The sequence below is a fragment of the Electrona antarctica genome, assembly GCF_951216825.1.
Source record: "Electrona antarctica genome assembly, chromosome: 8".
NCBI classification, from domain to species: Eukaryota; Metazoa; Chordata; class Actinopteri; order Myctophiformes; family Myctophidae; genus Electrona; species Electrona antarctica.
The window spans coordinates 19,553,133-19,625,221 of record NC_136789.1 but is presented as its reverse complement, the minus strand read 5'-3'; the positions used below and the strand labels follow the sequence as shown (position 1 = coordinate 19,625,221).

Genomic DNA, 72,089 nt, shown 5'->3' with positions numbered 1-72,089 from the left:
CTTCATTAGCCATGAATGTAAACAGCACTTAATTGGTACAGTAAGACCTTAAGGCTAAAACACAAACACAAAAAAGGTCCTGACACTTGTTTCTATAAATGTACACAATATTATGTCATCAACAAGTACAAGAACACTACAGTACGGGAAAAGGAGACACTCTATGAATTCCTTAGCTTCTCCAGCAGGGGGTTCTCTGCACGCACGCGCACACACACACGCACACACACACACGCTCACGCACACTTCTCTGAAATGCATAAGAGAATTACGTGGATAATCTACCCAACACCTGTTGTGTGTGTGTGTGTGTGTGTGTGTGTATGTGTGTGTGTGTGTGTGTGTGCATGAACTCACACGTACGCCTGAGCATTTGCCTATACATATGGGAGTAGATGCATGTATGTGTGTGTGTGTGTGTGTGTGTGTTACATGTCTGCTTGTGTGTAAGTGCAGAGGCCTGGTATTTCTAGCCCTCTAATCTGTCCCTCCTCCCTCCCCTCCCTTCTGCTAGCTGCTCCTTCAAGTTTTTTTCCCCCGTTACATTCAGAACCGCCTTGTTGTGGATTTTTGGGGATCCCGCCCAAGAACCAGGTGAGTTCTAATGCTTTATAGGTTTTGAACCCTGTACTTGTTGATCTAGTGGTTATGTGGCTGTACTGTGCATTGTTATTTTTTGAAGGTGTTTATTTTTATTTTTAATAAGGAACAAAATATTATTATGTATTATGAGTTTCAGCTCTATACTTTGATAGTAATGATTGCTTTTTGATTGATTGAATACGTTATTGAACATAAATGCAAACAGCCATGTTTGCAATTTGCATCATCATACACTTGGTCTAAAAGAATAACACAAAGAAGTCTTCTGTAGAATGAGAGCCTCAGTAACAAAGGTATCCATCTCTTCAGCTCTTTTATAAACAGATATTTTCAGGCGGGTCACCATGCAATTCCATCCAATCAGGAAAGATAACCTATTCATCATCTTAAATTCTACATTGCTCCAATAAGTGTTACTACACTGTAGTAATTATTGTAGCCTATACAAGTGTTACTAAACTGTAGTAATTATTGTAGCCTATACATGGTATCTGGAAAAATGGACAACATTACACTGATAGTATAACACTGAGGATGATGATGATTTCCAACTGATGGCTTACTGTACGTTATACAGTACATTATGCACACCTGACCAGCCCAGGCTCAGAGGGCCAGGTCAGATGTGCATAATGTACTGTATAACGTACAGTACATTATGATCAGCCCAGGCTCAGAGGGCCAGGTCAGATGTGCATAATGTACTGTATAACGTACAGTACATTATGATCAGCCCAGGCTCAGAGGGCCAGGTCAGATGGTAGCTCATTATTTAGACTTCTCTCTGTCTTTTATATTGTAACCCTATTGTAACTAGTGGTACTACTCATTCTGTACTACTTCTTCTCTACCGGTCTGTTACCTCAGGCTCAGGCTCAGGTTTATTTGTCATATGTAAATACAGAGTATAAATACAATGAGATTATTTATTTGTCATGTTTATTTCGAATATGCCAATAAAACAGAAACAATTCCTTGTATTTCGCATCACAAGGAAAAGCAAATTAAAATAAATAGTTAAAATATAGCAAGAAGAAATAAAAGGAAAAAGAAAAAAAAGAAAGAAATCTAAGCATATCCGAAAAGGAGTGAGAAGAAGTAAAAACGTATACACTCCCACCCCTCTATAACTGAAATTACTCGCTGGATTCTGTGCTATCCCATATACTTACACTCATACATCCATATTATACATATCAAAAGTTGTCTATTTTAATTATATAGACATTTAGCTTTGAGCACTCTCAGTCTTATATACACCAGTGTACAGTTAGTACACAGGACAAAGACAGAGTAAAGTGACAAAGTGCAATACAGCTGTTCAGCAGCCTGACTGCCTGGGGGAAGAAACTGTTACTGAGACGGGTGGTAGGAGATTTGATGCTCTGGTAGCGTTTTTTGGAAGGGAGTAGGTCAGGAACAGGGTATTTGCGGGATGGCTGGTGCCTTTAATGATGTTGTGGGCTTTTTTCGTACAGCGAGTGGTGTAGATGTTATGGAGACTATAGGTAATGCTGTGCCGATGAGTTTAGCTGCTGTTTTAACGGTCCTCTGCAGCCCGTGGCAATCCTGAGCAGTCATGTTACCGTACCACACTGTGATACAGCCAGTTAAGACGCTTTCAATTATACAGCGATAAAAGTTCACAAGTCCCTTGGTACCAAAAATGTTAAGGCGCCTCAGAAAGTACAGTCTGTATGTTTGTTTAAAGAGGTAAACAGTTCTATCTGTATGTTGTTGGTATCAGGCAGAAACCTGGCATCTCCATATCAAGCCCTGCCCTGGTCCAGATCGAGGCCAGAGCACAAAACTAGTTTCTGGCCTTAACATCCAAACAGAAAAGTCCTATCTGATTGGATCAAACGACGTTAAACTCACTATGCCACTCGATTTGCCACTCTGCTCTTACCGGTACCCTCTATTCTCCAGGGTGGGAAGCCTCTCAGGACCCCTGCACCTTCTCTATACCTTTTGGGCAGAAAATAATATAAAATATTTTATTTTGGCAGGGCGTTAGAGAGAACTTACTAACACCCTGGACCAGGGCTACTCCATATCTAAACTTTTTATGTTTTTTCTTTTTTTTTGTAAATTAATGCACAACTTTATCATACACCAGTGTTGCATAAAATGTGTGAAAATTGCCGATCTACAAGTCCACAACGCGTCACATCACAGCGCGTTCGCAGTATTGTGAGCTGGTAGATCTGATATTTTTGCCATATATCTTTCTTTATGTATAAGTGAAAGATATCGGTTTTATAAAAATTAAAAGTATTATTAACAAGAGCTTGTGACTAAATAATAACTACATTAGATCCAATTGTTTCTTTTTCATTTCCTGAAATGTAACGGATATGCCCATATATGGAGATCCCTGATGTCATCAGTATGTGCCCATATATGGGCATGCCCCCGTTCGTGCCCATATATGAAGCTCAGCTGACTGTTTTGTTCGCCTGATGCCATGACGATACATTGAAGTTAGACAACACACTCCATATTTGGGCGCAGCTTCCATTGGGAACACCTTACAGTATATGGTTATGTCCGAGTCATGGGGGTGGCGACGCAGACCGACTGGTCCTCCATTATGCCCATTTTGATGTAATAAGGATGAGGTATACACCTGACATTGTGTGTTATGTCTAACAGGAAGCTTGGGAGTCCTAGAATGATCCCCTGGTCCACACGTTTCCCATCAGCTCCCTGAACGTCAGCCAACACTCAATATGGGCGAAGTAAAAAAGGTATACTACCGTCCGTACCTCACCTATATACAGTATCTGGTGAAACAAGGTGGATCATGTTAGGAAATGCCTCTTATTCACCTTCTGTTCTGACTTTGTGTACGGTGGTTGCCTCTGAATTCATACTAGTTCATACTGTGTTTTTTTATTTTTTATTTTTTTAATGTACAGTATTCACATTTGTTGTAGGGGACAAAATACATGTTCAAATCATGCATACAGGCCACAATGTTCCACTCGACTTGTATTCTACTCTTTCACTATACAAACCTTTTTTTACCAGTCAAAGAGATGATATGATTACAAAAATCAGACCCGTCTGAACTGAGTGGTGCTGTACTGTACTCGTACTGGTACTGTACTGTATACTGGTACTGTACTGTATACTGGTACTGTACTGTATGCGTACTGTACTGATACTGGTACTCAGTGTTGGAACTAACGCCATTACATTAAGTTACTTTACATAAAGAAACTACTTTTTGCTGTAACTTGTAACGTAACTCTTTACAAGTTTAAAAACCTTCAACAGTCTGGCTAATGCATAGAAGAATTAAAACAAAAATATCCTCCTACGTGTTGCGGCAGATTCTATAATTACTGACCAAACCTGCTGTGAGTTTTGGGGATTTTAGTAGAATTACTGTTGTACTAAAAGCAGTGGCCACAGCAGCATGTTGTTGATTCACGATTTATTTTCAGGGTTTATTCTCAGTGGTCCAGAGACTAGGTGGGAAGGGTGCAGAGCTACGGATAGTCCTGCTGGGATTGGACAACGCTGGAAAGACCACCCTGCTGAAGCAACTGGCCTCAGAGGATGTCAGTACCATCACACCCACACAGGTAACCTTAATAACTGTATGCAGGTGCTACACAGCTAACCTCAACATCACACATATCGCTGCTGTAATATGCCATAATATGGTGTTTCCATGCCATATATATATTGTCATACTTACCATGAGTAAGAATCAGCCACACTACATCTACACAGGTGTTACTGTCAACACTACAAAGGTGTCCCACCTGACCTCATTCACAGGCTTTAAGTCACGAGGGTCAAAAGCCATACCACAGTGACACAATAATGAACTGTTATTGTATCCCCATGTCACCACGTCTAGTACGATTCAAGGATTTAAACCTCTTGAGCCTTAGCATCCCTATAATTGGGTCAGGGTGAACACAAAATAGCAGATCTTAAAGCTCATAACATGGGGCAACGCAACACTTGGTAAGCTATTTTCAATGAAACATTTGGTGTAGAAGAAAACAAGAGACGAGCTGTAGATTATGGAGAGATGTAAAGTATGGAGAGTTTAATTATAGCACATTGGTTGGGTATTCAAAAATAGTAGATATACAAGCTCACAGCTCGTCACTTTGTGCCACACTGCGAACTTATGTAGATCTGAACATTTGTGCAAATATTTGACTACCAGTATACATATTTTAAAGCGAACATTTTAACTCAAATCTTTGCTTCTGGGGGTCCCTGGAACAAAACATCTTCAGATGGGGGTCGGCAGCGAAAACAGTTAGGATTTAGAAGACATTTGTAGAATCTGCCTCAGGTCTTAATGGATTAAGTAGTTAAGAATGCAGGCTTAAGGCCTTTTTAGACCGGGAGCGATTGACAGACCTAGTCATTCATTTTCAATGAGAGGCGTGAGTATATTTTGGATGCGCAGAGAAGTTGAGGGGCGATTACGCAGGGACATTTTCACAGGTACGGTCCTGTGAAATTGTCGTGCGCGTGCTTGTTTCGTGGACATGCCCGCGGGCGACTACACCTGGATTGTGGTGAGCTTTTTTTTCACGCTACGTCTCCCACGCCTCTCATTAGCAGACCTGGAGGCAGGAGCAAACCTGTCGTTGATCCAGGCGACAACATCAGCTTCACTCGCTCTCCGTCTGAAAGGACCTTTACTCTTCTACACATTAACCTACCCTGCCAAGATAGATATTAGATCACAGATCCACATTTGATAGGATTTCTGATGTTACATAATGATTTAGTCCAGAATTATAGCTGTTCCATGTTGGCCTTCCATCTTGGATCCACATTGTGGACTTTTAGGGGCTCCTATAGACCCACTTCAGTAAGACATCAACAGGTGGGTAAAGGCAGAAACTGCTACAGGCTTAGAATAGGAACTGGGCTATTACCATAATCCTCAGGATCAGAGATTAACCCTATGGGGAGGGGAGTTTAACTGGAGTGGAGAGGGGGGGGATTAAGGGGAACGGAAGAGGAAAAGAAACGTACATCATTTAATAACACAGAGATAAGAAATGAAAACAAGAAACTATAAGCACCATAAAATATAAAAGCAGGTAACGGAAACAAAAAAAGCACACGTCGTACCCATAATCCCAGTAAACAAAGCCCTCTATAGGGGAGTGTTACAAAATGTTAACCAGCTCATACATATATGTATGTACTGCCCAAATAAATAGTTTATGTTCTTTCTTTTTCCTTTATTTATTCAGAGAAGCCCATTGAGAACAAGCTCTCTTTTTCAAGGATGCCATAATCATCACAGCATATAAAACACAATTATATAATGATGAAAAAAATATCCATTTGAGCCACAGTACGATGTCACAAATGCAAATAGATGTGGTATTACATGAAACTGGTCCAGTCACTATGTAGTATGGGGCGACTGTGGCTCAAGAGGTAGAGCAGGTCGTCCAATGATCCATGGGTCGGCGGTTCGAATCCCGGCTCCTCCTGTCTACATGTCGAAGTGTCCTTGGGCAAGACACTGAACCCCAAATTGCTCCCGATGTGCTGGTTGGTACCTTGCATGGCTTCCGCCGCAATCGGTGTATGAATGTGTGTGTGAATGGGTGAATGTAATGCACAATCTATGTAAAGCGCCTTGGATAAAGGCGCTATATTAAAAAAATGCACCATTATGGCCTCAAAAAGCACCCTAAATGTGTCTATTGAGATCAATCGAACCAGTTTCAGAAGGTCCTGAAGTATGTTCCATTTGTGTGGAGCATAATTAACAAGGGCAGTCTTTCCTTATTTTGTTACTTGTTCATATTTTGTTACTTGTTCATACGTGGATTGGAATATCTAATGTGTCACTGAACGCGTTGAATGTCCAGTGACTTGTGCATCTAAATAGCAGATCTACAAGCTCGTAGCGCACCACCGAGTGGCGCGCTACGAGCTTGTAGGTCTGCTATTTTTGAAAAATCGTGAAAATATTTATTTCAGAAAACTGGAGGATTTAGAAGGATTTTTTTAAATTTTGAGGTCAGGCCTAAATGGGTCAAATGATAAGGGACAATATCGGTGGCACCCAACTGTACAAAGGAAGCTTACCACAAGTGCCTTATAAATAAATAAAATACAATGTTGCTCTCTACGAACTGCGAGAGATGGCCAACCCACGTTTTCATATAGAATACAATGATGGGCGAGATAGCCAGTGAATCATGCATGTACAGCATATTACCATGCTCAAAGACAGACATTACATTGAACAATAGTCTTTCTACTGGCAAGAGAAATAAATACTTGTTTCTGTAGAGCAAACTAATCTGTTTTGCTTCTAATGTTTTGGTTCGGTGCTCCACATGGACCTTAAAGGGCCACTTCACCCCTTTTGCAACCAGAGCTTATTTTAATGATGTTTAGGATACAATACTTTCCTGGGGTTTTTATCTTGTAATGTGTTTTTTTTAAATATATATTTCATTTAAACAGTCAAAACCTGTCATGAAAATGTGGTCTCACTTCCTTCCTGGACTAGTACAAAGTCACAACTCAAGCTTAAAGGACCACTTCACCACTTTTTCAACCTATCTTCCTCACTAATAGAAACCGTCTTCCAGTGACATCATCATTAGGCAGATTTTTTTTTAAACAAGATTTTTTTACAAAAATGTTTAGATTTTCATTATTGTGAGAACGATGGCTTCCATTTTCACATTGCAACTTTTCAGGACTAGAAAGCCTGCAGTTCCTATTAGCTTGTATTCCCCATCGATGATGTCACTGGAAGACGGTTTCTGAACTGCCCACAGCCCTCCTAAGAGACACAGACCGAGTAGAAAAAATTTGCGCCATTTTTTCATGATTATTAGTGAGGACCTATTATATGAAGATAGGTTGAAAAGTGGTGAAGTGGTCCTTTAAGGTTAATTAGAGCCAATTGAAACTTATTGAAGGCAGCCTGAAAAGTTGCAGTGGTCAATTCAAGAGTTGGGCCAATAATACTATACTATAACTGTATACAAATGGACATCACAGTGCAGTTAAAATAACAAAATGTCAACCAATTTAGCTGATAAGCCGAACTGTGGCACTTTCTATTTTGGGCATCCACATATCTGCTTTCACATACACTAACTGATATGTACCGTATCTTCATTGGTCTTTCCCTCTGTTCTCGCTCTATCCTCTCCCTTCTCACGGAATACTACAAAACAATTAACCTCGAAACGATGGAGCTTACCTGTGATGTGACAAATAAAACTGATTCTGATTCATTCTAAAGGCAGTTTATCAAATTCCCTAAAGGGAGCCTATAAACAACCACCCAGAATGTGTTATTATATGGCTGACTTTGTGCGTGCTGTTCCTGTTAGGGTTTCAACATAAAGAGCATCACATGTCATGGCATGAAGCTGAACGTCTGGGACATCGGAGGGCAGAGGAATATCAGAGCCTTCTGGAACAAATACTTGGATAAAACAGATCTGCTGGTGGGTGGTGTTTTACGTCACATATTGGTCTTGCTGTAGTGTCAACATTATTTGTTTTCTACAGGATTACGAAAATTTGTCACATCTTTCAATCAGACAAAAGTCTGCAAAACATGTGAATTTGCTCTTAAAATAAATGCAAGTATCATCTGCTTCAGCTTGTGCATTTAGCTATTGTGCCCTGTGTGCCTTTTTCAGATTTATGTAATTGACAGTGCTGATAAGAAGAGGTTTGAAGAAACTGGAGTTGTAAGTCTGTCTGTCTGTCTGTCTGTCTGTCTGTCTGTCTGTCTGTCTGTCTGTCTGTCTGTCTGTCTGTCTGTCTGTCTGTCTGTCTGTCTGTCTGTCAGTCTGTCAGTCTGTCTGTCTGTGTATCGATATGTCTATGTCTTTCTGTATTTCTGTGGGTTTGTTTGTCTGTCGGTCTGGCTGGATGTTTAGTCACCTAGTTGTCCGAGTTGACAACCCGCCACTTTTATGTCATCTGAGATCTCAGGCTGTATCTCTCTCTCTCTCTCTCTCTCTCTCTCTCTCTCTCTCTCTCTCTCTCTCTTCAGGCACCTTTCAGACTCACTCACTCACTCACTCACTCACTCACTCACTCACTCACTCACTCACTCACTCACTCACATCCATTCTATGCTTTCTCCTTGCCAGGAGCTTGCAGAGCTGATTGAGGATGAACACCTGAAGGGGGTCCCGGTTCTGATCTACGCCAACAAGCAGGACCTGGCCACGGCGTCCCCAGCCAGTGACATCGCTGAGGGACTCAACCTCCACACCTACCGGGACCGCATATGGCAGATCCAGGCCTGCTCTGCTGTCACTGCGGAGGGAGTCCAGGTATGGCGGAGGAGGTAGAGCTAGGTTTTTTCAAGCTTAAGTCCCAGCATTCCCACTTCAAAACATCGAAGTACACAACGACAGAGGTGCTCTTATGGGCGATGGAGCAGAGATCACCAGGCCAGTATGATGCCAGTTACAGTAATTAGAAGGTAGGTGGCCTCCTCTACTAGGCTGCCTGTGAGTATAAATAGTGAAGGGATTGTAGCGAAGGAAGTCAATAAATAGCGCTGCGTTCAGACCTTAATCAGGTGTTATGTCAAATCCAGACCTCTTGACCCTGCTGCCACTGACAGCGTTCTTCCACCACTATTGCAGCCTGAAAGTACCTGAGCTTTTCTTGGCATAGAGGACGCCAGCTCCTTATTGCCCTATTGGTTCACCAACCTATAGGGCCTATGTGCCCGCCTACACTCCTCCCCGCCCGCCTCCTCCTCCCCTCCCCGGTACAACACACAACACAGCGGAGAACACTGACTTCACCAAATTTGGAGCGATGTCCCTCTGCACTGTTATTGGTTAGGGAAATGCAAGATTCACTCCCATCCTATGCCACATTTCCTGGATCGTTTTTGTTTTTGCGGCTTCCGCCTTTATTTTATATTTTTTATAGAGGGACAGACAGTAGGCTGACAGGAAATGGGGAGAGAGATGGGGGAGTGACATGCAATAAAGGCCGTCGGGATCGGGATTCGAACCCGCGGCACACTACCAGACTGGATTACCAGCCAAGGTGCCTGGACCGCTGAGCCACGGCCCAGGCCAATTTCCTGAGTCGTTTGCCCAGGCTTTTTTTTTTATCCCTACCACTATTGTTACCAAAGGTGGGTTAATTATTATAGGGCAGTTACTGTCACCACATGCAATTAATTTAAAATGGATGACAGTTTCTTTAGAACAGGACTAGGCCAACAGGACTATAAAGTGAGTTGAACCACCATACCAGACCTACTGTACTGTAAACATTGAAGAGCCCTCTAGTGGTTAGTAGCTGACTAGCTGACTAGCCTCAGAGACCGCATAGCATTTTGTTTTCAAAAGCTGAGTCGGCCCTGTACTTGCTCCCCCTCAACCAGTAATGGAAGAAGTACTCACATTTTTGAGGGGCCCTAGCCCCTCCTATGTCCAGCTCCTATGTCTTAACACAAACATTGAATGCCATTGACAATGAATGGCCAGCTTTGAGTGTTTGTGTACACAAACATTGAAGACAAAGGTGAAAATATACCTAACAATTGTAGTACAGTACTTGAGTAAATGTACTTACCGGTAGTTACTTCCCAACTGGAAAACCAGAGGCAAATATAGATGATCTACAGGCTCAGAGTCACAGCACATTAAATCAGCTGTTTTCAGTGAATCTTCACCCCAGAATAGGGATGCTAGGGTTCAAGCGGTTAAAGCATGTGCTCTGTGCTCCTTTTCCTTTCAGGACGGCATGAACTGGATCTGTAACAACGTCTTGAAGGACAAAGAAGACAAGTGAAACCGAAGACCATCTGCCTCCATCAGATTGAGCTCCACTCTGCTGTGTCTGTCTGATTGTTTTATCCTAATTTATATGAGGATAGTCACCAGTGGGGAGGTTCAAGTCATGTCCTATTTATTTACACACAAAACAAGTGCTTTGACAGAGCAGCAAAGGCAACATACAGTTACACTAATTAAAAACTAAAGGACTGGTTGCACATTATGAGAAATGTGAATGTTTCTGAAACAAAAACCATGGACGACGCATTAGCAAGACTGGTGATATGCATAGAAACTAATAACGATTGATTGATTGATTGATTGATTGATTGGTCTGTCTTGTTATCACAGCTTCTTTTTTCAGTTATGTATCTCGATCACATTTTGTCCTTACTGGTTTTATAAGTTCGTGATTTGGAATATATTGTTCGTTCATAAGGAATATTTGTGATGAGGAGAGTCTGTACAAATCCACAGCATTGTTGTGTAGGTGTCTATTTTGATCTGTTTGTAGAAGCCAGAAAGCCAGGCTCCTTAATTTTAATACTCTTCTTGGTACCCAGGGCAGACTTTGGTTATGTGGCAATGTGTTTTCTGTGTTGTGTATATTTGTATAGGTCTTATAGTTATGGATATAAACTGAATTACATATCTGAATCAATGTTACTTTGATCTTTGCCTCTGTTTTATGTGTGGTCTATTGTCATACTTTGACTGAGGTGATGGAATTATACAGTATTTTGTCACTGGCTAAGCTTCTCTGAAGTAAGCAGCTCTTCTTTTTGTTTTCATCATTTTCTCTTCTATAGAGAATAAACAAACTGCAGCCATGTCTCCCAGTCTAGATATTCTCTGCTCATTCTATTTTTTTAAATGTATTTTAGGTCATAAAATGAGGTGGGGACCCATGTTTGATTGAATGATTGATTGAATACTTTTTGCAGAAAAAAGCACAGTACTCAATTCAATACACGCGGTCTACAAGAGGATTTAAATTAAACTCAAGAAAGCCTATTGGCTTGTTTACGTTGCGCACCAATTTGTATGGGTCGGGAGCAAATATTGAAAAAGAACTTTATTTGTAAAGGATTAACGTTTCAACCCTTGCGGGTCTTGGAGTAAACAACAAAGTAGGCGTGTTATACAACAGCATAGGGGCGAGTTAACAATGAACAAGCTTTGTTTTGCAATGAGGAAGATTAGACTGACAGTAGGTGGGTTTCCATCAAAACATTTCGAAAATAGGAAGCGAATAAGTAAGTAATTCGAAAAAAGAAAAGCGTATTTTTCTTGTTTCCATCCACTGACAAAATGCGCTTCTTTGGAGATATTAAATAAGCAGTAGGCCTAGATGGCGCTATTTTGCCAGTCAAGTGAGACACGCAGAGAGGCGCATATTATGACATTTATTTTACCGTTTTCAAAGTACAGGGACGATCGGGACCCCTGCCCTGCGACTTGACAGTACATTTCCATTTTGACCAGTCTCCTCTCGTCCGTTTCGTTCCGAGCTGTTTAGGAGAAATATCACCGATCTAACTGCATGATCAACGGCGAAAGCCCTCACCGGGGAGAGCAAAAGAGCCTCAGCCTGCAGGCTTCGAGACTCGAGTGTGTAAATTTAATAATTTATGTATCCACATCCAACCCACCCTCCCGTTCGATCACTCCACAAGTCCACTATACTCACCATCGCGTGTGTTTTTTTCTTTTCCAACTGTTAAAAGCGATATAATGAGAGTTCAATGCTTTCTAATTAGAAATATTTTCCGCAAGTGTTTCCATAACCCATTTGCGCATTTCACTTTTTCGATATAGCCCCACAATCCGCCACCTTCTAGAGAAAAAGTGTTTTTGCGAAAAATGCAGACTTATGCGCATTTTGAGGTGTTTCCATCCAGGAGATTTTGCGTAAGAACCTTAATGCGCAAAAAAAAGGCTTTATGGAAACGCACCTACTGTCACCCACCACATCTACAGCACAAGGCTGCATAGAGGAATGTCAAGCTGAGGACTAGTAGAATGAATCTTTTTACTGGCACTATTGTTAAAGATGGAGTGCTGTGATTTGTGTATGTGTTTATGAGGTGACAGTACTTCATTAGACCCCTTGGTGTGGTTGTTATGTATGATGTCTTCCTTTTGTATTTAGGGTTTCTTCCTGGATGCTGAAACCTTGACAGTCTATTGTGCCAATGAAAAAAACAGTGATAGTGACATCACAATATCATGCCCTCCCCTAACTCCTCAAAATCAATGGCATAAAGAGAAAACAATGCATACACAAACACAACACAAAGTTAAAAGAAAGAAAGAATTAACCCAGGAAAGGCTTGACATCAAATTCCTCCTTTAGGCTGCAAGGAGCCATAGTATTAAGTAAGTGTGTAGATGTAAATAGCTTCTCGTTGAAGTAAAAGAGGATTGTGGTCGCCACCACAGGGGTCTGCCCACTATCATAAAGAAGAAATACTGTGTCCCATTTTCTTAAAATGGGCAGCCACAGGGTTGTGCTCGAAGTCAAATGGCTCACTACTGGGAGGAACTATAGACTATTATACTTCCTGCTGGTCATGTGACTAGGGCAGGTGCTGCAGTCACCTGGATTGAAGTGGATTCCCCCTAGACTTGACATTTACTCGTTATATTCATAAAGCCAGTGTACACAACATTATCTTTCACCTACCGATCTTGTTCAGTCAGTTATTTCCAGCTACTCCCATCCCATGAGGCAAACCTCCACTATATGCTAGACCATTCCTCTAATCAGAGAATGATTCTCCCTGCGGATAGAAGTGCTGTTATTCACTGTAATTGTGACAAATTCAACCATTGACATCACTTTAAGCCGCAGAGGACATCTACAGTATGTATGGAAGTTACAGAACTCATGGCATTGGTGAGTTTATTCATTGTTTTTTGGGATGCACTGATGTATCGGCCATATCAGACGATATTTGCCGTTATCGGTCAATATCGGTATATTAACCCATTTTGGGCGGGAACCCCTTTTGGTGTTTAAAGGGATAGTTCAGATTTTTTTAACGTAAGCTGTATGAAATACTTGCCATTGCAACTTTTAAGTCATATCAGGAGTTGGGGAATCAATTTAACCTGATGGGTAGGGGTGAATTTTGGAAATATCTTCAACTGAGAAGTAGTGTTGGAAGTGTGTTCAGCCTTAACAGGGGTATAGAGGAATCTAATATGTTGAAAACTATTTTTGACTGGCCACCAACAATGCATAGGGCCTCAATAATCTACAAAAATATAATGGAATTACAAAGTGCAAAGACTGAAAATCTTAGATTAATATGGCAAAGGGATTTAGGATGTGAAATAAGTGAAGAGAAATGGTCAAATATAATTTCCAAAGTTGGGTGGGCCACTAGGGATATTAAAAGCAAATGTATACATTACAAAATTATACATAGATTCTACTATACCCCTGTGAAACTGTTTAGGATGGGCTTGGTGGAAGACATGTAAAGGGGAAAATGGTACATTTTTACATGCTTTTTGGGAATGTCCTGTGGTTATACCATTCTGGAAAGAGGTACTGGGGAAACTTGGAGACTGGATGGGGCTAATACTACCAGAATGCCCGAGGTTATGTCTCTTGGGTGATCGCACAGTGCTGCCACAGGGGGTCACCAAGGCACAACATGCATTAGTGACTGCAGGTCTTATTACTGCAGCCAGGTTGATTTTGAGAAAATGGAAGAGCTCTGTTACGCCAGAGATCACAGACTGGACTCAACTTATGACGGAAACTGCATCCTTCGAATACTCAATTGCCAGGAGGAACAATGTCAAAGGGAAGTTCCATGAAATATGGGACTACTTTTATTTGTATATTAAAGGATTGTTGCATTAACAATTTGTAATTGGTAATACATTACGGATATAATCACTATTGTCAACAACAGAATGTGGAGGGGTGTTGTCCATTGGGGTTTTTCTTTTTTGACTGCTAGTTTTGTTTTTTGTTTTTTGTGTGTTTTTCTTGTCTCTTTCTTTTGTGTAAGTCATGTGTAGTTTGCATGCTTTATTGTAAAATCATTAAAAAACTTTGATGACAAAAAAAAAAGAAATACTTGCCATTAATATAGTGGTTGCAACTGTATTAATTGATTGCCCGAGTCCCATGGTGGGAGTTCTGCTCTGGTTTTGGTCAATATTAAGTAGTTCCGGTCATTTAAAAAAAAAAAGTAAATGAATTCACAAAACTAACCGTCATTTGTATTGTTGACCTATTTCAAAAATATTAGCGCAACTTTCGTTCAACTTTGACCCCTCTATCACATGGAACTATTTTTTGGGCGTAGTGATATGGACACAAAAAACATAGTTCTGTGTGATAGAGGGGTCAAAAATGCCCTGTATTTCAGACAGTTTAAGTTCCAAAAATCTGAACTATCCCTTTAAGCATTATTTTATACTTTAGCTATTGAAAAATAGCATATCTACAAGCTCATAGCGCTATTTTTTTTTAATCGTGAAAATGTTGCGCAAATCATTGAATATATATTCTTTCAGAGCGTTTTTAACTAGTGTCTTTGCTTCTGGGGGTCCCTGGAACAACATATTTTCAGATGGGGGTCGGCGGCCAATTACATACATTTCTGGGGGTCCTTGACCTGAAAATGTTTGAGAACGACTGACATAGAAACGTAGGTTTTTCAGAAAACTGATTTAGAAGCCTTTTTTTTTTTAGAATCGGCCTCAGGTCTAAATGGGTTAACAAATAAATTGACATAGGACTGAGGTCGATTCTAAAACGCTGTCTAAATCCTGACTTAGGTTTTCTGAAGAAATAAATAATAATAATGAAATAAAATAAAAATACAAAAACGTTATGTTGCTATACTGTACACATATCAAGGCCCCTAAAAGGAGTTCCCGTCCTGAATCATTGGGTTAACCAATGGCAGTAGCCAATATTTATCTGTTGTTAAACTAACTAAATAAACATATATCCGTATCAGTATCGGCTATTGGCTAAATTGTTATTTTAAACATTGGTATCGATATTGGCCAAAAAATTCCATATCGGTGCATCCCTATAGTAATATATGTGTCATTCGCGTTGTGAGATTGTACATCTGCTATTTTCCCGCCTACACCCCGTCACCTCTACACTGTCTCTTTAAGATGGCCTAAAAGCATTGATTGACTGCCCTCCCAGTCACAGGTGGTTCAATCACCATGAAACCCTATATAAGCCAAATTACACCAGTTCCTCTGATGAAGGCCAACTAGGCTGAAACAGTAGCAGTTTTTGGCCAAAATTAGTGGTGAGATTGAAGTTGGTGAGTGCTACCACGCATCCTTGGATGTTGAGTCTAGTTGACATCAGACATGTGTTGTCCACATCTCTTTAGGAGCTTGGCTGCCTCCATATAATGAGAGAAACCAAATTGACAAAATGAAGCTGGAGATGCCAGCTGAATCCAACAACAACCTCAATATGGACACCCAACAACAAGGCAACAACAACAACATGGACCAGCCAATAGACCCTGACACCAACCAGAAGACGGATATCTCCAAAGATAAGGTACATTAGCCGCAAGGCAAGCAACCTAGATGCTGCTGTAAATGCTATGGAGAACAGCTCATTTATTTGACTCAACATTTCACTTCTGTCCTTTCACACATTATTGGGGCACTTCTGGAGAACCACTTATGTAATCAAATTCACACTTGTAATTGCACTCCCATGGGTCCTCAGCAGTAATCCCAACAAGTGTGTTTATCATTTGAAATATGCTTCTCTGCAAGATACGTAAAGAATAATCCATACATGCTTATATTCCGTGTGTGTGCGTGTGTGTGTGTGTGTGTGTGTGTGTGTGTACATACACAGGGGCAGACAATCACAACAACCCTGGTAATTGCAACCTTGTTCGGCTCCCTGGGTTCATCATTTACCCATGGTTATAGTATTACTATGGTCAACTCTCCTGCTACGGTGAGTCAATCAGTTCAAGTTCAATCAAGTTGTCATCTTGGAGTATCGACTGTTTGTTTGTCTGAATTGTGTCACGGCTCTCGATCTCCATACCCTGGGAATTCAATGTTTAGTTCTTTAATATCAATGCTCGACACTCGTTGTCTTCTAGGCTTCCAGACAGTCTTACTGTTTAGAATGAATTTAGCTTGTCAGAACTCGGGTACAGTTGGCCTAGTCCGTACCTTTGCTCTACATCGAGGCACTGATAGCTGTATGGTACATAATGTACCTCATGGGCTCTAATGCTTTAGTCCCTAGTTCGATCACCCGGCCATAGTGACCATTTGTTTGCAGGGGTCATCACCATGCAAGCCTGTGATGGACATTTCCATATATTGAATGTTTTGCCACGGACATCGGACATGCAAAACAATGATCAATAATATTACCAGAATCACATTAACCTGACTCCGCCAGATTGAAGAAGCTTGCTTCACACTTGTTTCACACTTCTGTGTTGCAAACTTGTCAGGTTAGAATCACATAGGCCTAGCTCTAAATGTAATGGACTCCTGGTGTTCCATAGCCGCAATTTGCAACTCTAGATTTGTTTACAATGGGATGAATCTAGAGTTGCAATACCCTCCATTGACTCCCCACTCATCCAATTTGGTTTGTGATCTGCTTGTCTTAAACAACGTTAAACTCACCAACATTGCAGCTGTAGTCCAAGCTTGAATTATCCTCTTTCAATCTGCCGAGCTTGTTTTTCATAAAAATCCCCCGTAGACATGTTATGAGCTACTTTCTGTCAAGAAATTCTGTGCCGGTGATTCTTTTTCTAAGTGCTGGAGTTTGGAAGCACTCGTCATAAATCACTGAACGGCCCAGTGTACCACCTGTTTCGAATTTGCACATAATGCAGGAGGCAGCAGCGCGACCCGTTAACACAAACGAGTGCTTCCAAACTGCAACACTTAGAAAAAGAATCACCTACAGAGGATGTCTTGACAGAAAGTAGCTCATAACATGTCTACGGGGGATTTTTATGAAAAACAAGCTCGGCAGATTGAAAGAGGATAATTCAAGCTTGGACTACAGCTGCAATGTTTGTGAGCATAACGTTGTTTAAGACAAGCAGATCACAACCCAAATTGGATGAGTGGGGAGTCAATGGAGGGTATTGCAACTCTAGGTTCATCCCATTTAAAAAAAATCTAGAGTTTCAAATTGCGGCTAGGTGTTCCATAGTACTCTATTCCACTGTGCCGCACATTTTAAAACTAGCCACTTATCAAATAAATAAATAAATGAAATATTTTATTAAAATGTTAAATTATTTTATTTATTCATTTATTTCTGTTTTTTTTTGGGGGGGGGGGGGGGGGGTCCGATCGACAAGCTCAGCTCACAACACATCACAGCATGTCGTGAGCTTGTAGAGCAACAATCTTTTATTTTTATCCTTTAACAACGCCCAAAATTGGGATTGTGAGATGGAGGGTCACTACTTAAATCTGAAAAAGAATGAAAACGCCAAAAACGTGGCGATACATCATATAAGAAAATAGTTGAATGAATCCTACGTATAGTAAGCTAAGAACGTAACAGTGGAATATCTATATAATGAAACAATGATATATACTATATAGTGCTATGTCTACATAAAATGCTATCTAAATTACATAAATTGAGCCTTTGCATACGCCTGTAAGGTCGTCGGGGCTAGGGCAAATGTTACAGCAAGTGCTACGGGCCAAGATGGAGTCTGAAGAGGTGGATTTTCAGACTACGGTGGAAGATTGGGAGTGAGTCTGCAGTTCTGATTGTAATGGGAAGTGCATTCCATAGTTTTGGAGTCAGAATGGAGAAGAGTTTGGGACGTGTGGAGCGTTGTCCCGGCGTTTATAGTGAAGGTACTTCCAGCCTCCCTGCGTTGGCTGATCTGAGTGCGCGGGAGGGTTTGTAGACTTGCAAGATGGGGGGTGCCATACCTTTGGTTGCTTTGAATGCCAGCATCAGATTTTTGTATTCATTGCGGGTGTAGCAGTCAAAAGTCTAATATTTCCCCCGGTCCATAGGGATATGCCTTTGGTCTAGTGGTTAAGATGTTGGACTTTCACGCGGGAGACCCAAGTTTGAATCCCGGGCGTTACATGGGCAGCGACCGGGAGCCAATGGAGTGAGCGGAGAAGCGGGGAGACAAATTTCACAGGGATGTCGTGGTTAGTTATGGTGGTTAGATACTTATGGTAGTCCTGACTGAGACAGGCATTAAATGTGGCATGGTCCATTTATCCCATGTTTTGGATTTCAATAATGGGTCTTATCAGCACAGATGGTGCTTCCATCTTACATTGCAATAAGAAAAGAGCTATATATAGAGATCATGGGACCCTGACGAAGGCTGAGTGTCAAAACGCGCTGGTCCTTCTTTTTGTAATGTTCTTTGCCATGCCTTAACTCTTAAATAAAAAAGGCTTTTTTTCACCTCACTGGTGAGGTGAAAAAAGGAGGATCCAAGTGCCTTGGATCCTCTTCTTAATGTTTACAAAAGAGCTATACTTGAGGCTATTTAAACTAGTTTTTTGTTTGTCAAGTTTGTTCTATTAAGGACGGTGAACATGGTATGTTGATATTATACAGTATGCACTGTATGCAGATGGAACAGTCATAAATGTTCAAAACATGTACATAGGCCCTTATGTACTCCACCCCACCTTAGCCCATAGCACTTGCCGTAGCACTTGCTGACAGACTGCTTTATAGACTTGACGACCTTGCAGGCGCCAGACGTACCCAAAGGCTAAAGCATGGCCAAAGCATTTCCGGGGGTCCCCAGCCAAAAAACGATGAGAACCCCTGTCCTAGATGACTATTTCTATGTATTTTATGCAGTGAGAGCACCTTACAGTGAGCAAGAACAACACAAGGTAATGCTAAATGTCTAAATTGTACTTGAGTGATTAATGTGTTGGTTAGTTGAGAGGCTAGAATAATCCTACCATTTGTGCACTTGTGTAATGTTGCGTCTCCGCTCTATGTATTTCTATTGTGCTTTTGTCACTGTTTTTTGGTGTGGTTGCAGCAGGGGTGAAATCCCAGGCCAAATTTCCATTGTGGAAATTAACGTTTACCTTGACCTTGAATGAAGGCAGTGGTGGGATTGAAAGGAATGCAGTGTAACAATAGTTTAATACAAAGGTGCCTAACTTTGATCAGTTGTGATTTAGTAGGTCTTATAGGATGTGGACCAATGGTTTCAATGGATTATTTTATGATTGTGGAGTGTTGTTATGGTTATTGGACACTTTTAAACACTTTCTCTCAACTAACGTAAATCAGCTTTACTTGTCCTAGTTATGTCCTCTGCCTTGGTGCTCCTGCTACTCAACAAATGACATGCCATTTCTTTTCCTGCAACATTTTTTCAGTGTGGTCACTCGCATACTGTTGACTTTAATTGTTAAATTGTCTGACACACGGCATACACTACATTAATCCATTGTCTTAAAAGAAATGTCATTTTCAGAGAATATTGTTGTCTTGGTTTCCTCACATGATGCAGTCATGTTTGTACGGGTACCACATACAATACCAAATCTCCTGCAACATTAATGAGCATGTCATCCCGACACTTTATGAGCCACCGAAAGTATTCAAACATATGTTTTAAGATTACAATTTTAGACTAAGAAAATGTTTTTACATTATAATGAAAAATCATTATCTTATAATCATCTTTCGTAAAAAAAAAAAAGAGTGCCATGGGCCTGGGCCGTGGCTCAGCGGTCCAGGCACCTTGGCTGGTAATCCAGTCTGGCAGTGTGCCGCAGGTTCGACCCCCGATCCCGACTGCCTTTACTGCATGTCTTCCCCCCATCTCTCTCCCCATTTCCTGTCAGCCTACTGTCTGTCCCTCCATACAAAATATAAAATTAAGGCGAAAGCCACAAAAAAAGAGTGCCAGGCATGGACATGGAAAAGCTTCTGCCATGGATATGTTGATTACCCCTGGTTGCATGTCAATCAATTTCTCTACCTCCTTTGTTTCATGTCTTGATTCTCAAGTCTAGTCTACACCAAAATAAGTAATAATGTCAATTATTTGCAATAATGTCAATTGCTCAAAATGTGTATGTTTTTCATGATTTTCATCAATTTTATGGGAGTAGCCAATAAAAAGTGATTTGTACAAAAATTGAATTGGCAGAAAATCTATGTAGATGCATAGGGCATTGCTTATATGAATAGATTAATCAGGTCCAAGTTCCAACAGAATCGATATGGGGAGGGGGTAATTTTGTTTCGTGACACATGGCTCAACATTTACTGGCCAATTAAAACATAATGCCACAATCTGGCCACTTCGTAAATGTATAGCTATTTCTGTCATGGTGGTTGAGATTTCCAACCTACCGTATCTGCCAAGCTTAGGAACTGTAGCCGTTATGTTTTCTGAGGCACGGATATGTTTAGCTGAGAAGAAACAGGCGTAACAAATACAATGAGTAGCATTCCAGCAACATCGCTGTTTGGACCTCTAATAAAGAAGGTAATAAAGTGTTTTCTTTCCTCCTCAGTATGTGCAGGAGTTCTACAATCAAACATGGTTGGCCCGGTATGGCGAGCCCTTGGATTGTAACAGTATCACCTTACTGTGGTCCATTACGGTCTCCATTGCAAGCATTGGTTCCATTTTTGGAACTCTACCGGTCGCGCCTCTGGTCAAAGTCTTGGGAAGGTAAAGTAAAATACTCTTAACTGCATGCTATCCTACCTCTACCTCACTCTGAACAAGTCACTTACTGTATTTATGCATTTATGTCAGTGCACCAGGAAATGTCGCATCCCATCCCCATGTTATGCCACCATGTTTTTTTTAGCAGTGGCTCAGAGCCTCTGCCTGATGGCCTCAAAAGTCTAATATCTCTCCCGGTCCATAGGGATATCCCTTTGGTCTAGTGGTTAAGATGTTGGACTTTCACGCGGGAGACCTGAGTTCGAATCCTGGGCGTTAAACGGGCAGCGACCGGGAATGGAGGGAGCGGAGAAGCGGGGAGACAAATCTCACAGGGATGTCGTGGTTAAGCCCAACACACACCGTCTGTGAACGCCGCGCGTCAAAACAGCCGCCTCCGTTATTTTCAATGAACCTATCCCACACCGGCGGCGTCAGACTCGCGCTGGCACGCGTTCACGCCTCGCCTGACGCTCCGATACGCCGCTGTTCTATTTTCCAGGCGTTGCCGCGCGGCCTTCATCCGGGAATCCGTGGGCGAGGCTGGCCAGCCGCGTTAGCGCGCCGCGTCCTGTGGGTGTTGCTGTGCGGCTATGACGCGCGGCAATACTGTGCCGCGTCGCTGCGCACCCGCTTCACAGACGGTGTGTGTTGGGCTTTAGCTATACTTGTTATGGTAGTCCTGACTGAGACAGGCATTAAATGTGGCATGGTCCATTTATCCCATGTTTTGGATTTCCATAATGGGTCTTATCAGCACAGATGGTGCTTCCATCTTACGTAACAAAAGGGCTATACTTGAGGCTATTTAAACTAGTTTTTTGTTTGTCAAGTTTGACAGTGTTATAGTTCCATTAAGGTGAACATGGTAATATAGTAGTATATGTTAAGATACGATATGCACTGTACATATAGGCCTACCTGTATGCCCATATATTACTTTAATGATATAGGCCCATATTTAACAAAGGAAACCTCAGGAAACATCACAAAGGGAGTGTTGAGGACACCATTTTAGGTTGGGCGGGTAAGAAACAGCTAGGAGATAAAGCCTGCCCTATGGGCCTCATGGCTCGGCAAGGCTTGCTTACTTAGGTGTGGTGCAACAGGCGTACAGTGGATAATATGTAAATGTAAAACATACATAAAAGACAACTATACCAGTAAGACGCCTAAGGACGAGACGCAGATGGGAGATCATGGGAAGCATCCGCCTCACCTCGGGATGCGTCACGGACGTCTCGCGGACGCACCCGCCACGTTGACGGAAGACTGCTGGGCGAGCGCTGGCGCTTTGGCATGGGGGGGTCAGATAAACATGGAATGAATTCTGTACTGGCCATATAAGGAGCATTTCTTGAGCGTACAGGGTTTGATGAGGTCAGATCAACATATGAACAGGTCAGCTCCATAAAAAAAGCTTTAGAGACTTCAGGTGTTATATATTATATATAATATTTCCGTGTATCCCCTTTGTATCCCCTTTCTGAGTCCACCATGATGACCTCCGGATTGTGTCTGGTAACAGGTGTCAAGTCTTGTCAATGAGTCTCTGTAGTCATTCTGTGGGCTGAATTTGGCCCCTTCTGCCACCAGTTTGACACCCCTGGTCTATTCTAGACCACCCAACGTGCGAGGATGTCTTGCCTATGTATATTCTCTTTCCCAATGTAAATTGCAAGCTTCTTTGGCAAATGGGCAAATAGAAACGGACAGTATCAGCATCCATGGACTTTAAGTTATGTCAAATCAATTTAATTTAGAAAAAGAAAGAAAAAGAGAAGAACCCTCATCTGCTCCAAAAGTTATACTTTACGTTTTGAGCCAAGGCTCTTCATCTGGTCAGACTTTGACCAGATGAAGAGCCTTGGCTCGAAATCCCTGATTGGCCGAGGGGACTGATGGAAATAAAATTCCGGCGACCCCAAGGATCGTATTAATGGATACAAATAAATTATATCTATTCTGTAATGCTAATTAGAAAGGACTGTAAATATATACCTTCAATAACCCAGCAGGGAGACCAAATACCGTGCTGTATTTACCTTAAAAATGAGTGAGTAGCCCTTTAAATCTTGAATGACAGTCACTCTACCATAAAAAATAGAAGGATACCTTAAAAACGAATTGGAGACAGACGAAATAAAGTTCTGAGAGGAAGTTTAAGGTTTTAACTGTAATTTTTAGTAGGTAATAAAGTCAATTTACATAGAGAATGTGCTACATGGTTCAGATAATAATAATAATAGTACAATACATCACTATAATTTAGAGTATTCAATTGTTCCAATATGGATCCGAACTGCCCCTCTTCACAGCATCTTCCTGGCTTATACTGCATCTGACGTCAGTTGTTGATAAACGTTCATTGGCTGAATAGATAGTTCATTTCCGCAATATCCACGGTGGTGCTGGTTGTCGAGCACTCATTGGACCAGCACATGGATGATGAGACGGGTATCGTGACATCTTCCTTGGTTCCGTCATTGATGGCCATAGACCGGGAAAGCACAGAGGCTGGCGTTGCTATGGCAACCTGAAGATAACATTCTTTCCCTGATAGCTGTGAACTCTTTAACAGAGAAATGGCCGGCTATCTACTTTCTCACTGGGCACCAAGGCCAAATACATGTAGTGTCAAATCAAAATAGACCTCTCAGTATGCGACTTAACTTGACTGGGGACAGACAGTATGGAGACTTCCATAAGATATTGAATGGGACAGATGAAAACATATTTTGGCCATAAACATGGATGACATGACATTTATGATGATAAGAAGAACAACCCGGAGTAAACGGGCAGTAGGCTAAGAGTAAAATGATGATATGGGAGATGACAAAATATGACCTATATGGAACACGGTCTGGGCCCAGTTCTATCTGTGTTGACCTACAGAATATGATGGAGTGGCCAACTTGACATGACGTGTAAACAACATGTCAGAATTTATCTATCAACTCCGCCCTTAGTTTACAAATAATGTCAAGGTGGCAACCAAATAAACCTAATTAAAAATGGGAAAAGGTAAATTATAATTTATGGAATTTAGGATGTCCGAATGTGGAAAAAAAATAAAACAATTAAAACCTATTTTTTTTTTAATAAAAAAATAATAATAGAAGCATAAGCTAAGCAACTAGCAACAAAATAATTATATAAATGTACCCAATAATTGAACAAGGTGTTGTAATGTAGAAAACCTCAAATGACTTTCCCTATACCACAACAATAGAACTGATTTATTGATTGAATGGTGGATCTGAAAAATGAGAATGATTAAGAAAATAGGAAAGATAGAAGGGGGGAGAAAGATGTGCATGAGATTACAGCTAAAAATGGGATTGGGTGATGAACAAATCTAAATATCTACATTGATGTAAGGGGCATTGAACCTAAGGTAAACAGAAAAATACCATGTCATGTTCCACCCAAAAATGGGTCTTTATGAAATTAATGACCGAAACAACCTAAAATTTGGAGCCAAAGGTCAAATGGACCACAGTACCTTCAACATGGGGGGCTTTGTCAGCCAGGTGCACTAATCACATTCCTTCAGATCACATCAGTGGGTCACATTACAGGGCTCTCAAACAGCAAACAACAGTAAACTTAAGAGAGGCTATCATTATGACAGGTAGAAGTTAGTGAAAAGTCAAAAAATTTAGTCTAGGGTCCTGTGGAAACCTTACTAACATTATCACCCACAAAGGTGGGTTCTCATAGCCAACAGGCCTGGATACAAGTCCATAGGATCTATGTGCATGTATCCTCAAAATAATTTAGACAAAACTCACATGAGATGGTATTTTTCATTCCCTTTAATTCAATACTTCCTGAGTCCTCGTCGGTCCTAATGGGGAGGCATATACACCAGTTCCTGGAGAATGGATGAACAGAGAAAGAAAGGGAAAAAAATGAAAACATGTTTTGGAGATATGAACTGGGACATATGTGGAAGAATTATTGAATTCAGAATGGTAACTTAACTATGGGATAATGGCAATGGAATGCCACAGCAGAGGTTTGGTTCTGACTTCTTTGACTACCTGCGATATGAATATCAGAGGAGAGAAAGGAGAGAAAAATACTTTGGCCAAGGCCCAATATTAATATCAAATCAATAACATAAATAAAATAAGTTACATTAAGTGATGGCGACAGTGGATGTCCATGGTAAAAAAAAATGGGAAAACACCCTAAAACTGAGTGTCAAAAACGGTATAAAATTAACCTTGAGTGTCATGAATGGACTAAATTTAACCTTAAGTTGGGAAGGCTGCGTTCCCGATTGGAATGCACCCAAAACTGGGAGGGATGGTGATTAGATAGCTGTTTATATAACAAAGAAGCAAGTGTTCTCAAAACATAAAAACAAATGAAGAAAATAAGAAATGGAAGGACAATGGGTGAAGGGGGGAGGGGGTGGGGGAAAAAAAAAAAAAAAACAACTGTACGAGTATGAGTGTGGTTGGTGCAAAAATAAAAATAATGATTGAATCAGGGTAATAAAAAATAAAAATAAAATAACCATTAGAGGCATGGTGAAATAAAATTAACCTTAAAGGCATGGTGAGGTAGAAAACATAACCAATAATCAAAATGAATAATGAACTGAGGCTGGGTTTCCAGTACTCACTATCACTGGGAAATACAGTACTCAAGGCTGAGGTTCAGAGAGAACAAGAGTGCACTATGACCAGCATATCACTCACCTCGATCCTCTGAAACCCCGCCCTTCACGTCTACGCCAGTGACAGTGGTTCAGTAAATCCTGTGGGTAAGCCATAAAGAAAACAAAATATCAGAATTATACAGGGAAAAATATCAGGTGAGAATGAATAATAACAATGTAACTGGGTGTTTAAAAAAAAGAAAAATACAATACTTGAGGGTTTACTGTGTAGTTTGGCAGGCAGAATTCCATATAGGAAAACTATAACACATTGGTGAGACAGGTTAAATAGGGGCAAAAACATGACTAATAAATGATACATTTAAACAAATTTGCACCGGTTATAAATTGACTTTCACAAAAGTCATAAAAAGGTGTTCCTCGCAGAGGAAGAAAATCAGACAACCCTACACAAAAACACGTGACAGGTTAAGCCTCTCGATAAACTAGCAGATAGCACTTCATGGCTCCTAGCACTTAACACTTTGATTGCTACAAGATCTCGACAGGCCTATTTGGATGTTGCTACCGTTTAACATTGCACAAAGGCCTTGTTCGGGGGCCCACAGCAAAATGTTCTCTTATAGCGAGAATCACACGCATACATCAAAAGAAAGCTGAACTTGTCCACTTCAATTTAAAAAATACATTTTGATTTTACCATGTTCCATTCTGGAGATATTGACCTTTTTGCAACACCTGCATTTGCCTGGAAGTGGTTATCTTGAACAGCGAGCAGAGTTATGGATGGTTTAAAGTCAGAGACATTGACAGGCAGATATAAAATTGAACCCAATAAACATCCTATACACCGAATGAAAGCCCTGAATGTGTACTTTTACGAGGAAAAGAGTAAACATTGATCCCATGTACAGTTAGACAGTAATTGGTTATTGAATGCAGCTTGTGCCCACCAGATAACTTCAGAGAAGACATGGACGTGAACTCCTCAATATTCACAAAATAAGGCCTATAGCGACATATAAATACTATATACCGTATGAAACAGAAGACTCTCTGCTTTCATAAGAAAAAAACTTCTACTGTAGTAATAATAAAAATCACACCCATGTGAAGTGAGTGGTGCAACTCTGTCCCATATTCTGTTCTCTGCTTATTCAATACAGCTCGCTATATACGGACTGAGGCAGAAAGTCATGTAAACCTTTTATTTACAGTTTGGTCTGTAAACTTCTACTGTAATAATAAAAATCACACCCCTGTGAAGTGAGCGGTGCAACTGTTCTCTACAGTTGCACCGCGCAACTGTAGAGAACAGTTGCACCGCTCACTTCACAGGGGTGTGATTTTTATTATTACAGTAGAAGTTTACAGACCAAACTGTAAATAAAAGGTTTACATGACTTTCTGCCTCAGTCCGTATATAGCGAGCTGTAGTGAATAAGTACAGAACAGTTGCAACGCTCACTTCACAGGGGTGTGATTTTTATTATTACAGTAGAAGTTTACAGACCAAACTGTAAATAAAAGGTTTACATGACTTTCTGCCTCAGTCCGTATATAGCGAGCTGTATTGAATAAGCAGAGAACAGAATATGGGACAGAGTTGCACCACTCACTTCACATGGGTGTGATTTTTATATTACTACAGTAGAAGTTTTTTTCTTATGAAAGCAGAGTCTTCTGTTTCATACGGTATATAGTATTTATATGTCGCTATAGGCCTTATTTTGTGAATATTGAGTTCGGGTCCATGTCTTCTCTGCAGTTATATCTGGTGGGCGCAATGTGCATCCACCCAGTAACCAATTTATGACAGACTGTACATGGGATCAATGTTTACTCTTTTCCTCGTAAAAGTACACATTCAGGGCTTTCATTCGGTGTATAGGATGTATAGCATATTTATTGTGTTTATTGTTATATCTGCCTGTCAATGTCTGACTATAAACCTTCATAACTCTGCATCCTTTAGATGATGATGATGATGATTCACTGCTTTCATTGTTTTGATCGCAGTAACATTGGGGGGGGGGGGGGTCATGGGCACATTGGGCAGCAAAAGTCTTGATCGTACGGCTATAAAAAGTCCCATTCCACCGTTCGGTTCAGAACTATAGTATAACGGTGAGACGCGTTGTCATCATGAGCTGATTTTGTTTTTCAAGCTAGTATAGGGAACATGCCTGGGCATGCACGGTTTAGGACGCGGAAAAGTTCGTTATACATTACACCCGGGTCGATTACGTCCCCGACGCGTTCATTGCGGTCTTATCACTACAATTATAATGAATAAAAAAGCGTTAGAATCACACGTCTGAGCGATCTCCGATTATGACGGCTCTGCATGGCGATACGTGATCCACCAACGGTAGACTGTCTGTTGTCATGGCGGCCCCTCTCGATACTGTAGTTCGTTTGTTAGTTCGTAGTATTGTAGGCTCGGGGATCGTTTGGTCGCTACAGTATGAAGAAGTAAACATGCATCTGTCCATGTGTGTTGCAGCAATGCCGATCTGGTGCAGAATCTGCAGATCATGTGTTAGGCAGCGTAACAGCGTTCCGTTCATGTTTTTTTCCGAGACATGAGCCCCCATCTCGCAAGGCCCTCCTCCTGCAGGAGAAACAGGAGGGGAGGGGGGAATCGAGTATAAAAGCCAATAGGTGGAGGAAAGCCTGGTGAGGCGAGGTTAGGTGAAATTTGATTATTTTCACACACAGACTAGATCGGCATGGGCGCATCCATTTACACTGGTTTATACACGTAAAGCGGCCCGCCCTCCTGTTTTCAGGAGGGGAGGGTTTTTGTTTTTTTGTTTTTTTTTTCTGATCACGTGAGCGGGACTAAGCAGCAATGATAGGGCGATGGTTCTTCATTGTCCGGGTGGGTAAAAAGATGAATGAAAGTATGCTATAAAAAAGTGATTGAAACGTATTGATACGTGATTCGCACCCGACGTTTGATTAATTGATAACGTATTGATACGCGATTCGCGTCGGCTGTGTTAATGGCCAAAAATAGACGGTCAAATTGTCTCGTAGTTCACGAATCAGCAAAGTATACGGGAGTGAAGAGATGGCTACCCTCAACACTCATTCCCCCAGTGCTAACTGGTATGTCAGAGACATCGTACCCATAAATGGCAAAATAGGCATTAGTTGCCTATAGCCGGAAAATATGAAATGGAGAGAAAATTATAAAATAAATGCCGGTATGAAAGTGTTCAAATGAAAGAAATGAAAATGGGCTACATAATCTCCCTCCTGTAGTTAAAAGAGAGGAGAATATACTTAAAAAATGAATGGAAAGAACAGTGTGATCTGTTCACTTTGGAAAATGGTGAAATGTTTCTTTAAGGGGAAAATAATTCTAAAGGGAGAATAACTAAGAGTTAAATACTGTTGAGGGTCACGGTTAAGATAAAATAAGTACCCTGTTAATCCTCTACTGTTGGACGTGAACAGATACAGTTGCACCGCGCAACTGTAGAGAACAGTTGCACCGCTCACTTCACAGGGGTGTGATTTTTATTATTACAGTAGAAGTTTACAGACCAAACTGTAAATAAAAGGTTTACATGACTTTCTGCCTCAGTCCGTATATAGCGAGCTGTAGTGAATAAGTACAGAACAGTTGCAACGCTCACTTCACAGGGGTGTGATTTTTATTATTACAGTAGAAGTTTACAGACCAAACTGTAAATAAAAGGTTTACATGACTTTCTGCCTCAGTCCGTATATAGCGAGCTGTATTGAATAAGCAGAGAACAGAATATGGGACAGAGTTGCACCACTCACTTCACATGGGTGTGATTTTTATATTACTACAGTAGAAGTTTTTTTCTTATGAAAGCAGAGAGTCTTCTGTTTCATACGGTATATAGTATTTATATGTCGCTATAGGCCTTATTTTGTGAATATTGAGTTCGGGTCCATGTCTTCTCTGCAGTTATATCTGGTGGGCGCAATGTGCATCCACCCAGTAACCAATTTATGACAGACTGTACATGGGATCAATGTTTACTCTTTTCCTCGTAAAAGTACACATTCAGGGCTTTCATTCGGTGTATAGGATGTATAGCATATTTATTGTGTTTATTGTTATATCTGCCTGTCAATGTCTGACTATAAACCTTCATAACTCTGCATCCTTTAGATGATGATGATGATGATTCACTGCTTTCATTGTTTTGATCGCAGTAACATTGGGGGGGGGGGGGGTCATGGGCACATTGGGCAGCAAAAGTCTTGATCGTACGGCTATAAAAAGTCCCATTCCACCGTTCGGTTCAGAACTATAGTATAACGGTGAGACGCGTTGTCATCATGAGCTGATTTTGTTTTTCAAGCTAGTATAGGGAACATGCCTGGGCATGCACGGTTTAGGACGCGGAAAAGTTCGTTATACATTACACCCGGGTCGATTACGTCCCCGACGCGTTCATTGCGGTCTTATCACTACAATTATAATGAATAAAAAAGCGTTAGAATCACACGTCTGAGCGATCTCCGATTATGACGGCTCTGCATGGCGATACGTGATCCACCAACGGTAGACTGTCTGTTGTCATGGCGGCCCCTCTCGATACTGTAGTTCGTTTGTTAGTTCGTAGTATTGTAGGCTCGGGGATCGTTTGGTCGCTACAGTATGAAGAAGTAAACATGCATCTGTCCATGTGTGTTGCAGCAATGCCGATCTGGTGCAGAATCTGCAGATCATGTGTTAGGCAGCGTAACAGCGTTCCGTTCATGTTTTTTTCCGAGACATGAGCCCCCATCTCGCAAGGCCCTCCTCCTGCAGGAGAAACAGGAGGGGAGGGGGGAATCGAGTATAAAAGCCAATAGGTGGAGGAAAGCCTGGTGAGGCGAGGTTAGGTGAAATTTGATTATTTTCACACACAGACTAGATCGGCATGGGCGCATCCATTTACACTGGTTTATACACGTAAAGCGGCCCGCCCTCCTGTTTTCAGGAGGGGAGGGTTTTTGTTTTTTTGTTTTTTTTTTCTGATCACGTGAGCGGGACTAAGCAGCAATGATAGGGCGATGGTTCTTCATTGTCCGGGTGGGTAAAAAGATGAATGAAAGTATGCTATAAAAAAGTGATTGAAACGTATTGATACGTGATTCGCACCCGACGTTTGATTAATTGATAACGTATTGATACGCGATTCGCGTCGGCTGTGTTAATGGCCAAAAATAGACGGTCAAATTGTCTCGTAGTTCACGAATCAGCAAAGTATACGGGAGTGAAGAGATGGCTACCCTCAACACTCATTCCCCCAGTGCTAACTGGTATGTCAGAGACATCGTACCCATAAATGGCAAAATAGGCATTAGTTGCCTATAGCCGGAAAATATGAAATGGAGAGAAAATTATAAAATAAATGCCGGTATGAAAGTGTTCAAATGAAAGAAATGAAAATGGGCTACATAATCTCCCTCCTGTAGTTAAAAGAGAGGAGAATATACTTAAAAAATGAATGGAAAGAACAGTGTGATCTGTTCACTTTGGAAAATGGTGAAATGTTTCTTTAAGGGGAAAATAATTCTAAAGGGAGAATAACTAAGAGTTAAATACTGTTGAGGGTCACGGTTAAGATAAAATAAGTACCCTGTTAATCCTCTACTGTTCCGGCCAAGAAGAGCAGAAAATATAATGGAAAGAAAATATAGAGGCGACGCAAGCAGTGTACTCCAGCAGCTAACTGAAACACAACGCTCTGCCACTCACAGTATGAAGTTAGGAGAGGTATAGCCAAACTGAAGAGATAGGACCTACGTATTAGCCTGGCTTGGCCAGCCTCATAGCGGAGATTCACTGAAGATTCTTCCCCGCATATGAGTCTGGACTTCGGCCATAGGCAGCTTGAAAAGTGGGCGTTAGTAGTTGCCTTGACAGACAGATCCATCTAGCCAATCAGCGTAACAAAAAGCTGACGTCACCACACAGTGCGCTGGTCCGCTCCTCATACCACGGCAACCACGCTAAAAACAACAAGGTCTGTTTAATAGTTTCTACTTTATACGTGAGCGAGATATGTCGGATATATGTCAGTCTATATCTGAAATAACTGCTGTTCTTATCGTTTCTGTGTAAACTTTTAAACTTGTTGCGTTGAGGTCAGCCATTGTTGTTTTGAAAGTCCTGCAGCATGAATGTTACGTCACCATATACACATGAACCAATCAGAGGCTGCTTTTCACTGTTGTACGGACAGCCGTTGAAACGCAGTCACTGATTGGCCCGATTGGCCCCGGTCATTTTCTGATTTCTCCAGCTTCCGCATACACTCTGTCAATGAGCCCGAGTCCAGACTCATATGCGGGGAGGAAACATCAGTGAACCCTCGCTATGAGTCTGGCCGCGCCAGGCTACCTACGTATGTCCTGAAACGTTATAAAGTTTAGATGTATGATAGACAACCTATTGTGACCATTCGTTAGCAGGTAAAAAAATGAAATTAACTAAATTGGACAAAATAAATGTAGTAATTAAAAAATAATAAATAGGGAGAATAAGTTCTGTCTTGAATGTTAAAACTTTTATGACTGAAAATAATTTATTTAATTCAAAAATGGGAGTATTCCACACATACACAGGGAGAGAGAGAAAGAGACAGACCCAGGCCCAGCGTTCTCCCCGTAAATCTCACCTGGAGGGAGGACAGACAGAGACAGACCGTTCTCACTGTGCATATCACTTATTGGAGGGAGAATAGAGAGAGACAGACATATGTCAGAGACATATGTCACTCACACTATGTATTTCACATATAGGAGGGAGGACAGACAGAAAGAGACTGTTCTCACACTGTGCATTTCACATGAGAGAGATTACGCAGATACACCGACCCAGGGCTGCTCTTTCAGGCATACAGACACAAAATAGGATACACTGAAATTTGTACCTAATGTTACATGTAATATTATGAAAAATATCCAGATGTAATCTTAAGGCAATGATAAAAAATTTAAATGCAGTAAAAACTGTAAAAATAACTATTCCTAATACACTTCTGAAGTTATAAAACAAGATGGCGTTCCCACAGCACACACACACATAGACTGGGAGGGAGAAACGCACGCACACACACACACATCACATTCAGGAGGGCATGGATGGACAGGGAGGGAGAGACACGCACGCACACACGCACACTGAGACTGCACTGACATGCATTACAAAGTAAGCGCACGCTAACGGGAGTGGAATGGGAGACACAAAACAAATGTAGATAAGAAAAGCGTAAATTAAAACAGTCGGACAGGGGGAAAAAAAATCGCCTCAGCTGAGGAGGGGAACGAGATAAATGAATCATAATAATCATTAAACTATCTAGTAAAAAGCAAAAGCTACGCTATGCCACAGCGCTAAATCAAAAAATCAAAAAAATCAAACAAAAAGGGAAAAGGGTGTGTGGAGGGGGAGAGGGAACAGACGTCATATCTGACGTGGCCATGATAGCTCCGTCACATATGAGTCTGCTTGTATTTACTAAAGACGTAAATAATTTCCATGATGCAAAGTACTATATGGAGCACATTTTCTCTGTAAATCGATTCCTACCTTATATCGTTGTTCACGTCGAAGGAGTCAAGATGGAGAGCAGCTCTTCAAACGAGGCAACAAAAAATGTCTAATGAAAAAAGAATTATAATGGGTAAAAAAAATGGGGGGAAAAAAAAAAACTGTAAATTTGGAAAAAAACGGATTCTTTTTTCTGTCCCCCTGTCTAGTGATTAACACTTGCAGGGTTCTGAATCCGGCTCGATCGACCAATTGATGGAAATAAAATTCCGGCGACCCCAAGGATCGTATTAATGGATAAAAATAAATTATATCTATTCTGTAATGCTAATTAGAAAGGACTGTAAATATATACCTTCAATAACCCAGCAGGGAGACCAAATACCGTGCTGTATTTACCTTAAAAATGAGTGAGTAGCCCTTTAAATCTTGAATGACAGTCACTCTACCATAAAAAATAGAAGGATACCTTAAAAACGAATTGGAGACAGACGAAATAAAGTTCTGAGAGGAAGTTTAAGGTTTTAACTGTAATTTTTAGTAGGTAATAAAGTCAATTTACATAGAGAATGTGCTACATGGTTCAGATAATAATAATAATAGTACAATACATCACTATAATTTAGAGTATTCAATTGTTCAAATATGGATCCGAACTGCCCCTCTTCACAGCATCTTCCTGGCTTATACTGCATCTGACGTCAGTTGTTGATAAACGTTCATTGGCTGAATAGATAGTTCATTTCCGCAATATCCACGGTGGTGCTGGTTGTCGAGCACTCATTGGACCAGCACATGGATGATGAGACGGGTATCGTGACATCTTCCTTGGTTCCGTCATTGATGGCCATAGACCGGGAAAGCACAGAGGCTGGCGTTGCTATGGCAACCTGAAGATAACATTCTTTCCCTGATAGCTGTGAACTCTTTAACAGAGAAATGGCCGGCTATCTACTTTCTCACTGGGCACCAAGGCCAAATACATGTAGTGTCAAATCAAAATAGACCTCTCAGTATGCGACTTAACTTGACTGGGGACAGACAGTATGGAGACTTCCATAAGATATTAAATGGGACAGATGAAAACATATTTTGGCCATAAACATGGATGACATGACATTTATGATGATAAGAAGAACAACCCGGAGTAAACAGGCAGTAGGCTAAGAGTAAAATGATGATATGGGAGATGACAAAATATGACTTATATGGAACATGGTCTGGGCCCAGTTCTATCTGTGTTGACCTACAGAATATGATGGAGTGGCCAACTTGACATGACGTGTAAACAACATGTCAGAATTTATCTATCAACGACATACGCAGCAGAAAACCGTACTCGCGTTCTGCTCACGCAAGTAATAACTTTGCGGCAGGCCCGTCTAGAGTTTGAATTAAGTCAAAAGGGAGACATCGAAGAGGAACAATGTCATATTCTATTCACAATGTCTCTTTGGTTTTGAATAACTTTTCAACATAGCAAACTCATCTAAACTTGTCTTTGTTTTGTTATCTCTTTAGTAAGGGCACGTTGTTGCTGAATAATGGTTTCACACTACTAGGCGCTCTGTTCATGGCTGCAGCTGAGAGTGCAAGCTCTTATGAAATGATGATCATTGGCCGTTTCTTTTGTGGGATACATTCTGGTGAGTGAAAATAAATAATAAATCATGAAATATTAACTATTGGTATGTATGTAGTAGCAGTGTTGATGTCGTCAACTAAAACTATGAGGAAAAATGTTTGTTGACTACCCTTTTGTCACTGACAAACTAAATAAATCTTAGCTATGATGACTAAAACTAAGACCAAATGTATTGACTATTTCTGCAACAAATAAAAACTAGACAACTTTTATGGAGGGCCTTAGCGCTAGTGGAGAAGAGATCCAGTAGAACTTTGGTTGCGCTCTGAAAATAGCCGATCTGCAAGCTTGAGCTTGTAGATCGGCTATGTTCAAGGCCTGCCGAAATCCTTTTCTGTCAACAAAATCAAATACCGGTATACATGTAGTCGACTAAAACTAAACCTTTTCAGATGACACTGTATTGCATTACTTTACTGTAGTGCATTTCATGACATTTCATGTCATGAAAGGTGCTATACAAATAAAGTATTATTATTAAACATATGACTACCGTAACTACACTACAAGGAAATCAAAATTTGCTGTAAATATGAACTGTTCTAAACCTGTCCCTGGGTGGGAGAGGATGAGCATTGAGCAAGCTACTGTGACTGTATCTGACAGACAGTGTATCGTGTACCGTCACTGTGTATTGGGTACACTATGTAATGTTTTACCTGTGCATAGGACCCCCTTTAAAATGAGATGCTGCATCTCAAGGGGCCATCCTCTCAAATTCTGACCAAATTCTGTCCCTGCTGCTAGTGTTGATTTTGTCGACTAATACTATGACGCAAAATGTTCGTCGACTACCTTTTTTCACTGACGAAAACTAAATTAAAACTACGTTATGATGACTAAAACTAACACTAAATATACTGATAATTACATCAACAAATACATGTAAATACTAGACTAAAATGTTCGGGAGGGATTAGTGGACAAGAGATCCTGTATATTAATAAGTAAAAGACGAGTCATTTTGCATGCTGAAAATAGCCGATCTACAAGCTCACAGTTACGATTGCATCAAGGCCCGCCAAAATACATTTTAGTCTCCTAAAGTCGCCTCAACTGGAGAGTTAAGTCGACTAAAATCTTAGGATATTTAGTCGACTAAAACTGGACTAACACTAAAACATTCCAGGTGACTAAAATGTGACTTAACTAAATAAACTATTCAAAAGACTATATATGACTATAACTAAAACCTGTCAAAATCGACACTGCCCTGCTGCAGGCCTGGGACGAATCCCCATTGTGATGCTTCTGACGGAGATTTCGCCACGGAAGCTCCGCGGGGCTGTGGGACAGATTAATGGCATACTCTACGGCGTTGGGCTCATAACTGCACAAGTACTGGGCCTCAAAGAGCTGCTCGGAGAGGTCAGTACGGTAGATCTGTTGTTTTACTGTTTTTATTGGTCAAGCACTTTGTAACATTGTTTAAAAAAGTGCTCTACAGATAGTTGTATTATTATTATTATTATACGTAATAATAATATTATAGATCCCCACCACACCAACTTGGCTGGTCATTAGGCAAAAACTTTCAAAAATAATGAATGTGGCTTAAAGCTGCTAAGCAATATGTCAAAATATTAATGATTTTTTATTTATTTTTGGTAGTCAGCCGGCAATAAAATGCTCCCAAAAAAATGTAGTCTCTGTGACACATCTAGGGGCCGCAATCTGCATTCAAATATGTTCCTAGAAGCTTTGTCATTGGTCGAAAAATGACTGTCATTGGTCGCAATGACTAACCAATCAGGAAGCAGACAGGCAAATCGACCAATGACAAAGCTTCTAGGAAAATCTTTGAATACAGATTGCGGCCCCTAGATGTGTCACAGACTAAATATTTTTGGGAGCGTTCTACCCATTGCTGGCTGACATTATTGCTTATAGCAGCTTTAATGGTGCTGCAAGGACTTCAGGTGGGACCATTTACAAATGCAGTTATATCATTCTGTTCAAGCAGAGAAGTTGATACGCTTGTTCATTAGTTTAGTTAATTGTATCCACACTATCCATAACTATCTCACCATAGAAAACACACATTCAATACATGGTTTTATTGTTTTTCTTTTTAGCTTATTTCTTTATCATATATTTGAGTAAAAATATGTAAATGTGTTTATTGATTCATGTTATTTGCATTCCATGATGATTTGCATTCCATGATGAAATACACAAACGGCAACATCCCGATGCCCTGCCAACTACTAACCAGAGGTAATGAATTGTAAGTGTAATGGAATTGTGCTCGATTAGTTTTCTAATTCCTTTCCACCAGCTGCTGTGTAAGCACAGCTGGTCAATGTTCTCTCTGCGGTGCTTTCACGCCCACTTGCTGTAGTTGAGACCTATGTTTCTCATTGTTTTTATTTGTTTTCTTCGACAGATTTGATTGTAGAAGCACAGATGGAGCTTCCTCTTCGGGTTTATGGCCATTCCTGCTCTTCTGCAGCTGTGTGTGCTGCCCATTGTTCCTGAGAGCCCTCGTTACCTGCTGATTGATAAGAATGATGTTGTTGGTGCTGAGAAAGGTAATCCAAATATGGTCCAGTGTTAGGTGGCTTTTGGGGGGGGGGGGGGGGGGGGTGTATTATGTTTTTCACGTTTTAATTTGGTTAGCGTCATAGTGTGTGTGTGAGAGAGAGACTGATATGACCTTTTACTTCATTGTTGACAATGAATCCCTTTTTGAAGAGTGCCTTGGGAGCTTTCGGATTTAAAAACGGTGTATCTTTGAATTGCCAACGCATGCAGTGCGCAATCTTGACAATCCACAACAAGTGAGTCGATGTAATCCCTCCATCTGCGCCTTGGTCTGCCCTGGGGTCTCCTCCCAGTGGGACGTGCATCGAGGACCTCCCTAGGGAGACGCCTGAGAGGCATCCTAACTAGATGCCCGAACCACCACCGCCTGGAAAGGAGCCAGCTGAGGTTAGATTTTAGATTAGATTAGATTAGATGCAGTGACGATAAATTTAATCTAATCTAATCTAAAATCTAGCCTCAGCTGGCTCCTTTCCAGGCGAAGGAGCAGCGGCTCTACTCCGTCTCTCCTGTGTGACTGAACGTCTCACCCTATCTCTAAGGGAGATGCCAGCCACCCGTCGGAGAACTCATTTCAGCCGCTTGTATTCGCGACCTTATTCTTTCGGTCATGACCCACACTTCATGACCATAGGTGAGAAGGAACGAAGATTGCTCAGTAGACAGAGCTTTGCCTTTTGGCTCAACTCTCTTTTCGTCACAACAGTGCGGTACAGCGACTGCAATACCGCCCCTGCCGCTCCGATTCTCCGGCTGATCTCCTCCTCCGTCCTCCCCTCACTCGTGAACAAGACCCCGACTTCCCGAGATACTTAAACTCCTTCACCTGGGGTAATGCCTCATTCCCTACCTGGACTGCACAATCCACCGGTTTCCTGCTGAGAACCATGGCCTCAGATTTGGAGACGCTGATCCTCATTCTCCCGGGGGACCCGGTCATATGCCTTCTCCAAAACACATGTAGACCGGCTATGAATACTCCCAGGCCTTCTCCATGGATCCCTGCAAGAGTATAGATCTGGTCAGTTGTTCCACGGCCAGGACGGAATCCACATTGCTCCTCCTGAATCTGAGGTTCGACTATCGGCCGGACCCTGCTTTCCAGTACCTTGGCGTAAACTTTCCCAGGGAGGCTGAGTAATGTTGTTACGACCCAAAATGTCTAGGAGTCGATGGGTAAACATAACATATAAACTAAATGTCTAGGAGTCGATGGGTAAACATAACATATAAACTAAATGTCTAGGAGTCGATGGGTAAACATAACATATAAACTAAATGTCTAGGAGTCGATGGGTAAACATAACATATAAACAGGACAGGAAACCTCATGTTTGAAAAAGTCTTTACTTGTACTTCTCAGACAAAAAGTTTACAGAGTTACAAAGGTTTGTTCTTAAATACAAATGGCTCAATTACATGATGGAAGTGATCGACTTTCAAGTATTGGCAATCATTTATAATAGAGGATCAATAGTGGACGATATTATAAATAGGATAAATATTTGAGTGGAACAGTGCAACTTACAATGGTATGGTTTCCCTCAAAGAAAATGGAGAGACAAAACAGTAAACTTAACCTAACTAAAATCTAACAATAGCATGGAAAACTACAACTTGCCGTTCCTTCCCGAAGGGAACTAACATAAAACAAAAGGATAAGCAAAGTTTAAACCAACAGAATGAAAACAAAACAGCTAGAGCTTAGGTTAGCGGTGTCAACCTCAAAGAACAACAGGATGAATGAGACTTTTATAGGTGACTACTCATGGCCAACGAGTCGTCACATGACCGGTCTGGCCCATGACGAGGGATCAAGACCTCACACGGTTTCCACCGGTTCTCGCGAGAGATGGCGAGTGAGAAGGGACACTCTTTATCTGTACTTGAGAAAACCATAGAGTATATATATAATAGAGACTGAACTGGCGCGAAGCTCCGCCCCCCCAGCTATTCATGTCAGTGGAAGTTGCTCAGTGGCGTTTTGAAGCACCCGGAAGACTGCCGGAAGTCCCTCCCCGGACCTCAACTTTGAGGTCCTGAGTGACGTAGGGCAACCGAGCGCTCAACGTTAAAGCCCAGCTGCACGGGGTTTCCCGGTCATGAATCCACGGGTCCGCCTGTAGTCCCTCCTCCTACCACTAGGACCCAGAGCTTCAACGTTGGAAAGTCTGCCTGCCCCCTTGGAGAAAACAGACAGTAACATAGCAGCAATACTGGCCGCAATGGCACAGCGTAAACAACGCTGCTGACAGTCTTGATATACAAGCTTAGCAAACTAATGGCTAACGTAAATATATATATGGAAATATGGGCTATATGCACACAGAATAACTCTTCCTACTTCTGGGTCGCTTCCCTAATTCCTCACAGGTGTTAACCAATGATACTAATTAAGGCTCTGTTCCATTTAGTGTGCAGTGGTTATCAAACTTTTTTTATTTTCAAGGACCCCCACAACTCTGACGGTGTACACACCCATACAGGGCCATTTGGAACCCACTCAAGGACACTTCGAGACCGACTGATGTAGCAGAGTGAGCCAGTGAGCCAATGCATGCACAACAGCAGCACCCTGACTCTGTTTGACCAGAATATAACAGAGCCTTCATTAGTATCAGCGGTAACTTTATTAAAGTTATTTTCCAAAATGGCATGTGTGCATATAGCCCATTGCCAATCCATGTTGTTTCACTGAGTTTGGGTGAGATTGGGTTGATATTCTACAATCTACTACTACAGCTCTCAGGAGGTACCTCGGGAAGGAAGATGTGTCCCAGGAAGTGGAGGAGCTGCAGGTGGAGAGACGACTCCAAGCCAACATCCAGAAGGTGTCAGTGGTGAAGCTCATGAGGAGCCAAGCCGTCCGCTGGCAGATCATCACTGTCATTGTCCTCAACTGCTGTCGGACCTTGAGTGGAATGAATGCGGTAAAAAAACTCCTTCCAACAACTTTAAGGGCAGATTCACACTATGGTCCCGGGTGCGCACTCGGGACCACTTGGCGATTGTTGTTTCACTATAATGACATGTTGACATGTATAATGACTCTTGTTTTGCACACTCAACAGCTGTATTTTTACACCTCCCCGATCTTGGTGAATGCCGGCATGGATGACAACATAATTCTTCACATGACTATTGGCCTAGGTGCTGCAGGACTTGTAGCTAGCATCGTTTGTGTAAGTATGATCAATTGTCCACTTTCGGCATAGGGCATATAGGTAAACGGTTTCAAAGATTTTCCAAACATTGTGTCCATAAATATAATGGCATATTATCAGTTTTCACTATTCTCAATTTTGTTTTTTTTGGTCTGCATTTCTTTAGTTCATTATGCATTATGCAAGTAAAAGAGTGGGTCGTGACCCAATTGTGGGTCACGACTCGAGTAATAATAAAAAATGTCCTACATTTAAAAAATATAAATATTATAATATATAATATAAATAGATTCAAAAGATGTTTTAATTACAATTACAATTTTACAAATTCTAAATCGAACAAACTTCTAAGAAATTCCATAAAAAGAATATATTTAATTAAGAAGTAGTGAAAATAGCCAATCAACAATAATTGCTCGATACTGAACTAGAGGGCCCTGTCTGACTGGAACTACAGAAAACATGTAATATAGTCCATTGTAATAATAATAAACTATTTATAGAGCACCTTTCATGACAAGGAATGCAACGCAAACTGCTTTACAAAACAAAGTACAAGAAAAGCTAAAAAATATCAAACATTAAAAGCAAAGTCAATAGAGTATGCGCATGCTTAAACTGAATGGCACATCGAGTGGCAAATCGAGTGGCAAAGCAACAGGCAAAGTGAGTTTAACATCGTTTAATGTTGTTTAATGGAATCAGATATGACTTATGTGTGGATGTATGGGCTGTCAAGGTTTGATGATGTCACGCGCATACCCTCTATAATGGCATGAGACAAAAACAAAAAAGGCAGGGGAATGGGCAGAGCAGTGAGTATAACAGAAAGAAATAATAAAGCTCAGCCAAATGCTAGGGTGGAAAAGTAGTCGAGGAAGAAGTTAGAACTGACATCCTCTATGATGTACGAGGGGGAGAAATTATGTTATAAAACAAAACATTCCAACATCGTGTTTATAATGTCCTCAACTTGACTAAAACGGGATTTGTGTGCAAAATATATAAAGTGCCCATTTAAACACTCAACTAACTCTGGCGTCCTGATTTTAAGAATGTGATTATATGTGAAAAGCATGTGATGGTGCATAAATGGTGCTTTTATATAGCGCGTTTATCCATGGATTGTGCATTACATTCACCCATTCGCACACACATTCACAATCACACACCAATGGTGAAGGAAAACATGCAAGGCAACAACCTGCACACCGGCAGCAATTAGAGGTTCAGTGTCTTGCTCAAGGACACTTAACTCTGGGGGAGTCCGGGATCGAACTGGGACACTGCTGTTCTACCGGCTTCCGGCCGCTCTACCCCTGAACCACTGCATTGCATGCATGCAAACACACACATTCACCAAGCTTTGTGTCCCTAGGGGTTTTCAATCGATCGCTGTGGCAGAAGGCTTCTCCTCCTACTGGGCTTTGGTGGGATGGCAGTCGGCTATGCTTTGTTGACTTTGTTCCTCAATCTTCAGGTAAGATCAATACTACAGTAGTTGTCACAAAGTCTGTCTTTCTCACCTGTGTGCGCACACTGATATTTCTATAGGCTACTTATGAGGACATGAACATTTTAGGACGGCAATTTTACTAATGCCATTTTAACCCTAACCATGAAGCCTGAGCAATACAATACAGTACTAGGACACACACCGGAAATGTCAATAGCATTGGCAGAAGGCCATTGAAGTCAACCTGAATATTCTTCTAATTGACCTCATGGTGGTGCTATAACAACCCAGTTTACATTTGGGGCTCTTTAACTCTTGAGAATATAGATTGTAGAATAGTTTCATTGTTTTCTACTTAATCAGACTTTCCCCCAGTTAGAATTTTCTTTAAACATAATTTTTGCTACTTCCTCAGTTCCTCTATTGCAGTTTCTGTCATTGTTTATTTTCTGTATCAACAGAACCATGCCTCATGGATTCCCTTTTTCAGCTTTGCCTGCATCATATTTATTAACATTGCCTTCTGCTTGGGTCCTGGTAAGAACGCATTTATTTATCAATTAATTAATTTATTTATTTAATACTTTTTGCAAGGGAACATACGTACAATATCATGTACATCCTCAATCATTTATCATGACCAATCGATCTGAAATGGCACATGTGCATGACCATTTTGCAAATGCAGGGAGTTGGGAAGCTGCGTTTCCACTGTTTTCCGTGTCCTGTCTTTCAGCTGCGGTGTTATTCATTGTGTGCAGCGAGTTGTTTGAACAGACCTACAGACCTCCTGCCCTCATGATTGGAGGGTTTTTTGGCTGGCTGACTAACTTCCTATTGGGACTGTTATTCCCTTTCATGCAGGTGGGCAGATGCTTGTTTTAGCAATTAGACATATAGGACACATGTCCTGAAAAGTAACCATTTTGGACACACACACACCATTTTGTGTGTGTGTGTGTGGGGGGGGGGGGGGGGGGTGGATTTCACCCAAACCAGGAAAGCATCAGTCATTATAGATTTTTATCGTTGGCTATTAAAAAATAGCAGATATACAAGCTCACAGTGCGCCACTCCGTGTAGCACTGTGATCTTCACATCTGCTATTTTTTGAAAAATCGTAAGTGTTATCAATATTAGAATTGTATTAACGCAAATATTCTCTTCTTGCCGTCCCTGGCACAAAACATTTTCAGATGGGGGTCCATGGCCAAATATATAGGCTATATATCAATTTTGGGTCCTTGGCACGAAAACTATTGATTAAAAATGAATTTGTATAATCGGCCTCAGATCTTAATTGGGTAAGAGGAAAGGATTGACTCAACGTCCAACAGCAGAAGACTGGGGGTGTATGAATCTTTGTAACTATTAAAGAGGGGACAGTGTCTGATAACCATGCATAGTTGACCAATATATTTGACGGTTTTGTTTTGTGTACAGAAAGCACTGCGGACCTACGTGTTCCTGGTGTTCCTGGTGATCTGTTTACTGTGTACTGTTTATGTCTACATCGTCCTCCCTGAGACCAAAGACAAGACCTTTGTAGAAATCAGTAATAGCTTCAAAGAGATGAACAAGATCTCGGACTCCTCACCTAAGAAGCCTGAACCAGATCTAGTGGCCAACGGAACATCGGACCATGTTAAAAAAACATTATTTTTAAGAAACGATGCATAAGCTTGCATGCTGGACTCACTTATGTGTGCAATATATATGTGAACTGTCTGCGACACTGAAGTGTCAAGCAAATGACCCAAGTTGGTAATGCTGTGTTCACACGGTTATTACTGTAGGTTATGGCTTGACGATGTCAAACGGACATCAATGTCAAAACATACAACTTCTGTCTGACTCAATGAGATCTGAACAAATGGGAAGATTTTCACAACTTGGTGGGAAATATCCGTAGGCTTCCCTGAAGAAATAATACATTTTGGGGTAAAAAAAGGTCAGTCACAGTCAAGGACAATTGAGGGCAAAATTACAGAATCGGTTAAATCTATAAGATGCGTCTTGACCGTAGGCCTAGCTGTAGAGGCATGCCCTCTACTGAGCGAAACTGTAGTTATGAAATGTCATCCAATGATTTCTCAAGTGGTCAATATTTGAGATCAGTTTGTAAAATAAAGTCGCGAAATATCTCCTGTATTCTTTATTGTGATTTGTCTGAATGGCCAGGGCAATATTTGCACAAAAGTAAATGTTTTTAAATGATATTTATTATGTTAAAGTAAATAAAAGAATGTCAAATAATCATGTGAGATGTGAGGTTATCAGTTATCAGTTATAATGTCTGCAGTCACTGCAGTGTATGGATGTGTGGAGAGTGCTGCTGTGCGTGTTATTAAATGGTGCATAACTTAAACAAAAGCGTGGTTAGGCCCTTGGGCCAGGTGGCAACCCTTAGCAGGTCCTGCTTGCAGGGAGGACAGAGAGACTGAGCTGCTGCCAGGAGAGCTCCCTATATAGAGCGTCGCAGTCCTGCCCCCTACCAGGGCCCAGGAAATGATTCCCCGTTCATTTTCCTCATAGACATTTCAAAAAGTATTTATTTAAAGACCTTTTAAGCGTCGTACAAAGCCAACTTGAGTTGTGAGAAATCATGACAGTAAACACAATGTTTTGGGCCAAACAAAGAATTGATTTGTCACAACTCGAGTTGGCTTTGTACGAGGCTTATAAGGTCTTTAAATGAATACTTTTTGAAATGTCTATGGGAAAAATGCATTGGGAATTATTTCCTGGCCCTGGCGTCGTCATGAAAGGGGGTGGGACTGCGACGCTCTATACTCCCCTGAGCCACACCCACCTCAGGTGAACATCACACCCCCCTCCATAAGATTGAGGTTCCACCACATTATCTAAAGAAAACAAACCACAAACTAGAAAAAGTGCCCTTCTGGGCACAGGTCTCCACCAGGAGGATAGGACTGAGATGTTTGGCAAAATGTTTAGGAGAAATATAAATAAGTATGTTTGCCTTTGATGGCAATTGGATGATTTGAGGCGTTTTGTTCCAAAAATGTGTTTTGCAAAAATCAACCTGTTGGTGGCGCTATAACAGGCCAATGTGAAAAGGGTGCGATATATTCCTCAGCCTAGTAAGAAAATGTGTGAAAGACGTAAATTGCATGCTGCGTTCATGATTTGAGGCTTTTGTTCAAAACGGGGCAATCTTGCAAACTGAAAGCCAATTATAGCCAATTAGGATGGAATATGAAATATCGGACAGATCCGACTTGAGCACATGACCATAGAGATACTGTGTAACGATTTTTCGGCCTCCTGGTGGCGCTATAAAAGGCAGATGTGGAAAATGCAGGTCAAAGGTTTGTCCTTGGCCTCTAGGGAGTGTGCATGCAACGTTTCACGCAGATCGGTGCAGTTTTAGGTAAACAATGTGAAAAGCTGCCTCATGGTGGCGCTATAACAGGCCGTTCTGGAAAATGCGGGGCAGAGGTTCATCGTTGGCATCCAGGGAGTGTGTGTGCAAAGTTTGGCATCGACCGGGTTAACGGTGCCGGAGATTAGCTGGTAACGGACGGACGGAAGGACGGACGGACACACACACGGACGGAGTGCAAAACATACTCTCCCCCCATGCCTTCGGCCTGGTGGAGACACTGGTGGAGACAATTAGCAACAAATAAACTAAACAACCAATATTATCACAACTTGACCAATCTAAACAAATCAAATAGCCACCTTGTCATCTTTGACTTGATACTGTATAAACAACTCTCCCAAAAAACGCCCCACTGCCCTTCGCATCCGCCTCGAACTAGCTCGCGTCTGGAAGCTTGGGACAGGAGAGCTACATATGAGAGCTTCCCAGGACTCGAAAGACCAGCATGCTTATGTATGGCACAACAGTTTACAGATCACCAAAACAAAATCAACTTTAGTGTCTGTGTTTACACACTGGTCTGTGAAACTGTACACCACATACACATAATACCTGCTTCCCCACCTTGACACACCATCCTGCCCCCAGCCTCAGAAACCTTGGTACCAGGAGCGATTTAAGAGAGCCGGAGACAGGATAGTCTATAATGGGTCAAACAAGCAAAAACAGTAAATATAAGTAAACAGGTTAACACATTAATGTATATGTGACAGTGCATCTGCCATCACGTTCTGAGAACCTTTAATATGGCGAATCTCCATATTGTAGGGCTGCAAAGATCATGCCCATCGCATTAACCTCTGGTTTGGATTTTGAAGAGACTTCAAAAATGTCAGTGGATTGTGGTCTGTGTAAGCCACCAGTGGAGTTAAACCAGAACCCAAATACACATCAAAGTGTTGCAAAGCTAATATTAGCCCTAGCGCCTCCTCAATAACTGAGTAGTTGAGCTGATAAGTATTGAACTTTTTTGAAAAGAAAGCAACCACTCTGTCAACACCCTGCTCATCTGCTTGCAAAAGAGCAGCTCCGCATCCCACATTTGAAGCATCGACCTGTAGCGCAGGACTTATCCAAACCAGAACCAGAGCTGAACACAACAGAGCCTTGAGATTTTGAAATGCCAACTGACAATTAGTTGGCCAAATACATTTGGTATCCTTTTTGAACGCTGCCTACTAGGCCCATAAACCGGAGCAACTCTTTCTTTGTAGTTAGAGCAGGATATTCAATCATTGCCTTGACCTTATCCTGACTTGGTATAAAGTGACAGCTAACAAAACACATTGTGCAGGCATCAATGTAAACATTTTAATACATTTTTCTTGTTTAAGCTCCTTAGCATTTTGTAGCAATGCTGGAACAAATGGGGTCAGCTTGCCAGTATATACGCTACTGGCACTATCTGACGAGATGAGATGTGCAAAATGATAACAAAATAAATCATTGCTAGCTAGTGCACAAGCAGTAATCTTTATAATTAAATTCACATTTAATTAATCATGTTGGGCTTCTCATACCAGTACTTGCTTCACAAACTGTTCAGTAAGTCAATGAATTAGTGAGGAATTATTGTCAACTGGCTTGATTAATAATCAGGGGATATAAACAAAATCTGAATAATTATCAAGAACATTCTTCACCAATGTGTAAAGGTGTCTAATCATCTCACAAAGATTGAAATTCAGTTTCCCTAGGCCTTAGGGGAATCTGTGACAACTGAAAGTTGAGGTAGCATTAATGCAGGCATGTGAGGGTCACAGACACATTTGTATTATCTATAAGCTCAACGTGGTTGTATATTTCAGTTATATATTAACTGAAAGGTGACAAAGAAGGCATCTAAATCAATCCTGCTGCAAATATGTAAATTAATTTATGTCCATTAGTACGGCTTGGTCAATGCCGAGCCGTCAGCCAACATGGTCGTCTTCGAGGTCTACTTAGGCCTGCCACTGGGTCTTGTCCCATCTGAGTTAATCAACTTATCAACATTACTTTAGCCGCTTCCAGACAGTCGCTTCAAGAAGATGCAGCTTACAGCAGGCATCTCTTCTGGGTTTTTAAACAGCTGGTGGATGGAAAATGAACCCTGCGGAGCGTTTCCGTGTGTGTGTGTGTGTGTGTGTGTGTGTGTGTGTGTGTGTGTGTGTGTGTGTGTGTGTGCGCGCGTATGCGCGCGCAGATGGGGACAGCGACTCTCACCATCCTAGCCATGAATGCAGAAAAAGCAAAAAGATAAATCTTAAAGAAAATTGTCTTGAATTTAATAATTAATTAATTATAAATTATTAAAATATATCTGATAGCAAAAGTTGCTAAATCTGTGGTTTTAGATTTCCTTGTGTTATGAATCATGTTGTTTTGATATTTGTTCCTTCACTTTCTCAGTTAACGAGTTTCCTTCCTTCCATTTTATTTTTGGAAATGTTATGCAACTGACAGCAGACACCATGTGTAGGCCTATGAGTCATTTGGCAAACTCACTCTCTCTCTGACACTCACTCTAACTCTCCCACTCTCGCTCTCTCTCACTCTCTCTCTTTCTCTCTCTATTATCAAAACCCAAATTATCAAATTTATCATGGCTTCAACCTAGCATCCCATTTTGTCTGCTCATACTAGAAGCTACCAGGACCAGCTCTTCCACGTGGCCAACCTCCTCAGTATAGCCACCAAAGTCACAAGTCAAAGTCAGGGTGTTGATCCCAACTGAACTGAACAACAACCAGGATGGATCAGGTAACCCAAAATCAACGCAACAACCACAAGATGGAGGGGGAGGAGGACACCCCAAATCAACCCAATAACAACAACAACCACAAGATGGAGGGGGAGGAGGACACCCCAAATCAACCCAACAACAACCATACAGATGCCAACACAAACCATAAGATGGACAACTGCAAAGACAAGGAGGTATTTTTCAGTTTGGTCTGGTCGGTGTACAAACTTAAAGGGGTTTGATTTTATGTGGACCGAATTAACCATATAAACGTCATTATGAGGTGGAACAGCAACCCGAAACTGATGCTGCAGATATTGCAGTAATAAGGAATATGTTATTGTAAAGGAAATACAAATACCTGTCCTAATAATGTACACCTATTGTACAAATTCAATTTATATTCCTGTTTAACCCATTTAGAGATTAAAAAATCTTCTAAATCCTGACAGTTTTCTGAAATACCTATGTTTCTATGTCAGTGGTGCTCAATATTTCATGTCAAGGACCACATAAATTATATGTAATTGACCGCCGAGTCGCCGACCCCCATCTGAAAATATGTTGTTCCAGGGACCTGTTTGCTCTGAAAGAAAATATATTCAAAGATTTGCGCCACATTTTCACGATTTTTCAAAAATAGCAGACCTACAAGCTTGTAGTGCGGCATTCGGTGCCGCGCTATGAGCTTGTAGATCTGCTATTTTTCAATAGCTAAAGTATATCATAATGCTATAAACACCAAAAGGGGTTCCCGTCTAAAATGGTATAATTATTGATTTATTATATATTCAGTATTCATCTTATTTGAGTATTACATTAATATTGTATGACTGGATTCTGAACTATTGCAAATGTATAACTGCACATTGTTATTATTATGTCTGAATGGGGTGCCCTAGCAAGGAACGTTAACAAGGAAGATAAGGGGCCATCTGCCTTAGTGTTCACTGGGAAAGGAGAGCCAAAATACTGCACCAGGGTCGTCGGTTTATATTTGTATCCTTGAGGTTAACATTTCATCTTCCTGGAAGTCTATGTAGGTCTTTCCAACACTGGGTTCGGGGTCAGTACTCCCGTTGTCTTCTGAGCCAACTGGACATTGTCCGTTTTGGAATGTCTTCAATCCATTACTCTCTTTGCATTATATTTTTGTCATCTGTTGTATCAAATAAATCCATTAAGGACATTTAGTTGTACGGTAATTATTCATTCCTCACTGAGGAAATCTCTTAATTTCAGGCCTAAACAAGGAAGATAAGGAACCATCTGCCATATAGCTATCATAGAGTGTTTATTGTGAAAGGAGAACTGCTTAGCCAAAATACTGCATTAGGACCATCTGATTACATTTGCAATTTTGTATCCTTGGGGCTAACTTTTCATCCTCTTGAACTCTGTATTTAGTTTTCACCAACACATGGGTTCAGTGTCAGACTCCTGTTGCTTTCCGAGGCAACCAGACGCTGTCTATGTGACTATGTGACTATGTCCCCATGTTTAGAGTACCAGTAGGGGCAAAAGTGACACTGTTGTGCCGTTGTGCCAGAAACAGAGAGAGAGAGATGTAGTGTTGCACTGTTGCCTGCTAATTACAGAGACAGAGAGAAAGAGAGAGAGAGAGAGAGGCAGTGGGAGAGGGGAGAGGGGAGTTGCACCACTCAGTTCACACGGGTGTGATTTTTCTTTTATAGCGACCTGCATCTCCCGTCTGTCAGTCAGTTAGTCAGCCCACGCCTCCATATATGGTCACTCCTCGTGAAATCACACCTCGTGACACGTCATGCGTGCCACCATATATGGCCAATGTATCTATTCTCCATATATGAAGATCATGACACTGACCTCATCTAACCATGGATAACCATACATGGAGAAGTCTGGATCATCACCAGATCTGCATATATGGAGCTGGCCTGCAACTCTACATTGATTGATTGATTGATTGATTGAAATATTTATTAACAGTTTGCAGAATTACAGTACATTTCAAGCACAAACTCAATACAAAGGCTGTTAACTGTGAGTGGAAGACCCAATTAAGCATTACACTTGTTTACAAGAGGGTCCACCATGTTCAATTCATCAAAACATTTAGAGACGTACAAATAGACACTTCTATATAGACAAAGAACAGAACAGGAATTCATCATAATGGAGGTAAAAAGAGAAAAGAAACATATACAGTGAGGGAAAAAAGTGGGGGGCGGTGGGGGGGGGATTCATGTTCAGCTCCGTTCCTTTGTTTGTTTGCCTTGGAGGAGCTGCGTTGGGTCCCCAAGTCGGCTCCGTGGCCGTACCTTGAGTTGGCTGTGTGGCCGTGACCGTCTCTTGTGTTGTCCTTGCGTTGGGTCCCCAAGTCGGCTCCGTGGCCGTACCTTGAGTTGGCTGTGTGGCCGCTGTGTGGCCGTGACCTTCTCTTGACCATCTGACCTCAAACCCTTAGATCTCCATATATGGAGCTGACCTGTTCTGACATTCCATATGTTGATCCTCTCCCACCCGTCCTTCCTGTTCTGACATTACCCATATGTTGATCTGACCTCATCAAACCCTGTACACTCAAGACATGCTCCATATATGGCCAGTACAGAAATCATTCCATATGTTGATCTGACCCCCCAGGATAAAGCGCCAGCGCTCGCCCAGCAGTCTGCCGTCACCCAGGCGGATGCGTGCACGCGACCTCGCCCTTTACGCACAAATGAGCACATCACCAATTTTCAATCATATCATACCATGGGTCTGGGTGGAGAGGATGTTATGTCACATCTGTGACCTTTGACAATGCCTGATTATGTAAATGTTATACTGCCTTTAGCTCTATTTTTATTTTGTCTATGTGTTCCTCCATATTGTTGCCATGCCACGTTTGTTACGTTTGCATGTACTGTTCTGTCTTTTCTATTTTTAACCTGTACAGCACTTTGGTCGACAATTGGTCGTTGTGATACGTGCTATATAAAAAAAGTTTGAGTTGAGTTGAGTTGACATCTCAAACTTGAAGAACTTAAATATACAATCAGGGGCTCCACCCAGAAATATATTATAGTTTGGAAAATGGGTGACGTGTATTTCAGTATATTAAAATGTAATTTTAAACATACAGTATACTGAGAATTCGATGAAAGCATGACAGTAACATACTTTTACTGTAGATTTTAAGTAGGCTACAGGTATAATGGTGTAATGTATCTTTACAACATATTGTACAATAAATTACATTTGAGTAATTTATTTGACCATGACCAGGAACAAACATGCATTCACATTATGTGTGTGTGTGTGTGTGTGTGTGTGTGTGTGTGTGTGTGTGTGTGCGTGCGTGCGTGCGTGCGTGCGTGCGTGCGTGCGTGAATGGGGACAGCGACTACCATCAGCCCTGATAATTGCAGCCATCTTCGGCTCTCTGGGTTCATCATTTACCTTTGGCTATGACATCACTGTGGTCAACGCTCCTGCTCTGGTGAGTTCGACCAATAAGGACAAGCTGTCATCCTTACTGTCAATCAATCACTTAATACTGCTGCAACTATGAGTCCTGCTACTGCCAATACTACTAACAACTACCGCTACTATTAACCATAATCAGGGACATGCAGAGAATGCTATAGAGCGTCGCAGTCCCGCCCCTTACCATGGACCAGGAAATGATTCTCCGTTCATTTTCCTCATAGACATTTCAGAAAGTATTTATTTAAAGACGTTTACGCCGCGGACAAAGCCAACTGGAGTCGTGACAAATCATGACAACAAACACAATTTTTGGGGCCGAAAAAATAATTAGAAAGAAGAAAAAAACGGCAGGTTACAACACTTTTTTTGTTGTTTTTCTTCTTTGTAATTATTAGTTTGGTCCAAAATATTGTTTGTGTTGTCATGAGTTGTCACGACTCGAGTTGGCTTTGTCCGTGGCGTAACCGTCTTTAAATAAATACTTTTGCAAATGTCTATGGGAAAAATGCATTGGGATTAATTTCCTGGTCCATGGTAGGGGGCGGGACTGCGACGCTCTATAGAGAGGCAGGGGCTGAAATTATTTTGGGTCAAAATTTTGATAATAGCTGATCCACAAAGATAGCTTGTAGATCAGCTATTTTGGGGCACGGCCCGCACTCTTTAGCTATACTGAAGATGTGGCGTAAATTATTCAGGAGAGTTTGGAAAAAGGCAATTCTCCTGAATGCTGCCAGGAGGGGGCATTTGCATTTCTTTCACCATAGAAAATGCTGCTGTAAAAGGTCAGGGGCTCAAGCCCCCTTTGATGTCTATGTGTGCACGTGCCTGACCATAATAACACATGTGTTTTTTTTACTCAGTATGTGCAGGATTTCTACAACCAGACATGGTTGGACCGGTACGTAGAGCCCTTGGGTACTGACAGGTCTATCATACTGTGGTCCATAACGGTCTCCATAGGAAGCATTGGTGCCATGTTTGGAACCGTGGCGGTACCGCCCCTGGTCAAGGTCCTGGGAAGGTAACCACACAAGTTTACTCTTTACGTGTAGATTTATTTAGTGCACCAGGAAATACTGCACCACCATCACCCTGTTTCACACCAATATTTGACCCATCCATCATTGACCCATCCATCATTAGTTTAGAATTGGTGCTTGCAAGGGCAAAACCGAGCAATGATGTTTAGCCATTTGACTGAATTATCAGCTAAATTCAGCAACGTTTAATGTCTTTGGAGAACACGTCACATGGCTGGCTGAGCTCTTCTGTGACACATGAACAAGTAGACACTAGACAGAAATGGTAAAATCTCATTAGTGAGGAGTCGAAGACCAATTACATGAAGAAAGGCCACACAAAAAAGAAGAAAAAAAAAGAAAAAACATGAATGTTTGTTTTTCAACAAAACAAAATATTCAACAAAATAACGTTTTTGTATACTTATCTCTTTAGGAGGGGAACGTTGTTGATGAATAATAGTTTCACTCTAGTAGGTGCTCTATTCATGGCTGTAGCTGAGAGATCGAGCTCTTTTGAGATGATGATCATTGGCCGTTTTTTACTTGGACTACATTGTGGTGAGTAAAGAGAAAAGTTCAATTAAATCAAAATATTGACTACTGATACTTGCAGTGAATGTCTCGCAGACTGCACTCGCAGACTGCACAATTTACAATTTAGGCATTTAGCAGACGCTCTTAATCCAGAGCGACTTACATTAAGCAATAACAAAAGCATGGCATACATCACATATATAAAAAGTAGTTATCATGAATCATGCGTAAACTAAGAACGTAACAGTGGAGTATCTATGTAAACTATACATACTATACTATCTGCACATCATAGTAAATGGCATGAACCCTAGTACACATAAATATAGTTCAAATAGAAAAGTACACTCCTCAGGCTGAGTTTCCTATCAGGGCTGGGTCAGTCGTGGGGTGCAGCCATGAGGAAGCTGCGGGGGGAAATAGACAGACAGACTTTTTGGGGGTGGGTCAGTGACGTGACACCCCTAAAAAAGTGTTTTTTAAAAACCTTTAAATAACAGGAATAAAAATCATTTACTTTTGTTCTACTCACTCTCATCTTTATGGAAACATATTTTGTTTTTAGATATTTTATTGGAATCAGAATTTATTCAGCATTTTGTTGTACTTGTGCCTAAAATCATCATATGGTGTGACATGACAATAATTGTTTATAAAATGAAAATGGAGTACACCTTTCTTAAGTTACTCACTTTATCAAAGTCCTTTATCATAACTAACCTGTAATCCACTATAGTTTTGTGAAAATTTCTTAAATCTGTATATTATTTTCGTAATCAACACTCAATGTGAGGCCCATGTTGTCGGTCTTTCAACATATTTTGTATTTATTGTGACACAACTTTCTCTAAAATTACACAAATATTTGTGACTCTTCCTGATACTATTTGCTATGTAATCCATGAACATTAATGGTTTCATCATTAATAAAGGTATGATTTTTTCACTATTTGGAACGTCACACCAAATGATTTAGTGTCACACCGTATGATCATATCTTCATTTCTCAAAGCAAACTGTGTTTTAACCTACCTATTAGTGAGTACTGAACTTTACAGATTGATTAAACAATTACTCAGGAAAAACAGCAACAGGAAAATTGCTTTAACATTGAATAACATGCAAATGACTTAATAAAACAAAATGAAACACATTTTATTGTGGATAGTTGCAGATTTTAGGTGAAGCTGTTTAAAACAAATGTTTAAATGGACAAAAGAAACATGGGTCTTTGTTATTTATTGTTATATCTGTAGGAAAATACAGTTTGCATCATATGGTGTGACAAAAAAGTCATATGGCGTGACAGGCAGACAGTCACACCATTATGATATAGTGTCACACCATATTATGTTTTCTGCACTTAACATAACCTTGAGGCTACTAGCTACACATTAGCATGCTAACAACATGCTAGCTATAACAAAGCAACATATATTTACATGTAATTATGACCAAAAAATCTAATAACTTTAGCTTTTTTAATGAAAAAGGTGTCACACCCACAGACACTCGGATGAGTCGCATTGGTCAGCGTTCCAACAAGATCGTATTTCATGGAAATGTTAAAATGATAATTCACCACAGACACCTGTCATGCTATTGTAATGCAAGTGCTGAGCAGCCTTACTGAAGAAGGACCTCTCTATCCCAATGGGTGTCCAAACAATTGCCTGTTGAAACTTCCCAAAATGGTGTCACACAATATGATTTTGGTTTGGGGGACAAAATCTTTTTGATCAGAAATTACTGAAAACATTATGCTTGGACTTTGAAAAGATTAGGCTCACAAATAAACATCTATATTATATTTATGGAATTTTTAAAAGAATTTTAGCATTTTTTCCCCTTAGTTTTATTCAAGTTCCTACTTTGAGAAACAGGGCCAGGACAGTCGCACCATATGAGTTTTGCTATGTTTGGTTGAAAATTCTGAAGAAATGAGGAATGAAATGTTTTAATCTTGAGTATGTTCACATGAAGCATAATGTCCTGCACAATATTCAGAAGGTTTTTGACAAATATATCTTTTATTTATACGCGTTTGACACTGAGGACAGCAAAGGACAGCATGTCACGTCACCCACCCGGGTGCTCTGACTGCGCTCTAGAGTAGGAGTAGGCAACCTTAGGCACGTGTGGCAACATTTCCTTTTTAAAATGAAATATTAAATTAAGCTCCCTTACAACATGTATGCAAATTTCATCCTGCACATAATTCTACATTCATTCAAACTATATGAACTCTTATTGGGGAGGGAGTCTGGGAGATAGGTGGGTTCTTGCTCAGAGTCCATCTGTTGGAATTATTTTATTTTGATTTGGTGTTGATATGACACACTGACCATTAGTGTTGTAGTACTCGAGACATTGTCTCGTCTCGAGACAGGTCTCGAGACAAAATGTTAATTGACTCTGTCTCGTCTTGGTCTCGCCCTTCATTTGTCTTGGTCTTGACTCTGTCTCGGACCAATTGACTCGGGACTCGATCTTCTCCCACCGAGACCACTCGAGTCACAAGACGAGTCACTACAATGCAATGGAATAATTGTATTATTCATATTATGAGGAGCCCATTCATATTAACATGAAAGACAGCTGTCTTGTTAAATAGCCTAACGGAGTGCAGCGCTGCATGACGCACATATTGGTCCAACTCTGCAGAAGGCAGCCAAGAAGAGCACACGTCGCATTATATAAGCCAAAGCAAGAGCTTGGGCCATTCTATTGTTATAATTCAGTTCTCTAAATATATGTGAAGTGAAGTCTATTTAAATTCGGTGTATTATTTAGATTATATTCTCTCTCAATGAAATGATTGAGAGAGAATTATTATTATGCTTTATTATGCTTGATATTTAAAATACATATTTGAATGAATCATGCTGTAGCTGTAGTATACCTAATTTTCAGCTTTTCCAAAGTCAGTAGAATCAGATTAAGATTCTTTTCTGTACCTATCAAATAAAAGAAAGAAAAAAAGGTCTTGACTCGGTCTCGCCTCGCGGCGGTCTCAGTCTCGACTCAGACTCGACCCCTCCCAGACTCGCTCTTGACTTGAACTCGACCCCCCTAGGTCTTGGTCTTGTCTTGGACTCGCTTTAGGTGGAGTCGACTATACAACACTACTGACCATCAAGAAAATAAAAAACATGGCACTTCATGTCAAAAAGGTAGCCGACTGCTGCTCTAGAGTAGCCTGGTTAATAAACCAGACCGAATCAGACAGAATTGCCTACCAGCGGATTACGGTCTGGCGAGGCTCAGTAGCACGCCTCTTTCCTACAACCGAGAACAGGTCGGACCAATCGGGACACGGTATGCAATATGGGCGGGCTTTGGTACAGTGACGTTCAATGCTTGAGACTTTTGACTGACAGTAGCTCTGACCAATTGCGTCAAAGAGAAAATGTTTGAACCCGCCCCCCGGGAAATGAAATCCAAGTGGAGCCAGCCCAGACTAATATACCGCGACAGTGTTGTGTGATATTAGTCTGGCTTATTAGACAGGCTAGCTCTAGAGGCCCCTCAACAGCGGTTCCAGTTTGGATATGATTGAATGTTGCATTCAAGAGTAAAAAGAAAACAAACAAACAAACAAACAAACAAACAAAGAGTCTTAATGGGGAAATGCATTGCCTCTGGCAGAGAGGATTCACTGCATGATGACAAGAGCTGAGGGCAACCCAGGAACTTTCATAACTAGAAACTGTTTCTTGAAACTGGAAGACAAGGAGCACTCATTTTCAGTCGACATTTTCGGAATAAAGGCATGCATGATATGAAGTTCATTAATGCAATGTAATTATGCCGCCCTGTAGGCATTGGAGGAAACACCATCCCAATCTTCATGGCTGAGATTTCCCCCATACAACACCGTGGGGCTTTTGGACAGCTCATTGGAGTTGGCTGTTTCATGGGTATCATCGTTGGACAAGTGCTGGGTCTTACAGAGCTGCTCGGGCATGTCAGTAGTTCCCAATTTTCATTCTACAAGTGTACGACTGCTTGTTCAGAAGTGTCATACTTTATAGTTTATTGTATTTTACATGGACATCCCGATAACGGCAATATACAATAAAAGTGCCACACAATTTGAAGAGTTTCACATATAACATTGTATATCTGATCAATCATGCTGCAGCAACAGGTTTTTGCATTAGTGGCATCCCCTATGAGTCGAAGTGAGATTGCTTTTGGCTCTGCCTTGTTTAGAGGTGACATACATTTTGGGGTTGAAAGTTCAAAGTTACAGCCGATCGGTAGGAAATACACAATTTCTATATTATGGTGTAAATCTAAGTAGGCAGGAATGGGCATGCCTAGGCTGAGTTGTTGGCGAGTACCGAATGGCCTTCGTGTTTGAGTAAGGACACGCTGTGATTGGCCTATTGGACTATTCTGTCCATATCGGGTCGCAACTTGAAGTGAGTTGACACGGCGCTTAGCACGCTCGGTGGTGTCTCTCGTGGCTCAAGTTTGCTTGAGACGGCGCCCCTCCGTCACGATCTAAAACTGTACCTGAGGGGGGCGTGACCATTTACTCAAACTTGAAGGCCATTCGGCACTTGTGGAGTTGCGTCATGAATCAAGGAATCTTGTGGGAAAAAACATTTTGAATATATGACTATGACTTAGGTTCAAGAGTTAAAGCCAACACATAAAGATGGTAATTAGCACCACCATGATGCTGATTTAAAACATATTTTGAGGTTGAGTGGCCTCCTGGCTTCATGGCATGCACTAGAAATCTGATGCTGAAGAGTTTTATAGTTTACAATATTAAGATTATGATTATGATTTATGGCTCAAGAGTTGTAGGCCAACACATAAAGATGTTAATTAGCACCACCATGATGCTGATTTGAAACATATTCTGAGGTTGAGTGGCCTCCTGGCAGCATGCACTAGAAATCTGATGCTGTTGAGTTTTATAGTTTACAAGATTAGCTGCTAACACACACACACACGCACACACACACACACACACGCACGCGTGCGCGCACACACACACACACACACACACACACACACACACACACACACACACACACACACACACACACACACACACACACACACACACACACACACACACACACACACACACACACACACACACACACACACACACAAACTGATGTGAAAACATACTCTTTGCCCCTGCCATTCTAGGGCAATTTAGATTATATTATGAAAGCTAATTAGAATATAATTGGAAGGCATTAGTGAGAAATTGGTGATCATGCAATAGCCTTTCATTTTAATTTGATATAAATATTGATATGTGGTTCATATAAATATTTCATCATTACATTTTTATTTTGTTTGTTCTTCATTCCATGATGAAATACACATATGAGACAAGCTGTCCTGCCAGCTACTAAGGATAATAAAAAATGTAAGTGGTGTAAGTATAAATGTAATTGTATTATTACAGACAAAAGTTATCAATCAACCAATACCATTTTTTAAAGGTGATATTCTTTGGTTAAAATGTTTTTATTAAAAGGTTAAAGCCCTATAATCTTATAGTAATCATTACGTGTTCAGTAACAGGAATCTCCCTGTCTCTCCAGCTCTTTAATGAACAGAAAATACATTTTCAGGTGGGTTGCAAAATTTCAGCCAATCAGGAGAGTACTCATTTATCAGCTTCATTTTTATTAGTGTTCCAGATCCAATTTTGTCTGCTCTTTTCTTTGTGCCTTCACCTTCAATAGTAGTACTTCTGAATCATACAATTTACAATTTACAATTTAGGCATTTAGCAGACGCTCTTAATCCAGAGCGATTTACATTAAGCAGTAACAAAACAAATAACAAAAATCATGTCCTGAGTCCTCTATCCTGATTCCTGATTATGTTTAATAAAGAGCTGGAGAGACAGAATATAGAGCCTTTTAACACTTATTTTATAACCAAAGAAAATCACTTATCCTAGTTTAATGATTTTTTTTAATGTCTTTATTTTTACAATTTTGTTTTATTGTACAGATTTGATTGTAGGAGACCAGATGGAACTTCCTCTTCGCTGTTATGGCCATTCCTGCTCTACTTCAGCTGTGTGTGCTGCCCTTTGTTCCTGAGAGCCCTCGTTACCTGCTGATTGATAAGAACGATGATGCTGGTGCTGAGAAAGGTAATGCTTTAATACATCAACAAAAGTCTGAATAGACTTTTGACCTTTTTGACCGTTACCTAGGTATCTTACTAGCTCAGGACATATGTTGCTGAAAGCCTGGGATTTGAATCCTTCCCAGAGCTTTCTCTCTCTGTCGCTCTCTCTCTCTATCTCTCTCTTGTACCTCTTCTATATGCTTTCTTATGTCTCCTGTATTTTTGGGTTAGGAAAGCAGAGATACTGAAGGGCATGGACAGTTCTGGTGCTGATGAAGGTTAATGTATACTGTACTTCATTGCAGGGCCCTTTTCAAGTGTTAAAGTGGCACAGCATTTTCACTTGAAAATGACCCTTTTCTTTGTGTAATCCATTTCAAATGTGTCATGCAATGAAATATAAACCAAAGTTGTTTTTGATCAATATTTCCACTGGTGTGTTGTTCACCTAACCATTCCACATGTGTTTTATGACAACTTCTCTAAACAACCCACAATGACACAGACATCGGGAAACCTTTAAGCGTGTGTATATTCTATGTGTACTACAGCTCTCAGGAGGTACCTAGGGAAGGAAGATGTGTCCCAGGAACTGAAGGAGCTGCAGGTGGAGAGGTACCGCCAAGCCAGCCTCCAGAAGGTGTCGGTGCTGAAGCTCATGAGGAGCCAAGCTGTCCGCTGGCAGATCATCAGTGTCATTGTCATCATGAGTGGTCGGACTCTCAGTGGAATAAATGTGGTAGGAAACCAGCGGTGGAAAGTAACTAAGCACATTTACCCTGATATACATTTTGGCCATTTGAAAATAGCGGCTATTTTCAACTTTCTACTTTTGGTACTTTTGTACATTTTGAGACCAATACATTTGTACTTTCCCTCAAGTAAATGTTGAATACTCAAGTATTTCTACACTGCAGTTAAGTACAAAATATGAGTACTTTTCCCACCACTGTAGGAAAGGAAACTAATTTACCAGGAACAAACTTTTTAACATTTGTTCATTCAGTGTCACACAGGCATGTTATTGTTAAGGTTCACACACTCAGCCCAGAGAGATATAAAGGGGGTTCACAAAAGTTGACCATTACTGGCATCATTGTCTGCAAGGTCATGCACATACTGTACCAGGTATTAATCACAAAGATGGATCATGTATAATATGGAAAATACCGTCCCATCACATTGAATTACCACTTTTTAGCAATAATTTACACGATAAAAATAGAGTTGTTGATTAAGTTCATAATCATTCCTTTTATTGACACATACCTGTCTTTTGCTCCCTCAACAGCTATTTTATTATACTAACATGATCTTAGAGGATGCTGGCATCGACGAAAACCTCACTACCTACTTCACTATTAGCTTAGGTGTCACAGGACTCATATCCTCCATTGTTGGTGTAAGTACGATCACTTATCATCAATTGTAATCTTTCACATTTTACATGAATGCTTACCCTTCATGATTTAAAATTAGTGCAACTGAAGCTGAAATAGACCCTTTTCACAGAAGACATTTTGATGGGTATAATATACACAACTAATAACATTAATTGTGTGTTTAATTTAGGTGTTATGGCGTTGCAGCATGGACAGATCATGTAGCCTACCTATTGTGCTCTAAAATGTAGAAAAACATATTTTAAATTTCAGCTCATCATTAAATTAGGTGTACGTGTTTGCTTTAAGTGTTTGCTCTGTGACAAACCTAAAATAAACGGACTAATTCATTTAATTTGCCACGACTCTGACACATCTGTGAAAAGGGTTCAGTAACTAGACTATATAAGAATAAGTATACCTTCTGCTATTTCAAAGGTTTGTGAAATAGTTGTACATCTAAATTCTGAAGCTTTACTGGAACAGGGCTCCATCTTCGGACCATTGTTGTTCAGCGTATACATCAATCTGAAAGATGCGGAATGTCTCAAAGGAGGTCTCAAAGGAACAAGTGTTTGAATGCAGGCAAACATGAACGTTTTTTGTTTCCCTAGGGGTTTTTGATTGATCGATTGGGCAGAAGAATCCTCCTCCTCCTTTACTTTGGTGGTATGGCCGTTGGCTTAGCTCTGCTAACTGTGTTTCTCAATATTCAGGTATGATCAATACTAGATGTAACAAAGCCTCACTCACTAACATTAATTTCACAAACATATTAAATACTCATTCACTGTCCCACTGTCTGACAATGACAGTGAGTGACATTCAGTTTTTTCTGCATTATTTTCTAACCTTCTGAACATTTGTTTGATGTCTAAACAGTCTGATTCCATCTCAGGTCACACCCGTCCATCTACATGTGATAAATGTCTGGGTTTCCGAGGTTACATGTGATGTGACACATATGCTATAGATGTGTTCTTCTCTCCAACCTTAAATGCATTAAAGGGACACTTCACCCTTTTTGCAAAAGAATATATGTTAATGACGTTTAGGAGATTTAGAACACTTTCCTGGGGTCTTTATGTGTGTAATAGGCTATGTGGTTTTAGATATTTTTAGCAGTGAGCCTAGTGTCTCTGATGATGTCATGGACACTGGGCTCACTTCCTTCCTGGACTACAAATCCCATAATGCTTTGGTGCACTGCTCCTCCTAGTGGATAGGGGGAGGGCTGTCTTACTGAGACAACATGTAGTCCAGGAAGTAAGTGAGCCCAGTGTCCATTGACATCAGAGACACTGGGGTCACTGCTAAAATCTAAAATATCTAAAACCACATATTACACACATAAAGACCCCAGGAAAGTATTCTAAATCTTCTAAACGTCATTAACATATTATTATTTTTGCAAAAAGGGTGACGATTCCCTTTAACCACTTTGAACCTGTTGTCCCTATTTTGGGCTTTTAGTCATTACAGGTATATGCAAACCATTTCAACTTTTCTTTTTCTTTTTTTATCTATTCATTTTCTTTTCTGTTTGAGCAGGACCAAGCATCATGGATTCCCTTTCTCAGCTTTTCCTGCATCATACTTGCCAACATACCTGCCAGCGTCGGTGCATGTAAGAAGATATTTAATACAGACTATAAGCTATAAAACTGTAGACATTAGCTAAGGACTTGACCTACTAATGGCTACTTCTTACATTTTTCACAACAACAACATACAAATTGTGAAAAGTTATTTAGTAGGCTATATTTGAGTGCAATAAGAAGGTTGAGTCAAACCATAGGTGCATGGCCAGGTCCAAAATATAATTTTGAATTTGTTTGTGCTCTTTGAATATATTCTGTGCTGTGCAGGTAGCTATACCGGATGATTTCAATGAGAAATGAGAATAAAGAAGCATGTTGCATCCCTGATCTTTATTTTGTGTCTGTCCTCTCTTTCAGGGGCACATTACGTTGTGAACACAGAGTTATTTGAACAGACCTACAGACCTCCTGCTCTCATGATTGGAGGAGGTCTTAATTGGATGTGCAACTTCATAGTATCAATGTTATTCCCTTTCATGCAGGTAGGCAGCTGTATCCTTGACGTATGTGTATTGTAGTGTCTTGCACAGCAGGGACAGTTTTCGCAGAACAGTTTCGCCAGGGTGGGGCAGAATGACAAAATCTAATGTTGTGTAGTGTGGATCTCAGACTTCATGTGGCCAGCATGTGATGTCTGTCATATATGACGTATCTATGATCTAAGACTTTAAATCTGGGCGAGGTTTCACCCTGATCAGAGCCCCAGTGACTTTTATATTATAGAATTAAAGCTGATGGGGCCATTGACCAGTGATTGATTGATTGAATACTGTATTAACTGTTTTAAGAAAAAAACACAGGAAAGTATACAGTTCAATAGGATTTAAACACAATAAAGCCTATTGGCTTGTTTCCGGTCCTATTGGCTTGTTTGTGGTTCATCGAGTATGACTGTTCAGAGGCTACAGCAATCCTTCCCCGGTTGAACAATGTATTTACTGTTTTGTTTTATGTGTGTACAGGAAGCACTGCAGACCTACGTGTTCCTGGTGTTCATGGTGATCTGTTCACTGGTTGCCGTCTACATCTACTTTGTCCTCCCTGAGACCAAAAACAAGACCTTTGTAGAAATCAGCCAAATCTTCAAGAAGATAAACAACATCTCTGACTCTGAGTTTGAGCCTAAGCCAGAGGGTGTGGACAATATAGTTCAGACATTGGAATAAGGCAGGGGTGGCAACCATAGATATAAAAAAATAGATGCCTCACTGGCCGCTGCAGTTCATTGGATGTATCGACATGAGAGCGGAAGTGCGCCGGAAGTACGCTACACCACGCTGCCACTCAAGTGACTACTGGCCAATCCCAGCACGTCTTTTCCGGGACTTCTCAGAACAAGGCCCCAGAAGGGATATCCAACGTTGAAGCTGCCACTACCTACTGGCGAAAAGTGGAACTGCAACACGTTCATGGAGGTGGACGGACGTTCAGTGATGTTATGTGCGTAACATTCTCTCCGGTCCTCACTCTATCCTTTATAACTCTATGTCTCAGACCCGCACAGCTACATGAGACTAGCGAAGCAGGAAGCACCAACGCGGAAGCTTGCCCTCACTTGAGTACAGACGCCCCAGAGCAGAAGGAGGCTTCTACCTTTCTATGTCTATGGTGGCAACCACCTCTTTTTGATCGATCAGCTGATCAGATGCGCTATATTGAGTGGATCAATTGAGTTGATCAAAAAACAACCAATAACAGTACGATCCACACTCAAGCTTGCTGCTTTTGATGTGTGAAACCCATGAGTAAATGTGAATGTGCAGCACTTATTCATATTAGCATAGAAATGACCCAGTCTGCAATCTAAAAACTTTTAACCAACACTTTTCAGCTGACAGTGAACTGAGAAAGAGAAAGAGAAAGCAATACAGAAGTCTGGTTTTGATTAAATGAATGCAATCAAGGGAATTTCTGGCTGTCTTTGCACACTAGATAAGTAGGCCTACTATAGGCTACAGTAGATTCAGAATCGAAATCAGGCTGATGATGTAACGTTACAGGCACAATCAATGTCCTATTTGGGAGTGACAGCGTCGGTGTTGCATGGCAAATGTCCATCAAAGACATATTATGTCTCCTTTTTTCCCCTCATCTTTCCACTTTTCGCTAAACTGCACCCCCATTGGCTTATTATTGTCTTTGATCTCTTTTTAAGTACAGACCAGAAGAAACGTTAAACAGATGCATGGCATGCAGCGAACTGCACTGGTGAACTCCCCCATCACACAGATTAATTATCTATTGACCGGAGACTATATGGGTGCGTTCGGATATAGTGCACTGTGCAATACAAATGTATACGTGAGTGTGATATCCCGGTGTGCATATCCAAACGCACCCTATGTTTTCACTCCTGTCCGCCTGTCATTCAGTCAGCCAGCGTGTCTATGAACAGCTAATCCCCGGCACCGTTGGACTGATTGGCGTGAAACTTTGCACGCACAGTAGGCCAAGGAACCAATGTATACTGTGTATATATCAATTTCATTCTTTATTTATTATTTATACATAATTGCAGTGCAATATTTATGCTGTGGTGACTTGTAAAATATATATATATAACTAGAAAAAGTGCCCTTCTGGGCACAGGTCTCCACCAGGAGGATAGGATTGTGTGTGATGTTTGGCAAAATGTTTAGGAGTAATATAAACATGTTTATTTGTGTGTGTGTGTGTGTGTGTGTGTGTGTGTGTGTGTGTGTGTGTGTGTGTGACGCGACTTGGCCTGTTGTAGCGCCACCATGAGGCTGATTTGAACTGTCAAGTGGCATTTCTTCCTCAGCCTAGTAGTGGGAATAGGCATGCACAGTTTCACCGCAATCGGACGCTGCGTTGCGGAGTTGTGGCAATTTGTACAAAACGGGTACAAAACGGGCTACTCCTGAAAACTTTAGAAGCCAATCGTAGCCAATCAGGATGGATAATTATGAGAAATCAAACAAATCACATGGTCACATGACTATGGAGAGCATGTGTACCGATTTGCGTGACATTTGGATAAAATCTGAAGGAGTAATATTAGAAAATGTGTTTTACATATGTCGGCCTCCTGGTGGCGCTATAAAGAGCAGATGTGAAAAATTCCAGGCAAAGGTTTTTCCTTGGCCTCTAGGGAGTGTGCATACATGGTTTTACACAGATCGGTGCAGTTATAGGTAAAAACACAAATCGGCCAGTTATAGCGCCACCGAGTTGAAAATATTCAAGTGGCATTTCTTCCTCGACCTAGTGGGAATGTGCGTGCAAAATTTCACGGAAATCACACCATGTGTTCATGATTTGCAGCATTTTGTTTGAAACGGAGCACTCCTGCGAACTTTGGAAGCCAATCTTAGCCAATCAGGATGGAGTCTGAAAAATCTGAAAGACCCGTTTCGTTGAATGGCTCTAGAGAGACTGTGTACCAATTTGCGTAATGTTTGGACAAAATCTGTAGGTGTACTGTCAAAACATTTGTTTTGCACAAAGCGGCCTCCTGGTGGCGCTATAACAGGCCAATGTGAAAACTTTGGGGCAGAGGTTCAGCTCTGGCATTCAGGGAGTGTGTGTGCAGAGTATGGCTGCGATCAAGCCAACGGTGCCAGAGATTAGCTGTTCACAGACGGACGGACGGACACACGGACACACGGACGGACGGACGGACGGACGGACACACGGACGGACGGACGGAGTGCAAAACATACTCTCTCCCCATGCCTTCGGCCTGGTGGAGACAATAATAAACCTTGATAGAAATAAACTGTCTTCTATCTTTCCTCATCTTGAAATGCAACCAACATAATGTTGGCAACTTGGCAACATTTGAATTATCATCAGTATAGACTAGACTAGAGAGAGTAGGCTATGTGTCACTCTTCCACCAGGACACACCGCTCTCATCTAGACTAGTAGACCGCCTGTACCCAGACATACGTGTCAATAGGTGTCAAGAAAGCGGCTATGAGCAGGCGTCTCTTCTTGTTTTTTAAACAGCTGGTGGATGGAAATGTTTATTTGTCGACGCTACAATTTGAAGCCGCTCACAAGCGTCATTTCCATCCACCAGCTGTTTAAAAACCCGGAAGAGACACTTTTGGTCTAGGCGTTTTTTGACGCGACAATGTGCCTGCATCCACTGAGTGGCAAAACATTGAGCAGCATGGAGTTGGAAGCGCTCGTTGGAAATCACTCGGTCCTGCGTGTACTATCTGTTCTAAATTGCACATAATGCAGGTAGCAGGACGTTTCGTTATTGAAAGCGCTTCCAAACACTAGACACTAAACACTTACAAGTCCAGACAATTTTAAAAAATAACCACCTTTTTGCCACTCAGTAGGTGTTCCCACATAACTTCTGGGTATGTTGAATGGATGTTATGATGTGCATAGCCTCATTTGATGATAAAAAACTCCCATAATTAGTCACATTGATTGATTGATTGATTTAAATATTTATTAACAGTTTGCAGAATTACAGTACATTTCAAGCACAAACTCAATACAAAGACTGTTAACTGTGAGTGGACGACCCAATTAAGCATTACACTTGTTTACAAGAGGGTCCACCATGTTCAATTCATCAAAGTCAGAATGCTTTTCCTTTATTATTAATACATTAAACTATTAACTTATTGTTCGTTGGGTTTTATTTATGAAATTGTTGTATTGTGTACATAAAATAAGCCAGACTCAAATCACACTTTGCCAACGGCTGATTCGGTCTGGCTTATTAGTTCTTGAGCTTAGCCCAGATACCCTGGGTAAATATAGTTATCATTTCATTTCATTAGCCAGGCTACATAAAATAGGGTTCAAGTGGTTAATGTTAATGACATACTCCGTTGCAGCAGGTGGCGGTATGCACTTAAAAGCAATGGTTACAAGTTGCAACCATCCACTAAACTAAACCAAAGGAAGACCAAAAATCCTCACCATGGGGTTGCCATGTCCGCTAATTATAAGCAGCTTTGGGCTTCTTTTTTGTAAAGTTGCTTGCTTGTAAATGTAAATATCAGTGGTTGCGGGTTGCTGTGTGCGACTGTGTGTAGTTGCTTATATGGGTTTGTTTCCTAATGTTTAAACCATTGATTCTCACACATGCGACCTCGTAGTCTTGCTTCTTTTGCCACTTTTGGGCATGAATCAATGAATAGACTTGATTGCTTATTTCTCTCACACAATCTGGGCTGGCAACAGTCCCTGATCCTCACCAAACCAAACAAGCAACATGGCTGCCGCCGTAGTGAGGGGCATCGGCTCTAACCTTGCCAAGAACCTGCGAGAAATACGTCTCCACTTGTGTCAGACTTCTGCCGCCAGCCAGGGAGCCAGGTGGGGTTCACTCTCTGACTGATGTTTTCAAGAGAGTGGTTTGTTGTTAGCTACTTAGCGAGTTAGCGTAGCCACAGTCAGTCACCTGCATCTCACAAACCAAACCTCGTTGTCGCTTCTTGTCAAAAAGAACAGATCTAACAACGTCATGAAGATACAATCATTTTAATAATGCATAAACTGAACCGCGTGTTTCTTGTTTTAGAAGGTAAAGCTGACAACTAGCCTGGTCACACTGTTTCTCTGGACTTCATTCTTGTATCGTGCGTAATAATAACAAGGCAGCGATACAAACAATACAACAACACAAGTACACACGACACCATCTCAAACCCATATCAAAGCACACTTGGACAGTGTCTCACTATTTAAGTCATATTGCTGTCAGGAAGGATGGCCGAGCGCGGTCTAAGACGCCAGAGTTCAAGGTGACAAGTAGCCCCATATGTGCCCTCTCCCTCTCATTCTGTACAGAATGAGCGTAGGGAGAGGGCACATATGGGGCTAGGTGACAAGGGACCTTAAGGGACATCTGGTCTCCGATAGGAGTCGTGGGTTCGAATCCCACTTCTGACACTACTGTTTTTTACTTTCTCCACGATAGCGGCAATTTGCAACACTAGATTTATTTTAATCTACAGTTCCAACACCAGCCAATGACACACACACACACACAAAAAACAACTTTCTGTCAATAAATTCAGTGCAGGTGATAATGTAATGTTTCACCTGCAGTGTTCAAGTATGGAAGTGCTCGTTGGAAATCACTCAACTGCCCTGCATAGTGCATACCACCTGCAACATAATGCAGGAGGTTGCGTTATTGACAACGAGCGCTTCCTAACTTTTCATGTGGAAGTGCAAGGCTTTCATGTCTGTGTGTTTATGCATGACAGAGATAGTCAATGACAACGTGTGTGTGTCATTGTGTCTCCACAGGGACTTTGTGGAACAACACTATGTGTCATTGAAGACATCCAATCCAGAGTTTCCCATCCTGGTCAGGGAGTGTTCTGGAGTGCAAGCCAAACTCTGGGCTAGATATGGTGAGAGAGACTGCAGACTACCATGATACATGCTAGTGATGTACAACAGAATTTAACGGACAAGCACATAAGCAGCTCTCTGTGCTTGAAATAGCAAGACTGATAGCAACACTATGCTAAAAGACATCTGATCTGATCCATGTTTATTTACATACAATTAAAAACCAAAGCCCTGCAACTCTGGCATGTGCTGTCTGTGTGCACAGCCCCTGTGGAACCCATCGACCCTCAGCCCAAAGTTTATTACATTACATTAATTAACTTGTATATGAAATGCAACACCAAAGGTCAGATCGAATTAGTAAGAAGAAAAACAATAATTATTTGATCGGCCCAAAACATTGTGTTTATTGTCATGATTTGTCACAACAAGAATGGGCTTTGTAAACGTCTTTAAATAAATACTTTTTGAAAACTCTATGGGGAAAATGAATGGGGAATTCTCTTCCGGACCTGGCGTCGCTATAGGCATGCTGATATACCCATATGGAGATCTCTGTCAGACCTGTCCCTTTTATGCCCATATAATGAAGATCTCCTTATATCCCTGATGTCATCACTATATTCTATATGAGATGGTGGAATATCTTGAGGAGCAAGGCACCCCAAGCAAGGATGACAGACCAGTGCATGTTCTACACTAAGTACATATTACAAGTTACAACATAATACATAGCACACTTAGTCCCTGGGTGTTTATCGTTCCCTATCAGGCAGACAGAATCATAGCTATTCTTACCTACCACTCAACTTGTTTCAATACAAGCATCTGGCATCCATCATCATGATTCATGTCACAGTCCTAATATGTCCAAGTCTGTTCTCTTCTATTTTGAATCAGACATTTAGACACAAGGGTCACTGGCTGTCCAGATATCATCATGTCTCATCATATTTCCTTACTCTAAATATAGCATTTCAAGCGGACAGTTTATGAATCTACTAGTCTGACCACTAAAACATGTTTGTTTTTATTTACTACTATAATATGTAAAATCTTACATATCACTACATAGTATAGAAATTCCATAACAGCCCCTTTGTTTGTGCCCATATGGAGTGATTTGTTTGCCCCTGATGTCATGATGACATTGAGGTTAGACAGCACAGTCACACTCCATATTTCGGCATGGATGCATTGGAAACTCCTTATATGGTTATGTCTAAGTCATGGTGACATGAGCGTGACATCTGAGGTCTGCCAGCCAGCTGGTCCTAGGACCAATTTTAATATAATTATGATGATGCATACAAAGTTTTTATTTTTATTTTCGCGTTTTCTAATGTTTTTTCTTTTTTGCTTAGACAGGCATAGATAGTTGACACTGATTATTTTATGACGACTTGTCAGTATGTTGAGCCTCGTACTCTCACTGCTAGGATCAGGGGCTCCTTTCCTTTGGGACCTTACAAGGCTGTTTAAATAAAGCTAAAGGTTCACCAGATAGCTCATATTATGTTGTTTTCAAACATCTATTGACCGTGTGTGTGTGTGTGTGTGTGTGTTCTCTCCAGACTTTGGGAAGGAAAGAAGTGTTCCATTGGACAACATGACGGCAGAACAAATATCCCAAGTTCTAGAGACGGTGGTCAAGACCAAACCCTGACCTTGGTTCTCTCCCTGTGTTATTAATGTGATGACATCATCTGCTGTTAATATTATATTGTTAATAAACCCAATGTACTAACTCCGACAAAGTGCAGATGTGTGTTTATGTATCTGTTTGTGTCTTTACCTAGTTTTGTTTTTTCACTTCCCAAGCAGCCACTTTACCCCTGAGCCTCAGCCGCCCCTTTGTCTGTGTATGCATAGACAAACGGTTCATGCAAAGTCCCACAACTTAAAGAAGTGTGTCTTTTCAGTAGATTTGTTTGTTGTAGTCATTAATGTACTCCTGTGATCTATAGTTTGCAACCCAGTCCGATTCTCCTTAACCCCCTCACCCCAGGGTTCACACAGACATTCAATTACCCTCAGAAAAGAAAACAAACCGTCATATATCCTGTAACCGAGTAGTTTTAAACAATATAATAAAATAAAGAGGAAAAAATATATGTATCATTAGGTACTGTAACTGGATATACCCTATGAACCTGACTTACCATTAGTTTTAGATCAGACAACAGCAGTAATGTATGCTGATGATACAACTCTATATATGCCAGCAAAATCAATTGATTATCTAACAGCCACTATGAACATAGAATTACAATCTGTCATAACATGGGTCAATAGTAATAAACTAGTTCTTAATTTAGCAAAAACAAAAAGTATTGTATTTGGATCAAAGTTTGCGATGAAAAATAAACCTCTGTTGAATCTATTAGTCAAAGGGATGCCAATCCAACAGGTAGAGGAGACAAAATTGCTAGGCATCATTTTAGATAGTAAATTAACATGGTCAAAGCAGGTTGATAAGACTGTTGCAGCAATGGGAAGAAGTCTGTCTGTTATTAAGAGATGTTCCAAATATATACCACAACAATGCATTCCCCAAATTGTGCAAACACTGGCACTCACTCATTTGGATTATTGTCCAATGGTATGGTCTAGTGCTGCAAAAAAGGACTTAGTGAAATTACAATTGGTCCAAAACAGAGCTGCACGTATTGCTCTGTGCTGTACAAAAAGAACAAACACCAACAGAATGCACGCCACTTTGGGATGGCCACTGATTGAGGACAGACTTCATATTTCCCTGCTGTCTTTTGTCAAAGGTATTATTACATCTAAAGTTCCGGCTGTCCTGTATTGCAGGCTGAAGTTCAGCTCTGACGAACACACCTACAATACTAGACATTCAGCACAAGGTCTTTTTACGTTTCCCATCTCAAAAACTAATGCAATGCAACACACAGTAATATATAGAGCAATGAAAGAGCTGCATAGTCTTCCATCACAAATCAGACAGGCAACAAGTAAATCAGATTTTAAAAATAAGTTAAAGAAATATCTCATGTCACTTGCTTTTTGAGTCATTGAGCACTGTTTAAAATATTTCATACTGTAACGGTAGGCTACTCAAACTGAAATTGTATATATATGCAATGTTATTAATCACTTGTTTTATATTTAGTTGTATTTTATTTTTTTAACTGTTTTTCTTACAGTCTATTAAAATGTATTTCATATGACTGTATTGATTGTAATGTATTTTATGTGTGGACCCCAGGAAGAGTAGCTGCTACTAAGGTAGTAGCTAATGGGGATCCAAATAAACAAATAAACAAATAAACCTGCTTATTGGAAGAAGAAAGGGGAGGGGAACAACTTCCAAGGTTATGGGCTGGTTGGTTTCCATCTCATTACAAGCAGTAGCTTTACAAAGTATTTAGAAGATGTGGTCCTCCACACAGTTTTCCATTTCTATTTATTTAATAAAGATCTAGGTTTCGGTCAACTAACCGAAAAGT

The 72,089-nt window shown here is 40.9% G+C and overlaps 4 protein-coding genes across 7 annotated transcripts; all 4 read left to right on the top strand.

Annotated features, from left to right (window-relative positions):
- The first annotated feature begins 434 nt into the window (after window positions 1-434).
- LOC306927994 (ADP-ribosylation factor-like protein 3) lies at window positions 435-11,228 on the top strand. The gene is made up of 7 exons (XM_079507913.1): window positions 435-594; window positions 3,259-3,353; window positions 4,056-4,196; window positions 7,965-8,081; window positions 8,280-8,330; window positions 8,739-8,924; window positions 10,357-11,228. The coding sequence occupies exons 2-7, from the start codon at window positions 3,336-3,338 to the stop codon at window positions 10,408-10,410; spliced, it is 567 nt and encodes a 188-aa protein (XP_079364039.1). The 5' UTR covers window positions 435-594; window positions 3,259-3,335; the 3' UTR covers window positions 10,411-11,228.
- A 4,425-nt stretch (window positions 11,229-15,653) lies between these two features.
- LOC306927867 (solute carrier family 2, facilitated glucose transporter member 5-like) lies at window positions 15,654-44,324 on the top strand. 2 transcript variants are annotated; one of them, XM_079507740.1, is made up of 12 exons: window positions 15,654-15,954; window positions 16,264-16,368; window positions 20,934-21,094; window positions 34,780-34,904; window positions 36,126-36,271; window positions 37,302-37,434; window positions 40,190-40,377; window positions 40,519-40,629; window positions 41,990-42,091; window positions 42,529-42,604; window positions 42,804-42,931; window positions 43,511-44,324. In XM_079507740.1, the coding sequence occupies exons 1-12, from the start codon at window positions 15,823-15,825 to the stop codon at window positions 43,745-43,747; spliced, it is 1,644 nt and encodes a 547-aa protein (XP_079363866.1). In that variant the 5' UTR covers window positions 15,654-15,822; the 3' UTR covers window positions 43,748-44,324. The 2 variants fall into 2 exon arrangements, with proteins under 2 accessions (XP_079363866.1, XP_079363867.1); XM_079507741.1 differs by lacking the exons at window positions 15,654-15,954; window positions 16,264-16,368 and having other exon boundaries at window positions 20,961-21,094; window positions 34,821-34,904.
- A 3,678-nt stretch (window positions 44,325-48,002) lies between these two features.
- LOC306927866 (solute carrier family 2, facilitated glucose transporter member 9-like) lies at window positions 48,003-63,726 on the top strand. 3 transcript variants are annotated; one of them, XM_079507739.1, is made up of 13 exons: window positions 48,003-48,218; window positions 48,264-48,395; window positions 51,569-51,667; window positions 52,521-52,681; window positions 53,116-53,240; window positions 57,038-57,183; window positions 59,226-59,358; window positions 59,888-60,075; window positions 60,628-60,738; window positions 61,333-61,434; window positions 62,270-62,345; window positions 62,677-62,801; window positions 63,282-63,726. In XM_079507739.1, the coding sequence occupies exons 1-13, from the start codon at window positions 48,210-48,212 to the stop codon at window positions 63,483-63,485; spliced, it is 1,611 nt and encodes a 536-aa protein (XP_079363865.1). In that variant the 5' UTR covers window positions 48,003-48,209; the 3' UTR covers window positions 63,486-63,726. The 3 variants fall into 3 exon arrangements, with proteins under 3 accessions (XP_079363865.1, XP_079363864.1, XP_079363863.1); XM_079507738.1 differs by having other exon boundaries at window positions 48,003-48,395; window positions 53,143-53,240; XM_079507737.1 differs by having other exon boundaries at window positions 48,003-48,395.
- A 3,756-nt stretch (window positions 63,727-67,482) lies between these two features.
- ndufa2 (NADH:ubiquinone oxidoreductase subunit A2) lies at window positions 67,483-70,397 on the top strand. Its single transcript, XM_079507839.1, has 3 exons — window positions 67,483-67,629; window positions 68,569-68,675; window positions 70,191-70,397. Exons 1-3 carry the CDS (start codon window positions 67,526-67,528, stop codon window positions 70,280-70,282), a joined length of 303 nt encoding a protein of 100 aa, XP_079363965.1. The 5' UTR covers window positions 67,483-67,525; the 3' UTR covers window positions 70,283-70,397.
- The last annotated feature ends 1,692 nt before the right edge of the window (window positions 70,398-72,089 follow it).

Coding starts and splice junctions, on each gene's coding strand:
- LOC306927994 (XM_079507913.1), top strand. Junction 4,197..7,964: donor GTACCATCACACCCACACAG/GTAACCTTAATA, acceptor TGTTCCTGTTAG/GGTTTCAACATAAAGAGCAT. Junction 8,925..10,356: donor TCACTGCGGAGGGAGTCCAG/GTATGGCGGAGG, acceptor TTTTCCTTTCAG/GACGGCATGAACTGGATCTG.
- LOC306927867 (XM_079507740.1), top strand. CDS start 15,823: ATGAAGCTGGAGATGCCAGCTGAATCCAACAACAACCTCAATATGGAC. Junction 34,905..36,125: donor CTTTTGTGGGATACATTCTG/GTGAGTGAAAAT, acceptor GCCCTGCTGCAG/GCCTGGGACGAATCCCCATT. Junction 42,605..42,803: donor TGCCTTCTGCTTGGGTCCTG/GTAAGAACGCAT, acceptor CCTGTCTTTCAG/CTGCGGTGTTATTCATTGTG.
- LOC306927866 (XM_079507737.1), top strand. CDS start 48,210: ATGGATCAGGTAACCCAAAATCAACGCAACAACCACAAGATGGAGGGG. Junction 48,396..51,568: donor ACAACTGCAAAGACAAGGAG/GTATTTTTCAGT, acceptor GAATGGGGACAG/CGACTACCATCAGCCCTGAT. Junction 61,435..62,269: donor CTGTGTTTCTCAATATTCAG/GTATGATCAATA, acceptor CTGTTTGAGCAG/GACCAAGCATCATGGATTCC.
- ndufa2 (XM_079507839.1), top strand. CDS start 67,526: ATGGCTGCCGCCGTAGTGAGGGGCATCGGCTCTAACCTTGCCAAGAAC. Junction 67,630..68,568: donor GCCGCCAGCCAGGGAGCCAG/GTGGGGTTCACT, acceptor GTGTCTCCACAG/GGACTTTGTGGAACAACACT. Junction 68,676..70,190: donor CAAACTCTGGGCTAGATATG/GTGAGAGAGACT, acceptor TGTTCTCTCCAG/ACTTTGGGAAGGAAAGAAGT.